The sequence below is a fragment of the Schistocerca piceifrons genome, chromosome 8, assembly GCF_021461385.2.
Source record: "Schistocerca piceifrons isolate TAMUIC-IGC-003096 chromosome 8, iqSchPice1.1, whole genome shotgun sequence".
Taxonomy (NCBI): Eukaryota; Metazoa; Arthropoda; class Insecta; order Orthoptera; family Acrididae; genus Schistocerca; species Schistocerca piceifrons.
Genome location: NC_060145.1, coordinates 290,675,132 through 290,747,220, shown reverse-complemented (window position 1 = coordinate 290,747,220; position 72,089 = coordinate 290,675,132). Strand labels below are relative to the sequence as shown.

Below are 72,089 nucleotides of genomic sequence, written 5' to 3'. Positions count from 1 at the left end.
TTTTCGCACAGTTCTGTCCACCTTCTTCCTGTTTTCATGCTTGATCTTGATCCGTGGTCAGTATTTGAAGGGCCTTCCAATGGCCAACTTACCACTAAATCTGGGGGAGAGGGGGAGGGGGGGGGGGTACGATGAGGAGTTTCCCTTCAAAGTACTCAGACAATGCAGTCTGTAAGAAATCTGTGTTGCTCAGTCCAATAAGCGACCGTAGAAGGACATAGGACTCCAGAAAGTAATCGTCAATAATGGCTGCCCAGATGTTAATCGACAACGTGCGTTGGTGAGACAATTGGATAGTTGCATGGAGTTTTGTGTCCGTCCATACATGCTGGTTACCCAAATTCTGGATTCCGTCCCTTGTGAGTGTCGCTTCATCTGTGAATAAAACAACGGCGGCGAAGTTGGGCCTCATAACACATTAACGCAGGAACCACTTACAGAGGATAATCCGTGCAGTGTCGGCCGCCATCCGTTCGGCCGCACATTAACGTACGGGCGCCACCAGTCATGCCCCCTTGTTTCTCATAGTCGCCACCGCGTCAGGAGGGCGCTGCCACGAACGCTTACGCCGCTGTCAATGATATGCAAGCATTCCGTTCCCGGAGCCCCAGCGGCAGGCTACTTGAGTTCAAAGATCAACGTACGACCCCCATTTTCTGTGTCAGCCATTTCATAGCATTTAGAGATTTTCAGAGCGGTCAGCGCTCGTCATCTACAGCATAGTCACTGTATTGAAGACTGACTCAATTATAAATCCTTGTATCTGTACATATTTCAACATTCAAATCTACTGTTAGCAACTGACACTGCAAGGACAGCAAGCAAAGTTATATATTGCTTTTCCTATTTGATATTACACTACAGGCCATTAAAATTGCTACACCAAGAAGAAATGCAGATGATAAACGGGTATTCATTAGACAAATATATTATACTAGAACAGACATGTGATTACATTTTAACGCAATTTTGGTGCATAGATCCTGAGAAATCAGTACCTAGAACAACCACCTCTGGCCCTAATAATGGCCTTGATACGCCTGGGCATTGAGTCAAACAGAGCTTGGATGTCGTGTACAGGTACAGCTGCCCATGCAGCTTCAACACGATACCACAGTTCATTAAGAGTAGTGACTGGCGTATTGTGACGAGCCAGTTGCTCGGCCACCATTGACCAGACGTTTTCAATTGGTGAGAGATCTGGAGAATGTGCTGGCCACGGCAGCAGCTGAACATTTTCTGTATCCAGAATGGCCCTTATAGGACCTGCAACATGAGTTCGTGCATTAACTAGCCGAAATGTAGGGTTCCGTAGGGATCGAATGAAGGGTAGAGCCACGGGTCGTCACACATCTGAAATGTAACGTCCACTGTTGAAAGTGCCGTCAATGCGAACAAGAGGTGACCGAGCTGTGGAACCAATGGCACCCCATACCATCACGCCGGGTGAAACGCCAGTATGGCGATGTCGACTACACGCTTCCAGTGTGCGTTCACCGCGATGTCGCCAAACACGGATGCGGCTATCATGATGCTGTAAACAGAACCTGGATTTATTCGAAAAAATGACGTTTTGCCATTCGTGCACCCAGGTTCGTCGTTGGGTACGCCATCGTAGGCGCTCCTGTCTGTGATGCAGCGTCAAGGGTACAGCCATGCGGATAAGATGCCTGTCATCTCGACTGCTAGTGATACGAGGCCGTTGGGATCCAGCACGGCGTTCCGTATTACCCTCCTGAACCCACCGATTCCATATTCTGCTAACAGTCGTTGGATCTCGACCAACGCGAGCTGCAATGTCGCGATGCGATAAACCGCAATAGCGATAGGCTACAATCCGACCTTTATCAAAGTCGGAAACGTGATGGTACGCATTTCTCCTCCTTACACGAGGCATCACAACAACGTTTCACCAGGCAACGCCGGTCAACTGCTGTTTGTGTATGAGAAATCGGTTGGAAACTTTGCTCATGTCATCACGTTGTAGGTGTCGCCATCGTCGCCAACCTTGTGTGAATGCTCTGAAAGGCATTGCATATCACAGCATCTTCTTCCTGTCGGTTAAATTTCGCGTCTGTAGCACGTCATCGTCGTGGTGTAGCAATTATAATGGCCAGCAGTGTATATGTAGAATAAATTAATATCTGAATTCTCTCTCCATGAATCACATCTGTTCCTCGCTCCTGTATCTGTTAAAGGACCAGGAAGTTACAGCAATCTGCAGTAGACAAGGCCTGTATGCGCAACAAATGGTGTGGATGGAGCACGTTTCCACGTAAACATCTACGGATCGTCACGTGCTGCACATTACTCTGCAAGCCTAACCGTCTTGTGCTGAATCCAAGACTTTCCTCCACAGCGTTGAGTATCCTCTGGTTTTGTACGTCCTTGCCAGTACCCTGCTGCCTGATGGACGTTTGAAACTCCAGTGTTCACAGAGGAGGCGATGCATTCCTTCAAACGTCTTTCGGAAAGAGTAGCGTTCGTGGTACAAGCAACGTGCCTCCCATGCATTTCCATCCACTAAACCGTGCTTGAAATGGTCGCAAGCTCCTGATTTTTTATCCAGACTCCGAAGCAAGGGCACAGGCAATTACAAACCACCCCGATTACACACCTTTGCTAATGGATATGGGTACATTCAACATTCCTAGTGCTTACGTGTCACTTCAGAGCGGACTGCACACCACAATTATTAACCACGAATATGCCGACAGCTACGTATTTAACTGGCGATCACTGTACTCCATATTTACGTATTGAAGGTTATTGCTTGCGTAACACTTGTAACCGGCGTCGTACATTTCCTCTGGCAAGCGGCAATTGTCAGTGTGCAGCATGTAACAGTAACGATGCTTCTCCACTCCCTATGTTGACATTGCCTTGTTTTTCTTATTTTTATATGAGCATCCGTCTCTGACATTTTGCCGTCGAGTTCTGAAACAGCCTCTATATTAGATTGTTGCCGTTCCTTTATTATACGAGTGATTTATTTATTAGGAAGTACTTTCACCCTCATTTACCGAGAATATATTAAAAATTAGTTTATCTCATTTAAAGCAACACTATCAGGGATCTAACGAATAATCATTAACCAGCAAAAAAGTATGAGAAGCGCGCTAGATTACTCATTTGGCTACGTGGAGAAAATGTTCCGCTCCCTGCGAATATTCAAAGAAACAGAGAGTAAATAGATCTGACAGCTTGTCACTGGAATTAAAACAGTGTATGACATAAACATGCTGCTACCCGCAACATCCCATGAACCATACAGGCGAGTACCGATTGCCGCTGATCAGGACCGCAAGTTACGCTGCCCTTACATCGACAGAAACAGCCCGGCAACAATACGAATAGGCCGGGATGGTTTCAACCGAATCTCCAACAACCGCAACAATGACGTATAGCGCCAGCCTCGCCGTCTGGTGGCCGTATATCGTAGTAAGCAGTGCTGCGATTGCGGGCACTATTTCGCTTCCGCAAGATCACATACCTGCTGAACGCTGCGCCTGTAACTCCTCCACCAGGAGGGTATTCAGGACGCCACCAGGCTGCTCGACAGTCAGTTCGCACTCCGGACTTAACACCGGTCACGCCTAGCAGCCCCGTCAATTAGAGTCCACATTGCCGAGCATAACGAGGATCGTCTCGCCGTAGCTCCCGGGCGTCTCAGCCACCGCAGGGAGCGTCCTCTGCCCACTGTCTAGCTGAACTCCGTCCTCGACCATTCTGGAGCTCACCATCTTGCTGGATAAATCTTCGGCCGTCCATGAGGTTACCACCTCTCCGGATTTCGTCTTCAACCGTCCACAAGCTCACCTTCTCGCTGGATGCTGGTTTCACTTCGTCCTCAAGAAGCCTACTGCTCACTTTATGGACTTCATGTATGTAAGAAGTTCCAGTGCAACATCCGTAGTTGTCTTTCAGGATGAACCAAACAGTGTGAACTCACGTACCAACCTCCGCTTACAAAATCTGTGCAGTATGAGCACCAGAGACGCCGACGAGATGCAGTACAGTGCCGGATTCGCACCTGGTGGCCAAAATTGGAACTAATTTTTTTTCCCAGCGTAAACATGTTCCGCATTAACGCATTATCGCATCTACCAAGCTTCGCTGCCATTCGATGCTTGCAGTTCAATCTGGCCCTGCTTGAGTAGCTGTATTTTAATATTATAACAACTTAGTCGCGACAACGTCGCAACTTTGGACATTAAACGTAAAATGTCAACTAATTTAAATCAGACTATAACAATAAACTACCCTCTGCCAGGCACTGTATATTGTCTCGCACAGTGAGTATGTAGATGTTAATGTACTTTAAATTTTTAAAAAAGCCTACCACTGAAATAGTTATGAAATTCTGTAAAACAGTAGCAGTACTGACATTGGCATACAGAATTTAGACTTGGACAATGAGAAAAATGAAGGAAAAACGTATTCAGACGTTTAAAACACGATTCACAAGAAAAGTCAACGGTGTAAAAATTAAAACAGAGGTGGCAGAAGACAGCTTCATACAACTGCAGTTACTGACGCAATAACCAATTACAGGGAAAATAATGGATGGTTCACGTGAACAGGATGAAAAATGACAGGTTACTATTAAAGCTACATAGCTGAAGATCCTCTGCTAAATATAAAGTGAAAAGATCGTAACTACGTTGTGCGGAACAGGTCTGGAATTAAATCCATGACATATTATGATAAAACTGAGATGATACTTTGTTATTAATTAGAATATTTACAGATCTCATTATTCAGTTAACTTGTTCTTTGCTATCTGGTCACCAGGCGACACGCTTAACATAGGCAGGTCAAGGGAAATGCAAATTTTATAGCCTAGATAATATGTGAGCAGCAGTTAGTCTTACTATTCATGGGAAATCGATGGGTAACTGCGCATTCATTACCTACGTCAGGAGTTAATGTCCGTGCGCAGGGAACACGTTATCGACTGTAACATGAACTTCGCGATCTAGTTTCCTTACAATTCTGAGCAAAGACTGCTTTAAAAACAATGAAGGATTATCTTGCAGTGACTAGACCACTCCGTAAAATGAATAATAAATTAAGGCCGTGCAATCGTCTCAGTTAAAAGAAACTTACTTGAATACCAGTTACATTGTTAGCTTACATCTTACATGTCTGTCACTTAGCATGATCTAAAGTGAACACGTTTCAAGTGCACACTATCGATCTTCGGTATACTAAAAAAAAAGTTGCAAACTAACCGCGTTATTAAAAAGTGCCACTTTCATGTTTCTTTCCCAGTGCTCCGCCCTCGTTAGCTACACACCCCTGATTTCAAACAGTTCTGAACACAGACTGAAATATCTGTTAATTTCAATGAGCAAAATAAAGATGTAGGAAGACGGCTCCATAATCAGTTTAAAGTAATTTGTACAGTGAATCTCAGTTTCATAAACAGTATAATCATCCAATGTAATTTTTCCAGCGGAAAGTAATTACCGCTGTCTAATGTTTTCCGACGGATGACCTACTTACTGTTACGATCATCTGAGCTATGCTTTCCTAAGCAGCAGCCTGTTATTTATTTACACGTCAAGTTCCGTAGGACCAAATTGAGGAACAAATCTCCGAGGTCATGGAACGAGCCAGTACATGCAATTACAACGTGAAAGTAGTAACAGATAAAAATAAAATGCTTATGAACCCAAGAAAAGTCAAGCTATAAGTTTAAGTGCACGCAATCAACAATGCAACAACAATCAGCTTAATTTTTCAAGAAAATCCTCGAGAGATTAGAACGAGTGACCCATGAGGAAACTGCTCAGTTTCGATTTGAAAGCGCATGGATTACTGCTAAGATTTTTGAATTCTTGTGGTAGCTTATTGAAAATTGATGCAGCAGTATAATGCACAACTTTCTGCACAAGAGTTAAGGAAGTCTGATCCAAATGCAGGTTAGATTGCCGCCGAGTATTAAACTGAGTGAAAACTGCTTATTCTTGGGAATTATGTGATATTGTTAACAAGAAATGACAGTAAAGAATTTATATATATTGAGAGGCCAATGTCAAAATGCCCAGACTAGTGACGAGGGGTCGAGAAGAGTTTCACGAACTTACACCACTTATTGCTCGAATCGCCCGTTTCTGAGCCAAAAATATCCATTTAGAATGGGAAGAGTTACCCCAAAATATAATACCATAGGACATAAGCGAATGAAAATAAGCAAAAGTAGACTAATTTTCGTGTCGAACGGTCACTTACTTCAGATACCGTTCGAATAGTAAAAATGGCAGCATTAAGTCTTTGAACAAGATCCTGAATGTTTACAGTTTGCTATCTATCTGAACACCTAGAAATTTGAACTGTTCAGTTTCACTAATCATGTCCATTCTGTGATATTAAAACGCCGGGTTTTGGTGAATTGTGTGTTAGAAACTGTAAAAACTGAGTCTTACTGTGATTTAGCGTTAGTTTATTTTCTACTAGTCATGAACCTATGTGGTGAACTGCACTATTTGAAACCGAGCCAATGTTGCACACGACATCCTTTACTATCAAACTAGTGTCATCAGCAAACAGAAATATTTTAGAGTTACCCTTAATACTAGAGGGCATATCATTTATATAAATAAGGAACAGCGTATTAGATCGTAAAATATACCTTCGGAGCAGAAAGATGAAATGGACCAACTCTTATTTGCAGGGTTGTGGCCAAGTGGGTATAATGTGTTCAAAAATGGCTCTGAGCACTATGGGACTTAACCGCTGTGGTCATCAGTCCCCTAGAACTTAGAACTACTTAAACCTAACTAACCTAAGGACATCACACACACCCATGCCTGAGGCAAGATTCGAACCTGCGACCGTAGTGGTTGCGCGGTTCCAGATTGTAGCGCCTAGAACCGCTCGGCCACCCCGGCCGGCGGTATAATGTGTAATATGTAATTACTGCTGATGGCAAGATATGGTTTTGCACTGTTAGTGCGGCGCAGCCGCTCGCAGTAGTAAGACACTGTCTGCAAGAAGACCTCGATCAGTCGTACGAGTCACTTCATGCGTACCGAGGCCCACGAGAAAGACAGGCCTTGGCGCGTGCGTCTCATCACGTGATGTTGCAGGTCTTATGAGTGCCAGCAACCGTCTCAAACGGGGAGCGAGTAACTTCACTGGTGTCCAAAATTAAAACAAGAAACAGAAATTTTGCAAGAGGGCATATATTTTGCCACAGAACGCTTAAAAGGTTTGTGCACACATTCTGACAAATGGCTAAAGTGCTCAATATGGGGTGTGGTCATCTCTGGCAGCAATACAGACCTGACAATGACGGGCGTGTAACTGACGAGGGTGGAGCAGAGAGAAACATCAACCACCCATGATCAAATTAGGTCGAGCGTTATCGTCCTTGAATAAGAAGTCTGAGCACACAGCACCCCGCAACAATCACAATTGAGATGCCAAGATCTCTTCACGATATCCGACAGCAGTTAAGCCTCGCCGATTGACCCGTACAATTTCATAAAGAGGTGTTAGAGCGGTCAACATAATCCCAGCCCACACCATTAGGGATCATCCTCGATATCGGTCTCTTTCCATAATGTTTGGGTCGTGAAATAGTGTTCCACATGCCCTCCAGATGCGAAACCGTTGAGAAAGACTCTACAGACCAAATCGGCACCCAACTGTAAATGGAAAATTGACCCTGTGTTCTACCGCCCAGGTTTCATGTTGACGACTCCACTCTAGACGTTCCCTTCTGTGAGGACGTGTCAGAGGTAAACATACAGCAGGTCTTCGACAATAAAGGCCACTCTGTCGAAGCTTTCAGTACACCATTTGTCTCGGTACAACATAGCCAGTGGGTGCTACGAGGTCAGATACTAGTTGTAGTCGGTACGTCGTGCCCTTACAGCCAAATAACGGTCCTCTCTTTCTGGTGTCACACATGCTCGGCCCTGCCTTGGTCTCCGGGATATAGTTTCGATCTCTATAAACTGCCACAGCATCCGAGAAACAACAGAACGATTGAAATTAAGCCATAGGGGCTCATCAGTTTGTAACTGTCCTTCTTCCATTGTCCCTACGACTCTCCACTGCAGAGTGACTGGTAAGCGTCTTCTATGTGCCATACTACACCGTCTGTGACAGCGCACGCAGCGATTGTGTTTGTGGGACTACCAGTCAAGCAGTACCCCGTTTGATAGGTGCCCTGACGTCATGTTGGCGTGATTGCCCGATGACCGGAATGCCATCTTCCGTGCAGAACATGATCGTACTGACCTATGTTGACAGTTTCTATGATTGTGTTGTGAATTAGACACAGGACGGGGAAATAGTGATTTGTTGCTTTAATATTGGACACCAGTGAATTTTAGACGAGCTTAATAACTCTTGACTCTGCGTTTCAATGGATGCAAGCTGTCGATAGCACACGACAAAGTAAAGGCCTTTAGTGCATACCCTTTCAATTACGTACCGATTCTCTGTGGGGACTGCACTGAGCCGAAGAGTGGCGTCCTAGGCGACTAGTGCGACATAACAAGTTCGTTGTGGGACCCGTATTTCTCGTGGGATCCGATGCGTACTGGCAACGTTTCCTGTACGGAGAAGTGTGGGTGTTGTTAATTGCAAGTATTTAGTATAGGTAACTGTCACCAGTGCGGCCAGATTACTGTGTTATTGATGGCGATATGAAAGAAATGAGCTTCTCATAGTGTAGACAGAACGTGCTTCTCTCGAAGAATAAATCGCCCAAGAAGATTAATGAAATTACTGAAGCGAACTTGTCGCGTAAAAAGCTCTTGTGTTTCCAGCCCCAAATGACAGTGTTAAAATGCACCACATTTCGACGAGTGTCATATTCCTCATCTTCTGGCAGAGCCTACATTACGTTATGCGAACAAGAAAACATTTCATTGAAACAAGCGTTAAGTTCATACTGCTGTGGAATGTGTGAAAAAACCGCAAATTGGCATACCTAAGAAGAAGAACAACACAAAAAATGCAACAGGAGCGTAATATGTAAGAGATTGTCCACGTAAACTGCCACTGATGATGCCTTGCAGAAAATAAAGGCGAAACGCGTATGGCACTAAAATTGTGTTTTATTCAGTTGCTGTCAGACGGCCCATAAGTAAAAATTATCAATATACCGTAATATTACACGCAAGTGAGGAAGACAGGACTACAAAAGTTGAAGATGGTTATACGAACTTATTTAAGAACGCACTTAAAAAGTACCTGTTAAGCAATACAGTTTACATGGTGGAAAGTAACACAAATAAGAAAAATAATAGAACATCAGTCATTTCAAATTACACTGTCACACGACGTTTCTTTCATCTTTTTTCTTTCCTTCTCATTTTTTCTCTTTTATGGGAAATATTACTCCCTAAGCTATGCAGTGTATAATACTAACACATCCCCTTTCTGAGTTCAACATCTTACTCATTATAGAGGAAAGCTGACTCAGTGTTTCACGCTAGGAAATGGGAAGCTGTGGTAGACAAAATGGAAAGCAAATATAATAGTCTTCATATCAGCTGACTGTATATGTAGTGTTACATTATGAAACAAAGTGTGTCTATTGAGTGCAGTGAGTGGGAGTGAGAAATAATGGACAGTGTAGCCCTTTACGTTATTCAATAATCTCTTTGCAAATCAGTGTAGTATTCTCTCTTCCTCTCTCTCCATAGGGTGGGGTTTGAGAGAGAAGAATCAGAGTTTAATATTTGGGTCAACATTCGTAAAACTCCAATTCCTCTCTCTCAAACCCCACCCTGTGGAGGGAGGGTGAGAGTTTTAGTTTTAGCGAAGCAAAATTTACAAAGTAAATAACAATTTTTTATTTATCCGTAACCATTTTCCACGCAAAAATGAGAACATGTATTTTTTTGAATTACAGCGCCAACCACCAAGAATCAAAACAAATGTTTAAGACAAAATGTACGTGGTTTTTTTATGTAGAATCTGATTCTGCAATAAAAAATGGGGGTTTCACTTGAAATTATAAAGGTGCCTCCCGCCCCACCCCCAGGGGGCAGGGGTGGTGGGCTAATTTTAGCATTAGCAGATGTGACCCTCGAAAATAATCAACTTTGGATTCCTCACATTTTTTCGTGTGAAGCTTATTTTTCGACTACTTCTGGTTTGTCAACTTAAAATTTACACTCTGTTTAATAGCTTTGGACGACAGTTAATATGGTAAGCCAGAACACTGAACTGTGGGGGACTGTGCTGGGGCTGCGGCTCGTTATAGACGTTATACAGTGTTTTCGCTGCAGCCGTTGAATTTTGAATTCGTGTCCTTCTGGACATTCCAATGTACTGATTGACAGTGTTAATCTCACCTTATGGCCGATTCAAGTGGTCAAGGGTACATTTATTTCCTAAGATTTTGGATTAAGAAAGAAGCTGTTTTGGCAACATGAACAAATTTTCCGCCAAGTTTAAATTTGTAGCCGCGCGGGATTAGCCGAGCGGTCTCAGACACTGCAGTCATGGACTGTGCAGCTGGTCCCGGAGGAGGTTCGAGTCCTCCCTCGGGCATGAGTGTGTATGTGTTTGTCCTTAGGATAATTTAGGTTAAGTAGTGTGTAAGCTTAGGGACTGATGACCTTAGCAGTTAAGTCCCATAAGATTTCACACACATTTTAACATTTTTTTAAATTTGTAAAAATAGTTATAAGACTGTTCTAGTTCCCTGTGTTACTATCCACTGGGCACATTGCAGCTGATAATAAGAGCACCTATGGTAGTACCCGTCATCCCAGTTGACTAATTTCACTTTTTTGTTTGTTTTAGAAGCCTGGTTATACTCTTTGCATTGGATAGCACGGGACTGTTTGTAATTGCAAGCGGCCTGGGGCAGATTTGGTGATTCCTTGTCCAGGCGATGGATTGGTGCATTTTCTGACTGCAGTTCTGTAATAGTGGTACTCGAATTTTTCGGGATTCAAATTTATAGAAATACTTTTTTCTGCTTTTATTTCATTAAGGTATTGGTACTATTTGTCAGTGATTAGAAGTTTTGATTAATGCCAGTATGTAATTCTTTGACTGCTATGTGTGTGTTTTCTAACCTCTAATGTAAGGTATTACTTAAAAAATTTGATGCTTGTCTCACAAGGTGGCCTGTGAATGTTTGTTGACAATAAAAAATTTGGGTCAACGGCTTGAATTTCTATGAGTAATTTGATACTACGGACAGAGGTCTCATGAAAGCTGTTTAGTGATAAGACTTTTCAAGCGGATTGATGTACAAGCAGTTACACAAAACTGTCCTTTTTTATTAAAAAAGAAGATAATGTATCTGTAGACTAATAGTTTTCTTTGATTATTTTATGCCTTCTTCATTACTGTTAATGTTACTCTGATTTGGTCCATTGTGATTCCTTTACATGAATGTTTTTATTGACCTGAAGTTTCACTAATGTGTATCTTCAATAACAAGGAATTAAAGCTTTATTGTAATAAGGACTGTGTTAATAAATCAAATATCTTGAGAGAAGATTTAGCAGCTTCCACCAAAGGAACCCTGTTTCCTGACGTACCCGCTCAAGTGGTCTAGAGGTTTTAAAGGAGTGACCATGTCAACTACTTTCCAATTTAGCAGTTGCTGTTTACGGAGAACTAGAACCAGTAAGAGTTTCTGCATAATAACACTCAGTCACAAGGACTATAACATATACCGCCTAGAGACAGCATAGTTATTAGGTTTTATTTTATTAGGTTTAGGATAAGAAGTGCCATTCATGAAACTGTACCGAAGTACCATTTGGAACGCACTCTTAATAATCGTTAATTGTTATTTATTATTGCGCTGCAACATTTGTGTTCTACAGTGCTCTGTTGAGCAAGTACTAATTAGCAAGGATGTAAAAGCTACCTTCATAGAAATATAACCGTTTTCTGCTTCTGTGGACGTTTGGGCTGCATTAATAGTAGCTTTTAATTACTACATTTATAAAATGTGGTTGAACACTTTCTAGGAATGGAATAGAGAATACAGCATCATGTTCTGACTTATGCACGAATTCTTTACATTTTAAATGAAAATATTTTTATATGTTTTACTTGTTCCACATCCTTGAGGACCATTTCACTTGAAATCTAAGGATGATACAGTTTCATATTTCTTTTTCTCTGTAAATATCTGTTGTGTTTTCTTTCTTTGTGACATGTTCAACGTCCTGAAGAATCTCCTCGCTATGGCTCTATTGGAACTAAAAGTACGCCTCATGTAATCTAGTCTGTTTGGTGTAAGGGAAATGGTATTGTTTATATTTCTGGTAAATTGCGTAGATTGCTCCAGTGGCAAACAAGCATTTAACAGAATAAAACAAAATAACTGTAGGTTACAACTTTTTATTATTGTTGTTACAAAACTGTATGATTACTTAAATAATGGTTTCGATGTTGAGTACATGACAGTTTAAAGCGTATTAGAATTACGTACATTCATTTGGATAGTAGAACATCCGATAGCGCTGAGTTCTGTTGTAATATACGTTAATACTCGTTATCAACGTAGTCATAATGCAAAGCTTAGGTAATGAATTGCAACAAGTAGTCTGTGTAAAAGTAATAAATTAACGATTTTCAGCAACTGAGCTTCAGATTTTTTCCTGCAAGGCGAACGGAAGAACGACATTTGTGGAGAATAATGTTTGCTTCCGTCATAGGACACAACGTGTGGTTGTCAGACGCCCACATTGAAAAGAAGAACTGCTTGGAAATTTGTGTTAGGCTCTATCACACAACACAGAACACTGAACATCCAGTCTTGTGTCTCGTAGATTGCAGACATTTCGTGCTCTGTACACTAAGGCATCAGCAGCTCAGGGACCACGGTAAGGGCTGGAGTAACCCCCGTAGGTGCTGCCATATCCTCTGTAGCCACCGTATCCGCCGCTGTACAGACCATATCCTCCAGGTCTGTATCCTCCATATCCACCATAGCTACCCGATCCACCGTAGCCACCATACCCACCTGATCCACCATAACCACTTGATCCACCATAACCGCCATACCCCCCATAGCTACCTCCATAGCCATCATATCCACCATATCCTCCATAGCCACCATATCCGCCAGTTGGTCTGTAGCCACCAGATCCTCCATAACCACCATAGCCACCAGATGGTCTGTAGCCACCATAACCTACAGATGGCCTATACCCACCGTATCCTCCATAGCCTCCAGAGGGTCTGTAGCCACCATAGCCCCCACTGCCGCCATATCCACCATATCCAGTGGTACCATAACCATCATAGCCTCCATATCCACTGTACCCACCATACCCACCATATCCTCCGTAACCACCATACCCTCCAGAGCCCCTGTATCCACCATAGCCTCCATAGCCACTGCTGCCATATCCTCTGTAACCACCATAGCCGCCATAACCCGTGAGGGGATAACCCCGGTAAGCGTCATAGGAATCGTAGTCCAGTGCTGTGAACAAAAAAAGAAATTTCAGCATTTCATTGTGGTACTTGCGTAAATATTTACTATCAACATAGCCATAATGTACAAGTCGGGGTTATTAACTGCAACAAGCAGTCGCTGTAAAAGTAAAATAAATAAACGATATTAGCAATTGAACTTCAACTATGTTAGTATGTAATAAACAGCACTATGTACATATAATGAACAGGTTTGAACACCAACCTTTTTAACCTCAGAAATATCTTGTAAATTGTAGAAGTTTCTTTGATATAGAGCCAGAATGCGAAAAGTATTACTCTAAATCTCTAATTTCTTATTCTGCAAGGACTGCCTCAAGTATTGTGCAATAGGGGCCTCAGTATCATAATTCAATGTTAGATCAATACAGCATTTTTTTAAAAATTTTAGTAGACACCAGGTCTATTGGCACATTGGTTAAGACACTAGACTTACATCCGGGAGGACAGTGGTTCAAGATTTTGTTTTTCGTAGTTTCACTAAACCGCTTAAGGTAAATGCTGAGATGGCTCACCAAACTGAGACTATGTTATTTCTTTTATGACCTCGTCGTCCACGGACCGTCAATCCCTAATCTTTCTTCCCTCCTGTACACAACGAAAGATCTTTGCCACAAGGAAGCCTTTCGAACTATTTCCGGGAATCTGGTATTTCTCTCTCCATTTCTTAGTCTTGTAGAAACCGTATTGGAAATGGAACCTAGAGAACAGAGTACACCTTTCTGTCTAATACTTACGGAAGTGTTATCCAAGTGCAAGCAGTTTATATGTCGAACAATCACTGAGCTACAAACCTCGTGGGGGTGTATTTGTACAAGAGTATAAAAGTTATAATTCCTAGACTCTTCAACAAAAGATGCATGAAGTTCGCGAGCTGACACCACAGAGCATGTTGATCCGGTAACTCACCTCGGCGCCTTCCTCCACCCTTTTCCTATCTTAACTATATTCTAACTGTGTGGATATGGACGTATTCACATTCGAATAATGTTCACACATTTCTTATAATAGTATAACACAAAGTAACATGATAGGAAACGAAGAAGGTCTCCGTACAAATAGCGAAGAATGGAACGATTGGAAAACGGTATGTGATAAGACAGGTGGATACAGGTTCCATGACATTTATTAAGATATGAGGGAATAACTTACACAGTACTATAGGGAGTCGCAGACGGCAAAAATTGTAGGGGAGACGGGGATTGGAAGATATACGACAAACGCACTGACTATGAGGATACAAATCAGGTTTGCTTTAAAAACACGCTGTAAAAGTCGTGAGTGTTAGTTACCTTTGAGATTGGACGTGGTGAATTGATGTTAGTCAAGACTACCTTTAAGGCGACAAAGATGCCATTAACAACCCCTCACTGAGTTTGAACGAGGTGTGTAATAGATCTACGAGAAGGTAGATGTTCCTTCTGCGATATTGCGGGAAGACTTGGCAGGAATACTCCAATTCGCTGACACATATATTTGGATGTTCCATTTTGAATGTTAGTTCAGTCAGATAGCAGTTGATGGTTGGAGTGCTGACATCACAGTTACAGATATTCTGCGTAAGTCAGTTATTTTAGCCACTGATGCCGCGTATGTATGGATGGTGATATCCCCTTCAGCATCAACTAAGGCCTGAAGATGGCGCACTGAAGCGTCGAAACTGGTAGCTACACAATAAATCAGATCATAAGGACGAATGTGGACGTTTCGTTTTCTTACAATAGTGAACGGCGGTGGTTCCCAAGACCTCCAGTCAAAAGGATGGATATACAAAAACAATGCCACAGTTGTCAGTACGTTCACATAGTGAGCTGCCAAGTGCTTCAATATTCTCTTCGCCTCACTTTCCCAACCATAATCTATGAATAGTAGTGGCAATTACAACGTTCCGATGAAGTATGAAACCTGTCCCCATAACCTGTTAGCAGTGTAATTAATGGACAGTATCGGATTAAGACGAACACAATTGTTGCACACACATTAGTAAGGTAAAACTGTAACTCTAACTCTTGAACAAAACATTACATGGATTAAAGGCATAGAGCGTCCATACTTACACCACAGCAACGCGGAGGATGTTTCAACAAACGTGGCATAGGTTCTAAATTCTCTCACCAACAACAAACCTGGCTCGGTTCGTGAGTCCACAAGTACAGCTGGTATAACTGGAAATTGTGTTGAGCAGAACAGAAAGGGAAATACCTTCCGCCCCCCCCCCCTCTAAGAAAAATAAATAGTAGCCTAGCCGGACAGTGTGGCCGAGCGGTTCTAGGCGCTTCAGTCTGGAACCGCGCGACCGCTACGGTCGCAGGTTCGAATCCTGCCTCGGGCATGGATGTGTGTGATGTCCTTAGGTTATTTAGGTTTAAGTAGTTCTAAATTCTAGGGGACTGATGACCTCCCATGTTAAGTGCCATAGTGCTCAGAGCCACTTTTTGAAGATCAGTTTGGATTCCGTAGAAATGTTGAAACACGTGAGGCAATACTGACCCTACGACTTATCTTAGAAAATAGATTAAGGAAAGGCAAACCTACGTTTCTAGCATTTGTAGACTTAGAGAAAGCTTTTGACAATGTGGACTGGAATACTCTCTTTCAAATTCTGAAGGTGGCAGGGGTAAAATACAGGCAGCGAAAGGCTATTTACAACTTGTACAGAAACCAGACGGCAGTTATAAGAGTCGAGGGGCATGAAAGGGAAGCAGTGGTTGGGAAGGGAGTCAGACAGGGTTGCAGCGTATCCACAATGTTATTCAATCTGTATATTGAGCATGCAGTAAAGGAAACAAAAGAAAAATTCTGAGTAGGAATTAAAATCCATGGAGAAGAAATAAAAACTTTGGAGTTCGCCGATGACATTGTAATTCTGTCAGAGACAGCACAGGACCTGGAAGAGCAGCTGAACGGAATGGACAGTGTCTTGAAAGGAGGATATTAGATGAACATAACAAAAGCAAAACGATGATAATGGAATGTAGTCGAATTAAATCGGGTGATGCTGAGGGAATTAGATTAGGAAATGAGACGCTTAAAGTGGCAAACGAGTTTTGCTATTTGGGAAGCAAAATAACTGATGATGGTCGGAGTAGAGAGGATATAAAATGTAAACTGACAATGGCAAGGAAAGCGTTTCTGAAGAAGCGAAATTTGTTAACATCGAGTATAGATTTAAGTGTTAGGAAGTCGTTTCTGAAAGTATTTGTATGGAGTGAAGCCATGTATATGGAAGTGAAACATGGACGATAAATAGTTTGGACAAGAAGAGAATAGAAGCTTTCGAAATGTGGTGCTACAGAAGGATGCTGAAGATTAGATGGGTAGATCACATAACTAATGAGGAGGTAGTGAGTAGAATTGAGGAGAAGAGAAATTTGTGGCACAACTTGACTAGAAGAGGGGACCGGTTGGTTGGACATATTCTGAGGCATCAAGGGATCACCATTTTAGTATTGGAGGGCAGCATGGAGGGTAAAAATCGTAGAGGGAGACCAAGAGATGTATACACTAAGCAGATTCAGAATGATGTAGGTTGCAGCAGGTACTGGGAGATGAAGGAGCTTGCACAGGATAGACTAGCATGGAGAGCTGCATCCAACCAGTCTCTGGACTGAAGACCACAACAACAACAACAACTTATTAAAATATTTCACGTTTAAAATGGGAGTAACAGAAAATTATGTTTTGGTGGGGGCGGAGGGATGGAATGGGTACAGTAATGAACTGACGCCTTCCCTCCCAGGACCAAGCCGCGAATACGCGCCACATGTTTCCAGAGCTCAGAAGTTACTGATAGATTTTTTTTCCACGAGTGGACTGCAACTAGTAAGTTACAAATTATTATGGCGGGCCTAGTAACTTAAAGTGAATGTTAAACTACACTTCACAGTGACACAGATACATGAATTATTTTTCAACATAGTCACCAAGACTCTGTAAACAACGGTCGGAAAATTCAGTTCCTTCACGACAGAAGTCCGCTCCTTGGTCACGTAGCCATTCGAGCACTGCTCTGTGAAAGTCCTCATCCTCGGGAAACCCTGAGATTACTGCGAATCGGCCGTCGATTGCTTGGGCATTGTCGTCAGTGGTCGATGTCGGCAGCCTCCTTTTCGCTCAGCATCACCCACTTCAGTGCCGCCTTGTTCATATTGTCGGCACCGTTTCACCACGGATGAACACGATATTGAATTTGGTCTACATACAGCCAAAACTTGACGGTGAGTCTTTGTGCAGTTTAGAAGCTTCACCCACAAGAATCGCACTTTCCTCCGTGTCTCTTGAGGACGTTTCCAGTTGTTCCGCCATTTCTCTCCCACACTATGATACACCTGTTATCCCTAAGGAAGCAGAACTGTGTCTGCAAGAAAAACAGAACGTGTACTCTCTACTGAGAATGCGCCATTTTTGTTGGACCATGGTCTTAACTTGGGACGAAATGCGAAATTTATTTTTTGAAGTCCGCTCGTATGTAAGAAACGAACATGTCGAAACAGGTTGCAAACAACACATTGCTCACAGCAGGTGGCTGCGTCTTTAGCTCCTTAATGATAACACAACAGAGAGGGGGCAGCAAGTAAGTGTAGTTTCCCAAACAGGTGTGATCCATATCGTCCTCCGGATCTTCTGTCAGCTTAAGCTCTCCCTGTGTGGGTACCGATTCGGCGTTACCTCAGCTAACAGGTCGACTGCGAGCGATGAGCTTATAAACAGACGGACTGCGCGCAACTGTCTTCCTTGGTACTTGGTAATGTTGGCACCAACTGTTGGAAGCACTGTCACTATTAGCTACCTCCTAAGAGTGCGCGCTGTGTGTGCCAATTCCTACTCCTCGTATATGACTAGTAAGTTAGAAATGGACTGTAACGTCCCTGTGAAGCATATGACAAGTGAAGGAGGCCATAAGTTGATCGTTGTTGGAAGAAATACATCTCCGAAAGCTAGAGAAACACAACGTGAGGTAGTGTATAGGTGGACAGTAACAATATTTAAGTTACGTACTTACTTAAACGAGTCTTCAACCCATATTCTGTTTCCTAATAAAGTCACTCATGACGATAAAGCTACTGATAACTTAAAAAGACAAATAACTTCCAGTAGTATAAGACGGAAGGCTATTAGTGAATTATGTGAGAGACCTATAAAATTAATTCGTAAAGAAGTTTCTTCCAGTGGGAATGTCAGTCACTGTGTCTGATTTCGAAGTAGCTATACACAAAGGATCGCTAATTTAAACTGTGTTTTCCTCTGCGCCCAGTAGACTACAGTCAAAAATTGACCACCACCCACGATTGACCTATTTCTAAAAGTGACCGCGCGCAGTTGATCAGTTCAAGGGCGGGTAAAAGTCTGGTCTGCGGGCAGGAGAAATCACCCACTCACCCTACACTTCCCTCCCATAGTGAGAAGAATTGCACGATGTTGGCAACAAGTTTATAGTTCCACTGACTCTGTTAAAATTTTTGTGTGTGTGTCAACATCTTTACATATATTTATAGAAACAGATGTGGTTAAAATGCCATAGTACTAGGAAGAGTAGGTCTTACGCAGATACATGCACACTCTCGCAACCTCATTTACGATCATCTGAACATTCACACTAGCTCACTTCCTTTAAGACGGCATGGAAGTGGAAAGATTTTCTGAAACTGGCTGTCGAAACAGAAGTTAAGATAACAGTGAAGCTAAAACAATCATTTAGGGAAATGTGACTCGTTGATCACTTACAAGAAACATGGATGAGCCAGCTACTCTGATAACACACTAAAAAACGTCTCCCAAAAATTCTGACATTTCATTAAGTGGTACTACTTTCGTGTCAATGTCAGTTAAAAAAAGAAGGCAAATCTATCGGCGTATGAACTGCTGAATATAAAAAGCAGTTTTATATGGCGCACTGTGACCTGTACCCTACAAATAGCTTAGAATGGACGGTCCTCTCGCAGGAGCAAGAAACCATGCGTCACAAGTCTGTGTTCTATCCGAAGACGAGAAGCACCTCATCCAAGCGTGATTGTAAGGAGGTACGGTACTGGCTGCTTATTTTCCGTGACTGCCAGTTAATCTTCTTCCCATCTACGCGTGACTCTGTACCTCAACATTGAGGCGATAGCATGTAGGGAGATGGCACAGTGAACTATCTGAATACCGCGACAGGGGACTCCTGTTTAGGCCTACACGAAATATTACACATTCAGGTGAGAAAGCGTCGCAGATCTTTCAGCAGTCTGGTGATTCAGGCAGAGCACATATATAATGGACAATGGAAACTTTGTCGACGTTCTGTTGAACACCGAGGCCTCGTTAGTGCTGCCTGCGAGGAACCATTAGGAGGAATTTGCCGACAGTGCGCGGGAACAAACACGTCACTGTGGCAGCTAACAGCTTAATGGCGGGAAGCGGTTCGCCTCGCTGCAGGCGCTCGGCCGTGCATTACTGCGTATGCCAACAGTCGCACCGCTTTCTACGAACCCGTCTCCGCTGAGACCCGGTAGCCTGCTACCTTTCCGAGCGGCCTGAATGGGACTGCGTACAGCGTCGGTTTCGCACAGAGGTGACAGCAAATGAAGATAAATTAACGCGTTATTCGTGATAGAGCATCCTTGTGAAGAGAAAGCAGCCGTTATGCCATTTATCTAACATGGACTTTTGAATGCTACGCCGTGTAGCCGCATTGTTGTCTTGCTACCTTCGGATCGTGACGTATAAAGCACGAGGCTCGTGAAGTATTTCATGGGTAAACCAATAAATAGAAATGACAGGCTGTTTTTACGCATTTCGCTCACGGCTGTTATGGGCAAACGAGGCAGTTTATAGAAGTAAAAAAATACAGCATAATAATCGGCTAGCAGTCCATTTTTTCAGAATCTCCGAAAATTTGTCGACTACTCGTGTGTATGCCGTTGATGTAGGGGGTGAATTAGCTATGACATTGCTACTAAGCCAACAGATAAGTTGCGGTGGAAATGTTCAACGTCCACATAAACTAAGGTCCATCACACCCAGCATCTACCACAACTACTCAGTTAACTTCACTGTTTGCGGTCATCCGAAGCCATCACGATGCATCACTGGGAAACACTGTAACGTACACGGCAGTAATGACAGCCGCCTGCTGTTCATTGACGACAGGGAATCCTTCTTCAATTAAACGGGTGCGTCCAGAGAGAAACGTTCGAAAATAAAACACTCTGCAACTATTCCAGGCCGGCCGAAGTGGCCGAGCGGTTCTAGGCGCTACAGTCTGGAACCGCGCGACCGCTACGGTCGCAGGTTCGAATCCTGCCTCGGGCATGGATGAGCGTGGTATCTTTAGGGTAGTTAGGTTTAAGTAGTTCTAAGTTCTAGGGGACTGATGACCTCAGAAGTTAAGTCCCGTAGTGCTCAGAGCCATTTGAACCATTTTTGAACTATTCCAGGAAGAGCACAAGACGACGTTGTGGTTTTACTACTACTATTCAAGGAGTCAACTACATACGTTGAGAATATCAATGTTCAGATAACATCGCCAAGTATATTTTTATGAATGGGTGAAGTGTGAGAGCTTTCGCATATGGTAAATTGTCTGTTTTAAATGATCGTCAAGGTAACGACGCACTCTGTATGTCATAGAACTGGAAGAAGAAGAAACTTTCATTAAAGAAAAATTTAACTTCGCACCACAAAATAAAGTAGGTCCATGAATAAGAACAAATTGAGTAGTTTTACCTACTCCTCTTACTTCATTCTTTTTACCCTTCGCAGAAGATGTCGAAGCACCAAGAGTGCCGTCCACATTGACAAGTGATTTGTAAACCAGCATTCGCCGGCGACGTCGAAAACAACGTTTGCGCATCATTGTAATGCTGATGATGACAGTCATAACATATGCAGATGATTCCCTGAATAGACTAACGAAAGGTACGTATAGCTGCAAGTTCACTCATTACGATGGAAACTACAACAGATCACTCTGTCTAATTTATAACCCTCCTAAACTGCCAATTTCCACGATACCACATAAAAAGCACTCCGACTTCAGGCCACTAGTGGCCTACCGGGACCATACGACCGCCGTGTCATCCTCGGTAGAGGCTGCGGATAGGAGGGGCTTGGGGTCAGCACACCGCTCTCCCGGTCGTAAGACGGTATTCTTGACCGAAGCCGCTACTATTCGGTCTAGTAGCTCCTCAATTGGCATCACGAGGCTGAGTGCACCTCGAAAAACTGCAACAGCGCATGGCGGCGTGGATGGTCACCTATGCAAGTGCCGACCACGCCCGACAGCGCTTAACTTCGGTGATCGCACGGGAACCGGTGTAACCACCGCGGCAAGGCCGCTGCAACGATACCACATACAAACGTAAAAGCATCTCTCATCATTTCTAGTGCGAATGATTTTCATGATTTGGAAAACTTTTATTTATATTTTTGCTTTGTGGAAGGACGTTATACCTATTGCTACAGTCATTAGTTAACCTCGTTAGTTAATCCAACGGAACCAACGAGTACGTATTTTTGGCAGAATACGGTTCGACAATTCGACTAAAGAGAGTGCCTAGCCTGAGGTAGTGCTTCCACTTATAGAGTACTGCTCCGCGATGTGGGATGCTTTCTAGGTCGGACTCAGAGAGGACATCGAAAAAAATACAAAGAGGGGTAGTTCGTTTTGAACGGTCATAAAATGGGGAAAGACCCCCACAGATATGCTGGTAAGCGAGTGGAATTCAGTAAAGCAAAGGCGTTTTTCGTTGCTGCAAGGTATGTCCAAAAAATTTCAGTATCCAACTCCTTGCATCACATGTCCAAATATTTTGTCGTCCCCCACCTACATAGTAAAAGAAAGTCCATCGTTTTCAAATAATAAGAGTCGAGGGGCATCAAAGGGAAGCAGTGGTTGGGAAGGGAATGAGACAGGGTTGTAGCCTATTCCCGATGTTATTAAATCTTATATTGAGCAAGCAGTAAAGGAAGCAAAAGAAAAATTCGGAGTAGGAATTAAAATCCATGGAGAAGAAATAAAAACATTGAGGGTTGCCGATGACATTGTAATTCTGTCCAAGACAGCAAAGGACGTGTAAGAGCAGCTGAACGGAATAGACAGCGTCTTGAAAGGAGGATATAAGATGAACATCAACAAAAACAAAACGAGGGTAATTGAATGTAGTCGAATTAAATCGGGTGACGCTGCGGGAAGTAAATTAGAAAACAAGACGCTTAAAGTAGTAAAGGAGTTTTGCTATTTGGGGAGCAAAATAACTGATGATGGTCGAATTAGAGAGGATATAAAATGTAGACTGGCAATGGCAAGGAAAGCGTTTCTGAAGAAGAGAAATTTGTTAACGTCGAGTATAGATTTAAGTGCCAGAAAGTCGTTTCTGAAAGTATTTGTATGAAGTGTAGCCATGTATGGAAGTGAAACGCGGACGATAAATAGTTTAGACAAGAAGAGACTAGAAGCTTTCGAAGCGTCGTGCTACAGAAGAACGATGAAGATTAGATGGGTAGATCACATAACTAATGAGGAGGTATTGAACAGAATTGGAGAGAAGAGAAATTTGTGGCACAACTTGACTAGAAGAAGGGATCGGCTGGTAGGGCATATTCTGAGGCATCAAGGGATCACCAATTTAGTATTGGAGGGCAGCGTGGAAGGTAAAAATCGTAGAGGGAGACCAAGAGATAAATACACTAAGCAGTTTGAGAAGGATGTACGTTGCAGCAAGTACTGGGAGATGAGGAAGCTTGCACAGGATAGGGTAGCATGGAGAGCTGCATCAAACCAGTGTCAGGACTGAAGACCACAACAACAACAACAAGCTTAGGGACTGATGACCTTAGCAGTTACGTCCCATAAGATTTCACACACATTTGTACATTTTTTCACTTTCCATGTAGTCCAACATCAGGCCAATGCCACATGCGAATGCCCCACAAATCTGGATATTGCACGATTCGACCAGCCGGCCAAATGGAGACCCACCATGAGGAGCCTTTCAAACTCTGCCAGGTGGTGATAATGCTGTCTCATACGATTACGTGACATCTCCATATCTTTCATATAATCCCTCAATATCTGACACTCTTCTCCCTCCTTATACTACGTACCGGGCCTGGTGTCAACACTAAAGACGACCACGCTTCTAGGACCGACCGAAATCTCTATCCGTTCCCTGAGCCGAAGTGCTTAAGGTGACCGCTCGTGACAAGTGGGAAATCCTGGTTCGAGTCCCGGTTAGGCAAAAATTTTCATATTTTTCCTCTAAACTGAGCTGTGGTACTATATTTGCAATCTGCAAATACATTTCATGATTTAATACAGCTATCGGGCGTCGATAGTCGATGGTCTCTACAGACACAATCAAGTACAGACACTGCACTAATGCATCTCATCGATATGCCTCTTGGACCCGGAGTTTGCTACACTTTGGTGTAAGGAATCAGGTAATTTATTAATGCTGAAATTATAAGCAAATGTTTACGTTGATGTCATATTGTCGCTCGCCAGTACAGTGACGGAGCTATGAGATTAGTTAATGCCTTATATCTATGATCATAGTTATGAGACGCAAAAAGCAACGTATGCAAAGATCATTATAATAATAAAGAAATACAGTGAGCAAGTTGCTGATCGTGAACACGGAAACCCACTTGCTGAAGCTTCAAGGAAAGCTTAAAAGTTTTAAGGATCATATGTAGATTAAAATTGTGGCTCAGAACGGTATAGTGTTGTACTAGATGAGAGTGTACGTGGGAAGACATGATGCTCCTTCGTCAGCATTTCAGTATTGTGACAGAGTCACATGAAGTGGTATTGACTGAAACGAAAGCGCTTAATTGTTATAAGACTTCCACACGTCAGATATTAACCACTCAGTAAGGATGTCATCAAGAGTGTCTTTTATCTTTCATTCCATATCAACTGCGTTTGCAATTCAACCTAAAACAATGGCGCATAAACTGGCTATGAGAAACAGTGCGGCACCTCCTCTTCTGCACCTGCCTCCCAACCTTAACGATGAAGAGTTCTGCGGTCGCGAGGTTTCTCATCTGCTAGCTCGTAACTGCACGGCACCGTGGATTAGTGCTCTCCAGCCCACGGTGTAAAATGCAAATTGTTGGTGAGAAAGTTGCCAAAGGTACAGCCAACTAAATAGGAAAGGTTTCGATTATTCGTGCCGGCAAGGGTAGCCGAGCGTTTCCAGGTTCTACAGTCTGCAACCGCGCAACCGCTATAGTCGCAGGGTCGAATCCTGCCTCGGGCATGAATGTGTGTGTTGTCCTTAGGTTAGTTAGGTTTGAGTAGTTCTAAGTTCTAGGGGATTGATGACCTCAGAAGTTAAATCCCATAGTGATCAGAGCCATTTGAACCATTTGATTATTCGCAGCTGTTGGGCATCTACTCACTGTCCAGCCACATTACTGTGACTGCCGACTACGTCCCACATCAAGGTGCAATAACCAGTCACAGAAGGCGAGTGGCAGCACTAGCAGTGGGTATATAAAGCTCGTCGGGGGACGCGGAAAACACTGCGATCGTTGTCGTAATGGGGGAACGGAGCGATTTTTCTGACATGCTTGAGCATTGGCTTCCGGGGCAAGAGCGGAAGCATTTTTCAAACGGCTAAGTTTCTAATCTGATCCGTGCCGTTGTGGTTAAAGTATACCATGTACGGTATACTATCGAGACAACGGTGATGCACTACAGGCCGTGGATAACAGGGGTGAAAGACGGCTGCGGTGGTATGTACAGCTGAACAGACGTGCATCTTCAGTGACCGCTCAGCGAACGTTGCTGTGTATGGGCAATTGCACCAGGCGCTTAGTTTACGCATCCATGCCGACTCCTGTTCATCGGCGACGAAGGCTGTAGGTTGCACTCGTCCACAGAATGGCCACAGGTTGTCTTTTCAGATGAATCACATTTTAAGTTCAATCGGTTGGAACGTCTCAAAACAAACACCCTGCAACAACCTTCGGAAGGTTCCAGGCTGGAAGAGGGAACGTTTCCGTCTGATGAATGCTTTCGTGGAATTCCCTGCGTGATCTCATCTTTCTGGAAGCCACAGTGGATCAAAAGAAGTATGCGTCTATCATTGGGGACCGCGTACAGCCCTACAGGCAGTTTCGTTTTCCTCGGTACGACGGCATTTTCCAGCAGGACAGTACAGCTTGTCACACAGCTCTCAGTTTACGCGCATGGTTAGAAGACTCTCCTGGCCACCAGACTCCCGGGGTCCAAACCAAATCAAGAGTCTGTGGGACCACTTCGATCAGGCAGTTCGCGCCATGGATCCTCTAGCGAGAAACCGAGCACAGCTGGACGTGGCGCTTGAGTCGGCATGGACCCACATCCCTGTCGCTACCTTCTAGAGCCTCACTGACTCTCTTCTTCCACACCTCGCAGCAGTCCGCACTGCAAAATGGAGGTTATTCAGGCTTTTCACACGTTGTCACCTTCATGTGACTGGACACTGTATTAGTGTGAATGTAGTGTCTAAAAAGTAACTATTTCGATCAGATGACGGTGATGAACGAATGTTGTCGACAGATTTGTCTTTGTGTCATTAATGACAATGACAGAGGAAAGGAAAACGGTGAAGTTTGATGTCCTCAAACGACAGACGGTTCATCATTAACAGTGCCCCATGCTCTCAGTACAAGACACTCTGTGAATTTATTTGGAAATGAACCAAGGATATTGATGTAGTGTCTGTGTGCAAGAGCATATCCTCGCTACCTCTGCTCTCCGGTGACGAAATTGTTTTCCACCTGTAGCATCCGTACCTGTCACATTTGATGCGGCCGCTAGATACCCAGCGTGTTGTCACGCCTTCGGGTAATAAAGCGGCCAGTCTAAGATGTGTTAACAATCAGCTAAAGAATACAGATTCATACACTAGCTGATTTTTGTCTCTTTGTCACAAAATGGCGGGATAAGAAGGAAATGGCATGCGTTTTGTAGCTAACTCACCAGGTACGTGGATACATTATCCTACTCGTTTTTCACATATTACAACCATATGAGACAGTGACCTATATAAAGTCATTGAGTTCAGACTTTCTTACATTAAAAAATCTCGGTAAGGGAGATTATGGTTTCATCTGGCAACCAAACAAAGGCGTTCCTTGACATCTTTTCGGTATTTAGCTGGGATATAATTTTTTATTTCCTCAGAAGTATGGATGTCGCAAGGTAGTGTACGTTGCGAATACCCAGACGTATGAAAATGGTTCTATTGGTGTGAATTCGTGGAGGCCGGCCGGTGTGGCGGGCGGTTCTAGGCGCTTTAGTCTGGAACCGCGCGACCGCTACGGTCACAGGTTCGAATCCTGCCTCGGGCATGGATGTGTATGATGTCCTTAGGTTAGTCAGGTTTAAGTAGTTCTAAGTTCTAGGCGACTGATGACCTCAGATGTTGAGTCCCATAGTGCTCAGAGCCATTTGAACCATTTTTGAATTCGCGGACTAATAGTGAATTACACCACGGAGACACGCATGCCGTCGTTATACGGAAGCCGAAATCTCGATCACCTCACCGGTGGCGATATTCATTTGCAGGTGACTTCTGGAACACTGTTCACTTTGTCTTTAACTCACAGTAACATTTTCAGTAAAGGTTTCTTAATTATAACGGTGAAATCTTTTGCAGCATTCAGCTGCATCGAAAAATATGTAAAATGAGAAAATGTTTCGTTGCACAGATAAAGACGTATTACATAAATTCGATGACATTTTTCGAGATTGGTCAGCGAATCACAGGCTGAAGCAAAGCAGTGATATCGTTACCAATCAGATGGAAATGGCCCTTCTTTTACTGTGTTCAAATATTACGAATATAATGATAAGAGCCGTTATATATCTATCTCGTAAAAATACGTTTGGAAATTCATGCAGTATTAATTGAAAGGCCTTTTTTCTGTTTTGTGTTCAGCTCCATAACTTTTGTGCAATCTCAAAGCTTGTTACAGTTTACTCACTCATGATAAAGAAAGAATGCCTGGATTATTTCCCTGAAAAAGCAGAATTTTAAGGACAACGACTATACATATTTCAAAACCCTTGCAAAGACATTTTCATGAGCTGCAAGTTAGGATGTATGTTGGTCCACAGATCTAAAACGCTAAGAATAACTAAGGTTTCCAGACCACAGAATGTGATTTGAGTTTGCACTTACAAATCATGATATTAAGGTTCACGAGGTATGGCGTATCTATGTTGACAGTTTCGTTACTCTTTTTGTTATCAACAAAACATTGTGTTAGATTTTTTCATCATTTGAAAATGGTGTAAGCCGAAACGCGTAAGGTTAATATACTTCAATAAAATACTGTGGTCGAGACAAACAATTTTATTATAGTGCAACTAAATGTCTGCGACATTTCATAGAGCATTTATGCAACATATAGCTTGATATTGTTTCGGTATCTGTACTGGATTAGGTAAAAGCCATGAAATTTAATTTTCTTTCGTAAAAATAGGATACTATGGATAGAAAAGCATGTCATTACTTACAACTGGCCATTAAAATTGCTACACCACGAAGATGACGTGATACAGACGCGAAATTCGACCGACAGGAAGAAGATGCTGTGATATGCAAATGATTAGCTTTTCAGAGCATTCACACAAGGTTGGCGCCGGTGGCGACACCTAAAACGTGCTGACATGAGGAAAGTTTCCAACCGATTTCACATACACAAACAGCAGTTGACCGGCATTGCATTGCCTGGTGAAACGTTGTTGTGATGCCTCATGTAAGAAGGAGAAATGCGTACCATCACGTTTCCGACTTTGATAAAGGTCGGATTGTAGCCTATCGCGATTGCGGTTTATCGTATCGCGACATAGCTGCTCGCTTCGGTTGAGATCCAATGACTGTAAGCAGAATGTGGAATCGGTGGGTTCAGGAGGGTAATACGGAACGGCGTGCTGGATCCCAACGAAATCGTATCACTAGCAGTCGAGATGACAGGCATCTTATCCGCATGGCTGTAACGGATCGTGAAACCACGTCTCGATCCCTGAGTCAACAGATTTGGACGTTTACAATCTGCACGAACAGTTCGACGACGTTTGCAGAGCACGGACTATGAGCTCGGAGACGATGGCTGCGGTTACCCTTGACGCTGCATCACAACAGGAGCGCCTGTGATGGTGTACGCAATGACGAACCTGGGTGCACGAATGGTAAAACGTCATTTTTTCGGATCAATCCAGGTTCTGTTTACAGCATCATGATGGTCGCATCCGTGTTTGGCGACATCGCAGTGAACGCACATTGGAAGCGTGCATGCGTCATCGCCACACTGGCGTATCTCCTGGCGTGATGGTATGGGGTGCCATTGGTTACACGTCTCGGTCACCTCTTGTTCGCATCGACGGCACTTTGAAAAGTGGTCGTTACATTTCAGATGTGTTACGATCCGTGGCTCTACCCTTCATTCGATCCCTGCGAAACCCTACATATCAGCAGGATAATGCACGACCGCATGTTGCAAGTCTTGTACTGGCTTTTCTGGATACAGAAAATGTTCAACTGCTGCCCTGGCCAGCACATTCTCCAGATCTCTCACCAATTGAAAACATCTGGTCAATGGCGGCCGAGCAACTGGCCCATCACAATGCGCCAGTCACTACTCTTGATGAACTGTTGTATCGTGTTGAAGCTGCATGGGCAGCTGTACCTGTACACGCCATCCAAGCTCTGTTTGACTCAATGGCCAGGCGTATCAAGGCCGTTATTACGGTCAGAGGTGGTTGTTCTGGGTACTGATTTCTCAGATCCTACGCACCTAAATTGCGTGAAAATGTAATCACATGTCAGTTCTAGTATAATATATTTGTCCAATGAACACCCGTTTATCATCTGAATATATATATATTTATCATCTGAATATATATATATATATATATATATATATATATATATATATATTAGGAATCATCTGAATACTAAATGCCTCTCTGCAGATGAGATAGCTCGTCTTCGGCTCCTGTGGAAGCAATGCACTAAATGACTCGCAGTGCAGTGAAAACAGGAATTTACTGAAATTTACTGAAGAAGTGTCAGTTCAATATTTCAAACTTTTTATTACCCTCTCTCCTGGCCGAATGCAAAAGCAATAATCATCGCATTAGTATTGGGTAATTCGAAGATATTAGGTTAACACTGCAACTACGTGTGTAATACCAATACAATAAGTCATTCAGTTGTTAAAATCAGTGTGTGATTTCAGCTATAGAACAGAAGAAATGCAAGTGTCGGCTCTATTTCGAATGGTATGTAGTGACAGAAACTCCACATTTTGCCCTCCATCACGCGACTTAGACGTTGATTTCAAACCTTAACATTGAGGAGATAGCGGCATACGTGGTGTGTACGTATCTATGGTCTAAGAATTATTTAGATGCAAATAAAACAATGGTTTCGTCGATAGCAGTTTGAAAATGATGAATTCAAGTCCCCCATTGTCAGCCGGTTCTCTGGTAATATTGTATAGAGATCGCGTTGTCACGCCAAAGTTGGCAACATGAATAGATACCAAAGACATTAACGAGGTCTCAGCCTAATCGGCAAAGACGCATGGGAGGCGCTGTCGAAGAGTATGCGTCCCCTGTCAGCACAGCAGCGCCCTCGCACTGTGGTCAGTATAGCTCCGAGCTAGCGAGAGCTCGGCCCCAGTTGATGACTTCACCTGAAGGAGTCAATATCACAGTGGTGGACCAACGTGATGGCTAAAGTTTCTAATGGACTTGTTCATTTAAATGTGGAACATTGTACTACAAGAGAAGAGTTTGTTAATCTTCGCATTAAGTGATGTTTTAATAGCCCATAACAGTTGTAACTTATCATGAAGTAATGGGGCAAAGAAGTATGTCAAGTTTAAGTAAATCATCTATTCATTTATGCAATAAAGTGAACTAGTGTGTGTGTGTGTGGATTCCTAAGGGACCGAACTGCTGAGGTCATCGGTGCCTAGACTTATACACTAGTTAGACTAACTTAAACTAACTCATGCTAAGAACAACAGTCACACCCATGCCCGAGGGAGGACTCGAAGCTCCGGCGGGAGAGCCGCGCAATCCATGACATGGCGCCTCAAACCGCGCGGCCACTCCGCGTGGCAAAATGAACTAGTATTCCGTTTGTTCTAGCTTCATGTACTATCTCACTGAGCTGTAAAAGGACCCACAGCTGTGGCCGGACCATTCTAGTTTCGTTTGGTCACAACAGATTCAGTTCCCAGGCAGAGAACGTCTATGCTGTAGGGTTGAAAAAGCGGCTGCAAATTGGTTAGAAGCGAATGGCGATTGTGTGGAAAAGAGAAGTAGGTTTTACAGGAAACTAAAACCCCCAACAAAAGCTTTTCCTAATGGAGATACTGTTTTTAATGACGGAACGGGCCCTTAGTTTTGGAGTTCGACCGTTCGCTCGACGAAAGATCCGTATCCAAAGACTGGAAAGTTGCACAGGTCACACCAATATTCAAGAAAGGTAGTACGAGTAATCCACTAAATTACAGGCCCATATCGTTAACGTCGATATGCGGTGTTCGAACATTATGAATTACCTCGAAGAAGTCGGTCCAATGACACACAGTCAACATGGGTTTAGAAAACATCGTTCCTGCGAAATACAGCTAGCTCTTTATTCACATGAAGTGTTGAGTGCTGTTGACAAGGGATTTCAGTTCGATTCCGTATTTCTGGATTTCCGGAATGCTTTCGACACTGTACCACACAAGCGTCTCGTAGTGAATTTGCGTGCTTATGGAATATCGTCTCAGTTATGTGACTGGATTTGTGATTTCCTATCAGAGAGGTCGCAGATCGTAGTAATTGACGGAAAGTCATAGAGTAAAACAGAAGTGATTTCTGGCGTTCCCCAAGGTAGTGTTGTAGGCTCTTTGCTGTTCCTTATCTATATAAACGATTTGGGAGACAATCTGAGCAGCCGTCTTCGGTTGTTTGCAGATGACGCTGTCGTTTATCGATTAATAAAGTCATCAGAAGTCCAAAACAAACTGCAAAACGATTTAGAAAAGATATCTGAATGGTGCGAAAAGTGGCAGTTGACCCTCAATAACGAAAAGTGTGAGGTCATCCACATGGGTGCTAAAAGGAATCCGTTAAACTTCTGTTACACGACAAATCAATCAAATCTAAATGCCGTAAATTCAACGAAATATCTAGGAATTACAATTATGAACAACTTGAATTGGAAGGTTCAAATGGCTCTGAGCACTATGGGACTTAACATCTGACGTCATCAGCCCCTAGAACTTAGAACTACTTAAACCTAACTAACCTAAGAACATCACACACATCCATGCCCGAGGCAGGATTCGAACCTGCGACCGTAGCGGTCGCACGGTTCCAGACTGAATCGCCTAGAACCACTCGCCCACACCGGCCGGCAAATTGGAAGGAACACATAGAAAATGCTGTGGGGAAGGCTAACCAAAGACTGCGTTGTATTGGCAGGACACTTAGAAAATGTAACAGACCTACTAAGGAGACTGCCTTCACTACGCTTGTTCGTCCTCTTTTAGAATACTGCTGTGCGGTGGGGGGTCCTTGCCAGATAGGACTGACGGAGTACATCGAAAAAGCTCAAAGAAAGGCAGCACGTTTTGTATTATCGCGAAATATGGGAGAGAGTGTCACAGAAATGATACAGGATTTGGGCTGGACATCATTAAAAGAAAGGCGTTTTTCGTTGCGACGGAATCTTCTCACGAAATTCTAATCACCAACTTTCTCCTCCGAATGCGAAAATATTTTGTTGATACCGACATACATAGGGAGGAACGATCACCAAGATAAAATAAGGGAAATCAGAGCTCGTACGGAAAGATATAGGTGTTCATTCTTTCCGGGCACTATACGAGATTGGAATAATAGAGAATTGTGAAGGTGGTTCGATGAAGCCTCTGCCAGGCACTTAAATGTGATTTGCGGAGTATCCATGTAGATGTAGATGTGGAGTGTAGCTCTTCTGGTACGGAGTTAAGGGGGGTAGGACGTCAAACAGGCCGACTTGGAGCAGGAGAAGCACCACAGGACAATTTAATTTCCATTGTCTATACTTTTACAAGTAAATTCATAAAACTTTGTCAGCATGACCAGGAAGGATTCAGGATTCACACTCACAGCAACGGAAGTTCAAAAACATAACAAAATAAATTTTTTTACGTGTGAAATTTCATCAGTTTTTCACTTACTATTGGCTGTATTTGTTGCTACAAGTACACTTTTTTTCAAAAGTAAGAGAGACTGTTCGACGAATTTTGCACAGCATACAAACGATACTTAGAGGTGTCTGAAACTCTAGAATCTATTTAATTTTTGAAAAAGTGAATGAGCAGTTACGTTTTAAGCTTTATGTTTTAAAAAAATCAAATTTTGTAGTTAATTACCTCAATTTTTGCCATAGTTTTTAATAGATTTGGAAAATTCTAGAGTTTCATACACCTGTAAGTATGGCTTGTATGCTGTGCAAAATTCATCAAAGAATCTCTCTTACTTGTGAAGAAAAATGTACCTATAGCAACAAATGCAGCCCGTAGTAAGCGAAAAATAGTGAAATCTCACATGCAGAAAATATTTTGTTATGTTTTTGAACTTCCACTGCTATGAGTGTGAATCCTGAATTCTTCCTGGCCATGCTGACAAAGTTTTACGAATTTATTTGTAAAAGTATAGGCACTGGAAATTACATTGTTCTGTGGTGCCTCTCCTGCTCCAAGTCGGCCCGTTTGACGTCCTACCCCCCTTAAGTGCCATTTTGAGATTGGGCTGCGGCCGCCAGGAGCCATTACAGGGGGGCATTGTGTTGCTGCCGGCGACCGGCGTGCAGTTAACTGCTGACCTCGGCGTCGACGCCGAGCAGCTACAGCCTTGCGCTTGTGCGGTGACCTTGCCGCGCTTGGTGGCTGTCGCTGCCCGTCTGAGTCACACAGTGCGGGACTCCGGTGGTCGCTCTTCTCACGCATGCCGACTTCCTTCCCCACGACATAGCGTTTCCCCGAAGGCAATTCTGCTCTAGACGAGGACGCGTGCAGAGCCCATGGCCGGCGACCATTTTTAAGTGTGTTCCTCTTCCGCCTTACATACTGAAGAGGTCTTACAGAACACCAGCAAAGATTCGAACTTCCTTGTATAAAACAGCATCAAAATTCTGCTTGCTGTACAAATGAGTTAGTAAGTTAAATGTTCGACGTTAAACGTGCAAGTAAGAACAGATTTAGAAAAAAGTCAAATTCTAAAGCAACTGCGGACAATATGCTCATACAAATGAAGAAATTCTTTTAAAAAAACGAAAAAGAAAAGAAAAGAAAGAAAGAAAGACCTGAGGAACGCCATTTGCTTTGGTGGCCGAAACGCCGAAAGTTTTACACATTGCACATTGACATTGCGGTCACCGACCCTAGAAGAATTTTATTGACTGTGACAACGGCTGCGGAAGCGTACACTTAAATTCAGAAAAATTTCGTAATTAATTTGGAAGACTGTTACAATGGATGAGCATAGTCTGGGTAATTTGCGCTTCTTTTTAAGAATGTTTATGGCGTCGTATCTCATGAAATACAGCGGTTGGATAAAAATATAGAAAAACAGCGAGAAATGAATGCCTCAACATAAATGTACACTACTGGCCATTAAAATTGCTACACCAAGAAGAAATTCAGATGATAAACGGGTATTCATTGGACAAATATACTGGAACTGACATGTGATTACATTTTCACGCAATTTGGATGCATAGATCCTGAGAAATCAGTACCCAGAACAACCACCTCTGGCCGTAATAACGGCCTTGATGCGCCTGAGCATTGAGTCAAAAAGATCTTGCATGGCGTGTACAGGTACAGCTGCCCATGCAGCTTCAACATGATACCACAGTTCATCAAGAGTAGTGACTGGCATATTGTGACGAGCCAGTTGCTCGGCCACCATTGGCCAGACGTTTTCAATTGGTGAGAGCTCTGGAGAATGTGCTGGCCAGGGCACCAGTCGAACATTTTCTGTATCCAGAAAGGCCCGTACAGGATCTGCAACATGCGGTCGTGCATTATCCTGCTGAAATGTAGGGTTTCGCAGGGACTGAATGTAGGGTAGAGCCACGGGTTGTAACACATCTAAAATGTAACGTCCACTGTTCAAAGTGCCGTCAATGCGAACAAGAGGTGACCGAGACGTGGAACCAATGGCACCCCATACCATCACGCCGGGTGATACGCCAGTATGGCGATGACGAAAACACGCTTCCAATGTGCGTTCACCGCGATGTCGCCAAACACGGATGCGACCATCATGATGCTGTAAACAGAACCTGGATTCATCCGAAAAAATGACGTTTTGCCATTCGTGCACCCAGGTTCGTCGTTGAGTACACCATCGCAGGCGCTCCTGTCTGTGATGCAGCGTCAAGGGGAGCCGTAGCCATGGTCTCCGAGCTGATAGTCCATGCTGCTGCAAACATCGTCGAACTGTTCGTGCAGATGGTTGTTGTATTGCTAACGTCCCCATCTGTTGACTCAGGGATCGAGACGTGGCTGCACGATTCGTTACAGCCATGCGGATAAGATGCCTGTCATCTCGACCGCTAGTGATACGAGGCCGTTGGGATCCAGCACGCCGTTCCGTATTACCCTCCTGAACCCACCGATTCCATATTCTGCTAACAGTCATTGGATCTCGTCCAACGCGAGCAGCAATGTCGCGATACGATAAACCGCAGTCGCGATAGGCTACAATCCGACCTTTATCAAAGTCGGAAACGTGATGGTACGCACTTCTCGTCCTTACACGAGGCATCACAACAACGTTTCAGCAGGCAACGCCGGACAACTGCTGTTTGTGTATGAGAAATCGGTTGGAAACTTTCCTCATGTCAGCACGTTGTAGGTGTCACCACCGGCGCCAAGAATGAGGCGTAGCCAGTGGCAAAAATTATCTGTAAGTCAGCAAACATGCAATTTGTAATTTGGTTGACATCAATTTTTCGTTATAGCTGAATCAAACAGTCGCACTTTTGAAGCTACTATCTGTCAAGCACTATTAAACGTGTTATAAAATGGCTCTAAGCACTATGGGACTTAACATCTGAGGTCATTAAGTCCCCTGAACTTTGAACTACTTAAACGTAACTAACCTAAAGACATCACACACATCCATGTCCGAGGCAGGATTCGAACCTGCGACCATAGCAGCAGCGTGGTTCCGGACTGAAGCGCCTAGAACCGCTCGGCCACATCGGCCAGCGAAACCTGTTATAACCCCAACTAAATTCTTTACTGTCCTGCCGTAAGTTTACACGAAGGAATGGAAGCTCTTGTAAATTGCAAGGGTTTTTGTGTAATCCGTGGTTATCTTAGAAAGAAAAGAGTGACATGACTGCATTAGTTGTATGTGCACATTTTGAGCAGTAGAGAACCACAGAAAGAAAGAGGTGCTTTTTAAAGGAAGGTTTTTGTAAAAAGCTACATAAGAGTTTAAAATACACGATGTGGTTAACGCAATTTAACGGTCGTCACACCAGGATTCTTACCGCCACCGTGGGTGCAGATGAGAAGGTATGATAATGGTACGATAGCTATTAAATTATAGGAATCCGAATTTGCGTTCGGGTTTAAATATGTAGTTCTGATAATTTCTCTACGTAAATGGTTTTTATCTGTTTGTTTCCGGCCAGCGCGGAGAATAAGATCCTGCCGACGACTTCTGTCGCTCTCTGCCCTGAAATGCATTACTTAGAACAATATTATAATTGAAAAATAAATGAATATTGTTGTGTTGATTGGTTAACATGTAATGAGACTATGTTTAGTGTTGTGAATGATATCTTACTGACAAAATCTGATGTCTAATTACTACGTCGTAATAAAGACCACAAGAAGCAAAGATTATTTTGTCCGTCTTCTTATTTAGGAAGCATGCAGTGATTACTTTGTAAGAGTTCACTGAGTATGTTGCCTGATTGAAGTGATAATGGTTTTGTGGTGGCATGAGGGGGTTATTCTTTACCTACTATATGTTTTACTAGCTTAAATAACGTTTGGTTTCCAGTGATGGTTTGGTCATTTAGTACTGGTCTCTTCTGTGACTGCCTTTAGAATTTGGAGATTTTCTTTGGAAGATGTTATTGCATATTGATGTTACTGAATATTGATTATTTTAATGGTTGTTTGTGTTTTGGTAGGGCGAAAATAATCAGGATAAGTAGTAAAAAATAAAAAAATCTAACACCAGAAGAAGATTTCCAAATTAAAAAGGATGGGCAGAAAAGAGACACATGCTAAATGACCAAATAAACATTAGCAACCGAACGTTATTTAAGCTAGTAAAACAGCTCGTAGGTACGTAATAACCCTCTCCATCTTTCCGCAACAAAAACATTATGACATAAAGTAGGGAACACACCCAGACACGAACAGCCACCGCAGTACCATAATAAACAGCTTTAACAAAGTAATAATTAGAACACACACACACACACACAGAGAGAGAGAGAGAGAGAGAGAGAGAGAGAGAGAAACACACGTCACACGTATATGGACACACAAACGGTTGCCACAGCCATAAAAACAAAACAAAAAATGATGATGGAATTCCCAGAGATCATAACAAAATACATGAGGATATTTAAAAAAATGCAAACGAGAAAATATTATATGTTAGCGCAGTGCAGCATGATACAAATCAAACACCTCTGTATAGGATCATCTATGGAAATAAATTAGAAGCCAAAAACCGTAAGTAATAAAGTGAAGAAGTAATTTTAAATATGGGGACTGTTTATGATCCTGCTATAACGGTTTATGAAAAATCCAGAACTGTTACAGGGACCGCTGAGAATGATGCTTCAAATAAAGCAAAACGTATATGGTCCAAATGAGACTTTTTGCAGTAGCAGAAGACGGAATAACTCCCATGTTACATTTGATGTATTTTGTGTGTTTGCCTTTCGTCTGGCATATGGGTTGCATGTTGCATAGCGAAATGCCGAACATGTTAGAATAGCGAGCAGTTAACTAATCTGATTTCGAGTATTCATACGAGGTAGCGAAGTATTGCAATCCGGTTATGTTAGACAAGATTTCTACCTGATTGGAGTCGTGTGTGTAGCCTTTCATGACGTATTATGTTACCCTTTTTTGACTTGCTGCTGAGCACGATGTGAGACTGCTGGTTCCATGTTACACGCAAATTCTGGCGAGTATTTGGAGTGTTTCCCAGAAGAAACACCTGGTATTATTCTTCACGCACCCGTACGTTATCTTATTTGGTGAAGTGCTGCAGAGTGCCTCATACGAAAAACAGCGTGAGGGACGTTGAATTCAAGTCCTTTAGGAGCTTTGTCTGGTGTTACATAAAACTGACGTGGAACACCTTGAGAACTGATGTATGAGTGAGATACCTTATTGTGTACGCGAATTATACCAATTATTCACGCTAGAGGCGAACTAGCAACTAATTAGTGAGACGCTGAAACAGCTTGTTTTAAGAACGGCAGTACAAACTGAACGAGTATGCGTTATCGATCTAGCCTTGCAGGAACTACTGGAAATCCCATTCCCGTGAGGGTGTTGCATCCTGGCTTGTTCTATGTAGCTAGTAGATCTGCAGCTACAATCATTCTCGTGGAATGCACTCACATTTCACTACAGAAGACTGTATTACAACATTTGTGCCGACCAACTGACAAGAGGAGGCCACGACGTTTGGAATGCGGTTTTACTGCAAACTTCGTACACTCGTAGTACTCCACGAGGACAACAAAATGTGTAAGCAGGAGCCCGTACTTCTCAAGCGTTACTGAGAAAATCGCAAGATAATTTCGGTCGTCAAATATACACTCCTGGAAATGGAAAAAAGAACACATTGACACCGGTGTGTCAGACCCACCATACTTGCTCCGGACACTGCGAGAGGGCTGTACAAGCTATGATCACACGCACGGCACAGTGGACACACCAGGAACCGCGGTGTTGGTCGTCGAATGGCGCTAGCTGCGCAGCATTTGTGCACCGCCGCCGTTAGTGTCATCCAGTTTGCCGTGGCATACGGAGTTCCATCGCAGTCTTTAACACTGGTAGCATGCCACGACAGCGTGGACGTGAACCGTATGTGCAGTTGACGGACTTTGAGCGAGGGCGTATAGTGGGCATGCGGGAGGCCGGGTGGACGTACCGCCGAATTGCTCAACACGTGGGGCGTGAGGTCTCCACAGTACATCGATGTTGTCTCCAGTGGTCGGCGGAAGGTGCACGTGCCCGTCGACCTGGGACCGGACCGCAGCGACGTACGGATGCACGCCAAGACCGTAGGATCCTACGCAGTGCCGTAGGGGACCGCACCGCCACTTCCCAGCAAATTAGGGACACTGTTGCTCCTGGGGTATCGGCGAGGCCCATTCGTAACCGTCTCCATGAAGCTGGGCTACGGTCCCGCACACCGTTAGGCCGTCTTCCGCTCACGCCCCAACATCGTGCAGCCCGCCTCCAGTGGTGTCGCGACAGGCGTGAATGGAGGGACGAATGGAGACGTGTCGTCTTCAGCGATGAGAGTCGCTTCTGCCTTGGTGCCAATGTTGGTCGTATGCGTGTTTGGCGCCGTTCAGGTGAGCGCCACAATCAGGACTACATACGACCGAGGCACACAGGGCCAACACCCGGCATCATGGTCTGGGGAGCGATCTCCTACACTGGCGGTACACCACTGGTGATCGTCGAGGGGACACTGAATAGTGCACGGTACATCCAAACCGTCATCGAACCCATCGTTCTACCATTCCTAGACTGGCAAGGGAACTTGCTGTTCCAACAGGACAATGCACGTCCGCATGTATCCCGTGCCACCCAACGTGCTCTAGAAGGTGTAAGTCACCTACCCTGGCCAGCAAGATCTCCGGATCTGTCCCCCATTGAGCATGCTTGGGACTGGATGAAGCGTCGTCTCACGCGGTCTGCACGTCCAGCACGAACGCTGGTCCAACTGAGGCGCCAGGTGGAAATGGCATGGCAAGCCGTTCCACAGGACTACATCCAGCATCTCTACGATCGTCTCCATGGGAGAATAGCAGCCTGCATTGCTGCGAAAGGTGGATATACACTGTACTAGTGCCGACATTGTGCATGCTCTGTTGCCTGTGTCTATGTGCCTGTGGTTCTGTCAGTGTGATCATGTGATGTATCTGACCCCAGGAATGTGTCAGTAGAGTTTCCCCTTCCTGGGACAATCAATTCACGGTGTTCTTATTTCAATTTCCAGGAGTGTATATCTGTGCGTACCCATAAAGCGGCTATAGTCGAGTGGTGGCATCACGGTAGCTCAGCGTGTTCGGTCAGAGCGTTAGCTTTCCTTTCTAATAAAAGAACTGAGCCATCTGACCATCTAACAAACTGAACGGATATCATCGGACGTCCACCCTGAACAGATTCAACGAATAATATAGAACAATTTTTTTTAATGGTGGTTGGCGTTCAAGCCGCTGGATCGCTGGATCGAGTTCCGTTCGTCAGTTTTTTATTTTTTTTATTTTCAACATACTCATTTTCTGTGTTATTTATATTACAATTGATATAATGGAGAAAATACATGTAATCGGAAAAACTTTTATAAATTTACAATGTTATTTGGCAGTCTACTAATTTTCATTATCACAAATAATGTAATATTCATAACTATCGACTAGTAAACGGCCAAACGCATAAAGTGATACTGAAAATGTATGCTTGTCCGTTCGCCGCTGCTTCTTATTCCCGCGTGCAATTACTAATAAAAGAATATGAAAGAGGGAATTCAGCTGCTTTAAAGGGATCATCTTGAAACAAGAGACCCCTGATCTATACATATTATAAAAACCGTATGTATGTTCCATATTTCATTCCAAACCATTGGATCAATTTCAATCAAACTTAGTATACATATCACCTACTGTCTCGAAGGAATCACTGTGGGGGTAAGAACGATCTACCTCTCAGAGTGATGGGGTGAAAAGCTCGTGTAGCTCATGACGTGCAAATAGCCAGATTATATTCATCCAGTATTTGTGAATGAGAGCAATTAGAGAGCGGCAAAAAAACTTTACACGTAATATCAAACCTCTACGATAAAATTTCTCCTTGAGATTCTAACATAATGAGGAAAGGAAAAAAGTTTCTCGCTAACTACATTTTCGCTGTTCATGCAATAAGGTGCTGCATCAGGCAAGACATTTTAATTTATTACTTCTCTACTACTAAATCTATTCGCAACAGATTTTGCAGACAGTATTCGCATATACCACTGGAAGTATTTGAAAAATTATATCATTCTACACTGTATCCTTAAGGAGATATGACGTCATAAACACTGAGCTGCGTGAAAGCGGAACTGTGGGGCGAAATTCGATGGAGATACAGGTGAAATGGTGTGAACAAATATGCGTGAAACATGTTAAAAATAGGTGAAATACATGTGGGATATGTGAACCTGGGCAAAGTTACGAGTAAGAAGCTCCTCCTAGAACCCTGAATCGGTTTCAACAAATCTTTGTACATATAGCACAATCTGGAAAGAAAGACTGTGGGGATGAGAACCACCAACTTTTAGAAGGGGTTAAGAAGAGAGAGGGAAGGTGGAGGTGAAACAGATAGTGTGAAGAGGAGACGGAAAAAGAGAAAGAGAAGGAGGAAACGGACAGAGAAAAGGAAGATAAGGAGATGAACAGTGAGAAGGAGGAGAAGATGGAATGAGAGGGGGCAGAGGACGAGATGGTCAGATGAGGGAGGAGGAGAAGGAGGAGGAGATAGACAGAGAAACAGGGAGGTAGATATGGACAAAAAGAGAGGAAGGAGTTGGTGGACAGCGAAGGGGGAGGAGAAGATCGAGAGAAAGTGAGGAGGTGGAGGAGACTGACAAGAGAGACAGAGGAGGAGGAGTTTGAGTTAAACAGGAGGTGCAGATGAACGTAGTGTAGGAGAGGAGGAGATGGACATAGAGATGGAGATGGGGGAGGAGTTAATGAAGAGACAGGAGGCAGGAGGGGCTGGACGGGAATAAGGCCAGAGAGAGGGTGAGGAGGTGACAAAAAGAGTGAGTGGGGGAAGAGACAAAAAGAGAGAGAGGAAGGAGGAGATGGACATAGAGGGGGAGAAGGAGATGAACTTAGGAGAGACAAGGAGATGAATTTACAGTGGGGAGAGGAGGTGGGCAGACAGATGGGGAAGGAGCTGAGGAGGAACTGGAAGAGAGAGAGAGAGAGAGAGAGAGAGAGAGAGAGAGGGAGGAGCCAATGGACAGAGAGACAGGAGAGGTGTCAATGGACAGAGACAGAGGCGGAGCATGTGTATAGACGCATGTATGGAAATAAATTAGGGGCCAAAAGACATGAATAATAAAGGGGGAGGAGCAGAGAGAGGGGCAGGAAGAGATAGAGAGTGGGAGGTGGAGGAGGTGAACAGAGAGAGTGGGAGGAGAAGATAGAGAGGGGGGAGAAGTAGATGGACAGAGAAATGAGGAAGCAGAAAATGGACTGACAGAAGATTGGAATAAATACATACCGGGCAACGCTGGTTACTTAGCTAATACATATATGAAACATCAGTCTCAATGGACGAATAAAAGAAATAACTTGACCTTCAACTATGACCGCCATATGATGCTCCATATTCTCAAATTCTATGACTGTTCTTAAGTTCATGTTTTAACGCAACGAGATGAGGGCTTCAGCAATTTCTTGCAATGCGTTAGGAAGACTAGTTATGGTGCGGAATCCTCTTTCTTGTTTTAATTTTTGATGTGCGTGATCAAGTGTGGCATCTACCAAGCAGACGTTTTCAAATGAACTGCTTGCAACCAAATTATGTAGTCAAGACAGAACCCACGAATCTGCTGTATATGTTTCAGCCATGCTCCGACCTAAATCTATATTTCTTGTTCGAGGGGAAATATTGTTTACGAAAGGTGATGTTAAAGACTGCAAAGCTGGTGTGCTATCCACAATCCCTCCTCCCATGTAAACCGAACATAAAATTGCTACGCCAAGAAGAAATGCAGATGAGAAACGGGTATTCATTGGACAAATATATTACACCAGAACTGACATGAGATTACATTTTCACGCAGTTTGGGTCAATAGATTCTGAGAAATCAGTACCCAGAACAACCACCTCTGGCCGTAATAACGGCCTCGATACGCCTGGGCATTGAATCAAAGAGAGTTTCGATGGCGTGTACAGATACAGCTGCCCATGCAGCTGCAACACGATACCACAGTTCATCAAGAGTAGTGACTGGCGTATTGTGACTAGCCAGTTGCTCTCCCACCATTGACCAGACGTTTTCAATTGGTGAGAGCTCTGGAGAATGTGCTGGCCAGGGCAGCAGTCGAACATTTTCTGTAGCCAGAAAGGCCCGTACAGGACCTTCAACATGCGGTCGTGCATTATCCTGCTGAAATGTAGGGTTTCGCAGGGATCGAATGAAGGGTAGAGCCACGGGTCGTAACACATCCGAAATGTAACGTCCACTGTTCAAAGTGCCGTCAATGCGAACAAGAGATGACCTAGACGTGTAACCAATGGCACCCCATACCATCGCGCCATGTGATACGCCAGTATGGCGATGACGAATACACGCTTCCAATCTGCGTTCACCGCGATGTCGCCAAGTACGGATGCGACCATCATGATGCTGTAAACAGAACCTGGATTCATCCGAAAAAATGACGTTTTGCCATTCGTGCACCCAGGTTCGTCGTTGAGTACACTATCGCAGGCGCACCTGTCTGTGATGCAGCGTCAAGGGCAACCGCAGCCATGGTCTCCAAGCTGATAGTCCATGCTGCTGCAAACGTCGTCTAACTGTTCGTGGAGATGGTTGTTTTGCAAACGCCCTCATCTGTCGACACAGGGATCGAGACGTGGCTGCACGATCTGTTACAGCCATGCGCCGCGCGGGATTAGAGGAGCGGTCTAGGGCGCTGCAGTCATGGACTGTGCGGCTGGTCCCCGCGGAGGTTCGAGTCCTCCCTCGGGCATGGGTGTGTGTGTTTGTCCTTAGGATACTTTAGATTAAGTAGTGTGTAAGCTTAGGGACTGATGACCTTAGCAGTTAAGTCCCATAACATTTCACACACACACACACACACACACAGCCATGCGGATAAGATGACTGTCCTCTCGACTGCTAGTGATACGAGGCCGTTGGGATCCAGCACGGCATTCCGTATTACCCTCCTGAACCCACCGATTCCATATTCTGCTAACAGTCATTGGATCTCGACCAACGCGAGCAGTAATGTCACGATACGATAAACCGCAATCGCGATAGGCTATAATTCGACCTTTATCAAAGTCGGAAACATAATTGTACGCATGCCTCCTTCTTACATGAGGCATCACAACAACGTTCCACCAGGCAACGCCGGTCAGTTGGTGTTTGTGTATGAGAAATCGATTGGAAACTTTCCTCATGTCAGCACGTTGTAGATGTCGCCACCGGCGCCAACCTTGTGTGAATGCTCTGAAAAGCTAATCATTTGCACATCACAGCATCTTCTTCCTGTCGGTTAAATTTCACGTCTGTAGCACGTCATATTCGTGTTGTAGCAGTTTTAATGGCCGGTAGTGTACATGTGCTCCTGTCGCTCCCAGTGCTTTCCAACATGTATGTCTCCATTGCTCACAAAGTAACCCTCTCTTCGCCAGCAGTTTATTCGTTAGAAGTCCATATCTCACTTCCAATAGGCTAAAGTGGGAGTACACAGCAACTGTAAACTAACAATTTCAGTCTGAGTGAAACAATCCTTTATCGGCACGTGGCAGGGCTTGAATGGAGCTTCGCTGTGGGGCTCCGTTTGATATTGGGATGTGACAGTGACCCGATGTTGGACTGCATGGGAAAGAGAGGGCAGGCACACACGTCGTCAAGGTTGCGCTCGACCTCGTCTGACCTCCACAAGGGAGGATCGCTGCTATGTGCATCAAGCTCATCGTAACCCCTCTATATCTTCGCCTGCTATCCGCGAACAAGTGAAGTAATCCTGCCGTTGGTTGCAGAATAGCAGCAGCTGGAGTCTGGAATTATCGTCCCATGCGTAGCTCCCGTTAGCACATTAACACAAACTGTTGCGTTTGGAGCGGTGTCGTGTCCGGAAATCATGGACTACTGATGAATGGGTCGCATTGTCTTCAGTGATGGATGGTGGCTCTGCTATACGCCGTATCACCATCGTAGACGAGTGTGGCAGGTATCTGTGGAGAGATCCTGTTGTTGCAATATTTGGGAGAGGCACAGCGATGTTTCTCCTGGCGTCATAGTGTAGGGAGCAGTCGCGTATGATTTCAGGACACGGTTGGTAATGATTGGGAGACCTCTGATGGCCCAATGGTATGTCTCGGGCATCCTCCGTCCTCATGTGGTACCTCCTACGCTAAAGTATCGTGGCGTCACAGGGAGAAAATCCTCAGATATGTCTCCAATACAACTTGTGTGTTGCCAGTTCGGACGTTAACTCCATAGCAACGTCAGTACCGAGTATAACATGGATCAATTAGAACAGTTGTGGCCAGCATGCTTCAGGAGAGGATGCAACAGCTTCAGGACACCCTTCCCAACCGCGTCAGTGCATCCATCCAGACCAGAGTGGGTACAACGTCTTACTGATAAGTGCGCTCATACCTCCAAGTTCTTTGTATAATTTGGCTTGATTATGAAATCGCTGAAATTACATCGCTCACCTCTCTAGACGTGATGTTTCATTTCGTTTCCTCCTCCGCTTCTGTGTGCTTTGTTTTTTTTGTCAGGGGGTGTTTTACCCGACTCCTCTTTGAATACCGAATTTCTGTCTTTTCCGATGAACATTAACGAAAGCTGTAGCTCTGATAAATATGCTTGTCAGTATGCTGACACTGTCCGACCCGATGACATCTTTTTCAATTTCAGTCAGGAGAGATTTTGTTGGAACCAAGTCAAAAACTTTCTCAAAATCTATGAGTTCCAGGCGCAATGGTAATTCATACTTATTGCTCCATCCTGTAATTTGTTTCCGGACATACAAATACTGTATGTTGGTATATCTACTCCAAAAGAAAGTGAGTTCCTTTCCTTGAGTAAATGCAAAGTTTTCGCTATAATTTCGATACTAATATAGCTACTAATACTGACTGGAGCCTAATAAATATACCATTTTTTCTACTTTTCGTTGTTTCCTGTTTTCATCCATACTGCGAAGTAGAAAAATTACAGCATTGCTGCAGTGATAGGGAAGTTTCCTCCTCCACCATGACTCGATAGATAATGTTGTCAGTTATTTTGTGCTACTGTTCAGCCAACTTCAATCATTTTCAGTGAAACACCATTCTCTCTAGGCGACTTACTTTCATTCAAACACCGAATGGCCTTGCATAACTCACCTGGCATTACTTTCACAATGTTTGTACTTCCATATTACTGTTTGTCTTTCTGACTCATTCTTGAACTACACAATCGTTTGAAGAACTCTTCACATGCTTGAACCATTTTCTCTCTGCTATTAATTATTGCTCTATCTGCCGTCGTAACTGATGGACTTGAGATGTCTACCCAACATAAGTTTCTGCTCTCAGTTTTCATAATTCAAGTGTTGTTATCTCTTCTGTAATAAAACTTCATTTGTATCATACAGCACACTATCTAAGACATTATCGGATGGTTTTGTTTCAGTGACGGAACATACACTGGTGCAAATGCTGTTGTTACACTAACTTTCCAGTACAATCAGTATCAATATGACGCAGTGTACACAATGTTCTGGAGTACAAATAAGGATGTGATTCGAGGTCGATTAAACAGAGAGAGAAAAAATATCATGTGTGTTCTGACAAAAAATACTGCGATAGAGTCAGATCCGTGGGAAAGTATACCATGAAAAACTATTCCCACTGAGATGCAAAACTATGAGACAGGTAAAATACCTTCAGACTTCGATAAAAACGTAGTAATTACTGTAGACTAAAGGTAGATGCTGGTCATCAGTTTAATAAATCACGGTTTGAAAGTACTAACGCGTATTATTTATAAAGGAGTGGAAAGACTGTCAAAAGCCGACCTTAATGATGGTCTGTTTAGGTTACGGAGAAATGTAGGAAGTCAGAAGGAAATTCTAAGCCCACGACTCATAAGGAGTAAGGAAGAAAGCAAACCTGTATTTATTGAGTTTGTAGGTTTAGAGAAAGATTTTGACATTGTCGACCGGAATAAAGTCGTTCAAATTCTGAAGGTAGCCGGGTAAAACACAGTGAGCGAAAGGAAAAGCTTTGATTTTGCAGATAACATTGCAATTCTACCAGAGACGGTAAAGGACTTAGAAGTGCAGTTGCTCGGAATGGATAGTCTATTGAAATGAAGCTATGAGTATCAACAAAAATTAAACCAGCGTGATGGCTAATAGATTTATATTAGGAAACTAGCTTAGCGCCGCTGTCTCACTCGCGTTGAGGGATGATCCGCACAGATTTTGTTTTGTTTTGTTTTTCTTTGATAGAATTTTTATGCCGTTCACATATTGCAACACCTTCTAAACACTTCACGCTAATTAAAGCTACAGAAGCGTGGTCTTTTCCGAATGTACTTCCGACCTAAAAGCGATTCTGGTAGTTGGAGTCCAGGCTTTTTCTTAATCATGCATTTTGTGTTCTTGTGCTGACATTTCCACAGAAACTTTCGTCCCCTAACTCAAATTTATTTATATCTAACCGAGAAATGAAATACCAATTTTCGTAGTTTTAGCTTTAATTTTTTTCTAATATAACGAAATATAGATTTAGTTTTAAAAATGCTTTCACAATGTAATATTTTCGTAAAACGTTTCAGCCCTATTTCACTCCCTTGGGGGCTGAATTTCCAAAAACAGTGAAATACATATTTTTTATTTCCAATAGAGAAAGGAAATACAAATTTCCATAGTTTCAGCAATAAAAATGCTTTTATAATGAAATATTTCATAAAACACTTTATTATCTGTCTCATCCCCTTGTGGACTGAATTTTCAAAAACACTGAAACACGCAATTTTTTTCATGTAACCCAGAAGTCAAATGCTTGAATAGTTATTTAATAATGATTTATTGTCAAAAATATTTTCACTATTTCACTACCATGGGGGTTAAATTTGCAAAAATGCTGAAATACGTTTTTTTTTAATTTCTGGTCTACAAACCAAATACCAATTTCCGCAATCTAGCTTCAAAATTGCCTAGCGACATATTTTCCAAAAACTTTCATCCCCTTCTTTTATTCTCTTAGGGATGGAATGTCGAAGAATCCCTTCTTAAGAGACGCCTTGAATATATGATCAAGATCTTCTGCAAATGTCAGGTTTCTAGCCTTAGTGGTTTTAGCAGAGCGATGATGAATCAGTGAGTCATTCTATCAGTCGGGACATTGCCTTTTATATATAGAGACGACCACACAACAGTAGATGAGTTGTGCCATTTGGGTAGCAAAGTAACAGTCGACGGCCAAATTACAGAGTATATGAAATGCAAATTGCCAACAGCAAGAAAAACGTTTCCGAAGTAGAAGAGTTAGTTAAGTTTAAGAGTTAGGAAGTCTTTCCTGAAGGTACTTGTGTGGAGTGTAGCCTTGTATGGAAGTGAGAGTGGGCGATAAACAGTTGAGAGAAAGAGATAATAGAATCTTTTGAAATGCGATGCTACAGAATAACGCTGAAGACTGCATGGGTTTATCGGCTGTATGATAAGGAGATACTGAGTCGAATTAGGCAAAAAGTTAATTTATCCACAACTTGAGTAAAAGAGAGGATCGATTGATAGGGTACATCCTAAGTCTCGAAGAAATGGTGGGTTTGCTAACGCAGTGTGTGTGTGTGTGTGTGTGTGGGAGAGAGAGAGAGAGAGAGAGAGGGACGGGTGGGAGAAGGGGGAGGGATTATAGAGGGAGACTAAGGCTTGACTACAGTGGACAGATTGGAATGGATGTAGATTGCAGTAGTTATTCAGAGTTGAAGAGGTTTGCACAGGACAGAGTAGCATAGAGAGCTGCATCAAACCAATCTACGAACTGAAGACCACAATAATATAGGGTTACTGCAGACATGTGTCAGAAAGCGATGACGATGGAAAGGGTTCTGTTGCGTCAGCGGAGCAGCTACGGTCAGCAAAGGCCCACTGGAGCCTCTTATGACGTGTACTCACATCTGCTGCTGGCTTCCGTCTCCAGGTCGCTCTTCTCCTTGACGTCATCGGAACCGGCCGCGCTGTTGACGCTCCTCTCCGTACCTACAGTGGTCGCCGTCGTCGCGACTCCCAGCACAGCTGCCAGCACCGCTAGCGCGGTCAGCGCCTGGGAAAGCGAACAGGGAAAGCTGCTGTTTATCCTTCTCTGTCTATCTCTACTTCTTCAACAAAAGAGCTCATATTGCAGTTAAACTAAGAAAGAAGTTTTTGAGAGTGAATCTGGAGTACACCATTGTATGGAAATGAAATGTAATAAAGACTCAGACGAAGAAACTGAATGTATTTTAAAGGTGGTTCTATCAAAGAACATTAAAAATTGTGTGTGTGGGTAAAACGCAAGAGGAAGAAATACTGAAAGGATGAGTTGCTGCACGAAAGAGTAGATTAGTGGGACATCTGCTATGGCATCCAGGAATGGTTACGTTGTAGGTGGAAGAAGCAGCCGCTGGGGATAAGTATTGGGAGCAGACAGGGACTGGGATATGTATAACACATTACAGAAGATGTTCGGTCTAGTAGTTATGTAGTGATGAAGCGTATGGTAGAAGGTGGAAAACATCAACAAGATGGATAAATCAAACCAGTCCAGATACTGACGAGCTATAAAGCCTAAGTATCTATCTCCACAGGGCGGGAATGGTGAGCGGGCTGGACCTATGTCTGTCCTAGTAGCCACGACTCCGTGTGATGACGTGTTGTCCAAAGCAAAAAGGGAGGAGGGCTGGGATCTAAAGCCTTCTTGACAGCTGTTTCGTTACAGACATGAGTCTGTCTCATTTGGAAAAATATGAAAGGGGGACTCGACCACAGCTTTGTTAAAAGGAATCATTACGGTATTCGTCTGTCATGATTTAGGAAAAGCTAGATACGACTTATCGGACGGATGTTTGATCCCCTCGCATCTCAAACGCAAAGCCAGGTCGTCAATCACTGCGTCGCCTTGCTCCGCGTAGTCTTCGGGAGTAGTCGAGGAAGGTGTTGTAAGCTTAATGATATAAACTGCCAGGGCAAAAATATCAATGGTGTCTGCAGATGTGACCACTGCAGATAGTCCACTAAGAAGTCTTTCCGTGGAGCTCGTAAACCTTCAGCTAGGCCACTGCCGTAGTTCGGTGTGAGAAACTTAGGTGAACCATATGGTGACGAAACGTTTCAATCACATACAAAAAAACATCGACCGATCGAAGAGAGTGCCGTGGTGCAAGATATCAAAACAATATTGGCGACAAGTAATAGTACGCAGTCCTATAATTCGCTGTGTAATTAACATTTGTGATTTTTCTTACTTCTGCTTTCTTTAGTGCAACAACGTGATTTCTTTTTATGGGCAGTCGATAACACTGGGGAAAAAAGAGTAAAATAAGATTTTGCTCCCAAATATTTTTCAAAACAACGCTTAATAATCTGCAATTCTGACTAGTGCAGCTTTATTTACATTATCTTAACTAGACTGAAAGTACGTTGTATCAGCGTACTTTGGCCATATATTTACCACATGTAACGGAAATTTTTTGTAACGTTCAGTGGAAACTTTAATTACCGATACATAACAGTACTTCGTTTTTCGGAAGTTACGAAGTATCGTTATAAAAAGTGGTCGTTCCGTTCTTTTTTTTAAATAAGATTAGCTCTATGTTGTCAAGTGCTGACTGGAATACATTCTTAGAAAATCTAAAGACAGCAGGGATAAAATACAGAAAGCGAAAGCTTGTCTGCAGTAGAGTCGAAGGGCAGGAATCGAAGGCTGTAGTTGAGAAGGGGGCGAGACAGCGTTGTAGCCTATCCCTAGTGTCATTCTATATGTACACTGTTGTGTACATAGTTCCGCGTACTCAGCGCGTACACAACTTTCCCACTAGAGCGCGCCCCGCTAAGCACAACAGCGCGGGCGCAGCGCTTGTCCGTCTCCGCACTACGAGATAGCGCTGCCTTTAGAGACGGACCAAATTCTGCTTCCGCCGATCGGCGTATTAATATGTAATGCAGCCAATGAGATTGCTGCTAACGTAGAACCTTTTCTCCTTGCGGATCACACTCGCGCAGTGATACATGAACGCGCGAGGTATTATAACGAGTGTACAGACCTGCGATTAGTCAGTCTGCATTAGTCTGTAGTCAAGTTTCAGTCTGCGCCTAATAAGATTATCATATTCCTGTACATAGCCATGAAGAGAAATGTATAGACACTTTGTCAAGTATCAGAGATATGTGAGAATTAGATTAACGTACCAAGACCAAAGGAGCTTCAAATTGTCAATTGTAAATAGCATCCAGTATCAAGTTAAGTAAGATTTATGATTTTTATTATTTTAATAAATGTGTGTGAAAGTTAATCAAGTTCTGTTTAAAGTTGGTCACCGTCAATCTGCTACTCTAAGCGTGCAAGTGGCATTTCTATCGTCTGACCTAACGGCAGAAGATAAACACGCCACGATAAGATCACGAGACATGTTGCTGACACTCGCCTACTTCGTTAGAGCGACAAGTCAAATAATCTGATGGTGTGTGTACCGAAGGTCTTACAGTACGCACACCACATACACTGAGCAAACTGTAAAGGAAATGAAGCAGACATTTACAATACGAATCAAAGTTCAGGGAGAAGAAATACAAACATTGAGGTTTGCCAATGATAGAGACGCTAATGGGTTTGGAAGATCAGTTGAACGAAATGGATAGTGTCTTGAAAAGGGGTGTCTTATAAGATGAATACACGTATTATGGAATGTAGTGGAATTAAATTAAATGATGCTGAGAGAATTAGGCTACGAAATGAGACCTTGGAGGAAATGTACGAGTTTCCATATCTGGACAGAGAATGCTATATCTGCACATTTACCAAATATATTAAAAGTATATAAAATATTTATTTAATTACAGCCTTTCAGTCTGCCAGTATGTTAGCTTTTCATATGGTGTTAATGAGAAATTTGGGAGGATTATTCCCAGGTTTGCGAATTTCATCTGCGCCTTTACTAAAAATATATGTTTGTGGAAATAATATAAACGTTATGAATAAATATTGCGACCTCTGAGTGACAGAAACTATCAATTCTTGTGTTGTATTACGCGATACACAAGCACAAATTTGGGAGACGGTCAGACGAGAATCCGAATCCAATCCCTGCCGTTCGAGGACAATGCTTCCTCAATTGAGCTACCAGAGTACCCCTCAAGGACCCATTCAAAATTTCAAGTTGCTTAAGTTGCTACTGTCTCCTCTCCATTCCTTGCAGATTTCACAGGATCCGTTTCGCAGTTGTGTGGGAACAGCATCCACGAAAGAAGACTACAGCATGGATGGAGAATTTACCGAAGCCACCAGTCGAGGTGTCGCAGCAGTTAATTCACTATACTCCTATATACATCCCCGCTCTCTCATATCGATTCAACGCTCAGAGATTTCTTTAGGCCATTTCACGCGGATACCAGAATGGTTTCTTAAAGAGACCATGACCACGTCCTTCAGCGAACTATTCCTCCATCCTTAATGACCTCGAAAATGACAGAACGTTAGACTCCAACCATGTTTCGTCGTAGCCTCATGGCTGTGGCTAGCTTCGAAATCTTTTCACCTTCGTGGAGTATACGATTCGTTCTACGAGATATTTCGAGAGAACACCGTACTATATCACAACGACGCCAGGTGTCTCGGTTGTTCTCCGCAAACCGTGATCCTCATTTTCCTTCGAAGATATCATGTCTTCATCCACATCTATAGTCTGAAAACCACTGTGGAGTGCACGTTAGAAGGTACCTCCCACTGTACCACATATTTTGTTTTCTTCCCATTCACTCGCTTACGGAGCTCGGAAAGAATAACAGCTTAAATGACTCTGTGCGCGCTGCGATTAATCTAACCACGTCTTCATGGTTCCTGTGTGAGCAATAACTAGGAATGTGTAATATTCCTCACGTAATATTAATTCGACCGCTCGGTTGGCCGTACCGTCTAACGCACGACTTTCCGGATTGGGAAGGAGCGCCTGGTCCCCGGTACGAATCCGCCCGTCGGATTTGTGACGAGGTCCGGTGAGCCGGCCAGTTTATGGATGCTTTTTACGCGGTTTTCCATCTGCCTCGGCGAATGCGGGCTGGTTCCCCTTATTCCGCCTCAGTTACACTACGTCGGCGATTGTTGCGCAAAAAAGTTCTCCATGTACGCGTACACCATCACCCTACCATAGGGGTTACACTCGTCTTGTGTGAAACGTTCCCTGGGGGGGTCCACCGGGGGCCGAACCGCACAATAACCCTGGATTCGTTGTGGGGCGGCGGAGGGGTGGACTGTGGTAGTCGTCGTGGGGTTGTGGACCATTGCGGCTGCGGCGGGGACGGAGCCTGTCCGTCGTTTCTAGGTCCCCGGTTAACATACAATACAATACAATATTAATTCACGAAGATTTGTAAGCAGGCTCTCGGAGGATGGTTGATGACAATCTTCAAGTCTCTCCCCCAAATCAAACAAACCTGTGCTCATTCGTGCTGATCTTCTTTGTATAAGTTCAGTATATCCTGTTTGACCTATTTGGTATGGGTCTCACACACATGAAGTATACTCTAGAATAGGTCGCACGAGTGTCTTATTAGTAACCTCCTTTGTAGACTGGCTGCATTTTCTCTGTATCCTACTTACTTCACCTACGACTTCCAAAGCAATGCTGTAAGCATGTGTACGTATGAATTCACTGATTCCAACTGCAATTCATTGACACTGTAGACATAAGATACTAAGTTCTTGAGTTTGTAAGGTGCACAGTTTTCGATTTCTGAAGATTTATGGTAAGATTCCAGTCTTTGTACCGCTCTGAAATCATATAAATATCTAACTGAATTCGTGTACAGCATTTTTTAGATAAAACTCAGTCCGAACAGGCCTTGGAAAGCCCAACGGTACCGACCGGCCGCCGTACCATCAACAGCCCACAGGCGTCACTGGATGCGGATATGGATGGGTATGTGGTCAGCACACCGCTCTCCCGGCCGTATGTCAGTTTATGAGAATGGAGCCGCTACTTCTCAATCAAGTAGCTCCTCACTTTGCCTCACAAGGGCTGAGTGCACCTCGCTTGCCAACAGCGCTCGGCAGACCGGATGGTCACCCATCCAAGTGCTAGCCCAGCCCGACAGCCCTTAACTTCGCTGATCTGTCAGGAACCGGTGTTACCAGTGTGGCAAGGCCGTTGGCATATTTTTTAGACAGTGCTTCATTATCTGAATCATCTGCAAATCTGAAAAAAAATCCTGAGGTACAATTAATTTTGTCTACCAGGTCATTAAAATACGAACAGCAGAGGTCCTAACACACTTCTCTGGGACGCGCTTGAAGTTACTTCTACATCTGTCAATAACTCTCCGTTCTAGATAATTTGCTGCGTCCCACCTACCAAGAAGTCATCAATCCAGTCACAGATTTTGTTTGATACCCCATATGCTCGTAGTTTCGTTAAAAGACAGTGGTGTGGTACTGAGTGAAATACTTTTCGCTACTATATTTTTGAGAGTAGATGTAACTGAAGTGAGCACCATTGGGCGAGAGGCCCCTTGCGGGGCAGGTCCGGCTGCCTTGGCGCAGGTCTCATTACATTCGACGTTACAGTGGGCGACCAGCGCGTCGGATGGGGATGAAATGATGATGAATACAGCACAACACCCAGGCCCTGAGCGGAGAAAATCCCCGACCTAGCCGAGAATCGAAGCCGGGCCCGTAGGACGGCAATCCGTCAGGCTTTTTTTTTTTGTTTTTTTCGTTGTTGATCGTTGGGCTTGTTCGTTGCGGACGTTACATGACATCCGTTGAAGTTCGTTTGTTGATCCTTCCACTCAGTTTTTTATTACAGAGGCCAACCAACTCTCAGACCGAACACGCTGAGGTACTGTGCCGACTGTAAAGAAGGTTTATAAACCTCACTAACCACTCAGCTATCGGGGCGGACAGTAGATGTAATAAAGGCGCAGGAATGACCAGATTTATATTAGATGCTCTGGCTCTCCAGTAAATCATAAACCTCTCACAGTCTAAAGCAAACGGTTTAGGATCGAAACAGAGTATTGGTCCATTATACCACTATAACAGGAAATTAATCTGCGAACGCAGATGACATTTTTAAAGGGAATTCCGTTGTCTGTTTTTGGTCCAACTCCGTAACTGATGGGTCAGCGTATCTGACTGCTATACTAAGAACCCGGGTTCAATACCCAGCACTGCCAGGGGCTTTCGTTGGTAGGAGGACCGGGACGTGATTCCTCAGAACCCGGGTTCAATACCCGGGACTGCCAGGGGCTTTTCGTTGGCGGGGGGACTGGGACGTGATGCATTGTCGTGAGGCCAACTGAGGAGCTCCCTGAATGAGAAGCAGCGGCTCCAAGGTCGGGGCGCTGACAGCGGGTGGGAGAGCGGTGTGGTGTGCTGTGCGCACGTTTCTCCACGCCGCATCCAAATGGCGCCATTGTCGATGGTCTTCAAGGACTGGTCGCGCAGTTAGTTCAGGTCTCTTGTTTATACCACCTCCTTTATCTTGAGGTCAGCATTGCGCCGGGTTTGTGTGTACTGCGGCTACGACGTATGCCTATGCAGCAGTTCATTGTTCAGTACAGTAGTGTTATTTCGGTCTAATAACACGAACAACGAAATTAAAGGAATATCTTTGTCGTGTTGATATCAGTCAAGAGTAGAGAACAATGAAAATAATCCCAATAGACATACTTCCAGAAACCAATGGCTTCACCGGTACGACGTTAGAAGATGTACAGTCATGCCAATGTTACAACACTTTTTAAGTTTATCTGCATCTGCATCGAAATACGTACTACGCAAGCGACGGTACATTGTATGGCGGAGTGTACCTCGTACAACTACTAGTCACTCGCAAGTGGAGGGAAGCGAAAACGACTATCTATATGCTTCCATATGAGACTTAATTTTTCTTATATTTTCTTCGTCGTCGTTACGAGAAATGGATGATAGCGGCAGTATAATCTTTCTATAATCAACCAATAATGTCGGATCTCTAAATTTCCTCAATAGTGCTTCGCGGAAAGAACGTCGTCCTCCAGCCCCGGGGATTCCCAATTGACTCCACGATATTTCCGTAGTACTTGGTACTGATCGAACCTACCGGTAACAACTCTAACAGCAAGCCTCTCAATTGATTCGATGTCTTCCTTTAATCCGACCTAGTGGCAATCCCAAACATTCGAGCAGTACTCAAGAATGAGATGCACTACGGTTCTATACGCCGTCTCCTTTATAAATGAGCTACACTTTCTCAAAACTCTCCACAAAACGAGATAGAACATTCGCCTTCCCGACTGACGTGCTCATTTCATTTCATATCCCTTTGCAATGTTACGCCTGGATATTTAATCAATGCGAATGTCAGACAGCACCCGCTAATACTGCATTCGAACATTGCAGGATTGTTTTCCTACTCATCTGCATTAGCTTAGATTTTATTTCATTTAAAATAAGCTGCCATGCATAAAACCAAATAAAATACAAATTCTCTCTAGGTCGTCCTGTATCCAACTACAGTCACTCAACGACGATTCTTCACCGTACACTAAAATATCTTCCACAAACAGTCCCATACTGTTGCTGACCCTACGCCAGATGGTTTATGTACGTAGGTAACTAGAGCGGTCCTGTCACACTTCGGTGGGGCGCCGCTGATGACGATACCCCTGTCCCTAATGAAACATCACAAGTGAGTCGTAAATTACAAAGTAATAAAATGCCCTCGTTTGATTTTATCAGCATTCCGGATACCTAACTAGTGGTAACTAACTTTTCGACAACAAGTCTAACTGTCGTGTCTCACCAATACCGTACTCTACCTGATCCGTGTCTTAACCTGTTGAACTTTTTCTTTATTGGGAGATTTAAAATCTTTGGTGTATTCCAAAACTTTTCAGAGGGTCGGTGAACTCTGGGAACACATTGTGGAGTTTATATTTGTTATTCTTCTGATGTGCTGTCCAATACAATAAGAGTTCTTCATACTCGGGAGGAACAGAGAGTTTTATCTCTTTCACCTCACTACAGGATCTGGAAGGAAAATTTACTCAAGTGAGGACTACGTAACATGAAGAGCGTTCTCAAACAGTGTCTGATAGTGCTAATGTAATAAGAAAAAACGGACAAGTATTTGCTCTCGTAAGGAATAAACCGGTTAAATCTGGGTGTTCTATACTATCACAGAAAGGTAACAGAGAATACCCTTGTAGTACAGAGCACAACATCGGCCGTAACTGTGTTTATTGCCTCAGACAGGGATCATAATTAAAAGCTTCCCTCCCTTCGGGGTCTTATGAACATTCTGTAGCCGGTAGGACACTGGATTTAAGGGGTACTCAAATAAGAATATATTTTACGTGACTCGATCAGTGTTCTGTTTTTGTCATACAAGGAAATGAGTTGTTCTATAACGCTGTTTTGAAGGCTATCCTGTTCAGTTTTCAGATAACGCCTTTTTTAACGAGCTACACCGTTGCCTCAAAGTGGCGCATTCTACAAGAACGTGACGCGTTATCAGCCTTAGGAAGACGTTGTAAGCTGCCTCGATGCTCGCCACACGTGAGATTTTTCGGCTGAGATAGAAGTATTCGACGCATTGGAGTGAATGAATGAAGAAACAAGCAGAAAATATGAAGCCAACTGCGGACATGGTTTCTGATGTCATTTGACCTGTAAGACAGGTTATATACTGTCTTTTGCCGCTATAATAATTCAAATATTTGGGCCTGGCATATGCCATTTACAGTAATTGGTTCTGTTCTCCGTAAATAGGGGCGGGTAGCCCATATGCTTCTGACGTCAACATGAAGACGGCACGGCAAGCGTTTGCATGGTATCCGACAGAATTAGCATACACGACGGTTAGAGTGTTGCAAATGCCATTATCAACAGCATACAAAGACTTGTGTAAGAAGTTGTGTGTATAGGCCAACGAGATGCAGGTGCTACAGGCATCAAACTCGATGGACAAACTTCAGCGAGAACAGTTTGTAGTGGATGTGCTAGCCGAGACTGATACAAACAATGACTTTCCGGAAATGATTTATTTGTGCAATAACTCAACTTCCCTTTGTATCCAGCAAACTGAATTGTCACAAAGTTCGTATATGGGGATTAGAGTGTCCTCGGCTTACACGTTGTGTGCAGTGTGTGTGGTGCAGAGTTAGGCACATATCATCAATCTATTCCAGCGAGAATAACATCAGCAGTGGTGTTTACGTGGACATGTTACAAGAGTTAGCGATGCCACAATTGGAACACTTGCAACAAGAAGATACGGCGCCTCCATGATGCCCGTAACTTTTGGATGAAAAGCTTTCTGTTAGGTGGATTGGACGAGGTGGCCCTGTTCAGTACACGATCGCCTGGCATCGCATCACCACACTTATTCCTATGGTGTTTTGTAAAGTATCAAGTGTACCGATCAAGGTTACCGGCTTATAGGACTTGAATATACATATTCGCAATATATTTTAACATGCCACCGTGGAGAGAAATTGAGTGTTGGTAGCGGTGCACGCACTTACGTGTATGAATGAGGAATCAAAATTTATGGGTTACCTAGCCGTATGTTGAAAGCCAATTGTTATCGTCTGGTATAATCTTAAAGTTACTGGAGTCCTAAATTGGTAGTATAATTCGTGAACACTCTGTATAACTTCTACATCCTTTTATGGGTAGGGAAGTGACGGTCGCGAGATTGTGTGCTACCCATATTTGCAACTATTGGCAGCTTTCGCCGGCCGGGGTGGACGAGCGGTTGTAGGCGCTACAGTCTGGAACCGCGCGACTGCTACGGTCGCAGGTTCGAAGCCTGCCTCGGGCATGGACGTGTGTGATGTCCTTAGGTTAGTTAGGTTTAAGTAGTTCTAAGTTCTAGGCGACTGATGACCTCACAAGTTAAGTCCCATAGTGCTCAGAGCCATTTGAACCATTTTAGCAGCTTTCGTAAGCCAGTCAGTGTCTTTGCGGTGGCGAACGCGTCGCTTAGTTGGCCAGTTTGTCTTGCCGCTGGTGTGGTCCACTGTGATGTCGAATCTGGTGCCTGAGTTGAATTAGTTGTTGTGCCTAGAACTGCAGGCTCCATGCAGGAGAAGGCGCTAATCGTAACGTGTCGTTTCCCATGCACATTGATAAGCCCTGAAAGGCACTTTTGCTGCTGAGAATCAACAGACGAACTTCTTCCGTTGGGCCAGTATGTAACACAGAAAGACCGCATTCCGTGGATACGAAACGAGTGCGACCTTACTCTATACGAAGTGGCGTAACGGTTAATTCAGCTTCATGTCTTCAGAAGTAACAAGTCGCTATTTCTACTGATGTGAGCGTCACACGACCTTCGGTGAGTGCCGATTACGTTCCATTGCTTTCACTCCGTGTGCAAAAGATATTCCGTGTACTGGTTAATGCGTAATATCCTGCCAGAAGACAAGTCGTTAACGATGTAGTAACGACTGAAACTGGACGCTTATAACGGGTGCAGGAAAATGTGTTACAGAAAGGAAAAGAGCACTTTGGTCTGGGTAAAAGGAGGGGAGGGCGGCACGTAGTCAATGACCTTGTACAAGGAACGATTCCTTCACTTGCACGTACTGTTTTAGGTCAGTAGTGGTATTGGGGGAAGTGCCAACAAAACGGTTATTCACGTGGGCATGTAGAATATATGAGACTGGCGGTATCCCATCAGACTTTGGGTAAACATCATGCACACAACTCCCAAGATTGCACGAGCTGACAAGTGTGAGAATCATCGCACAGCCAGTGTAATAGCTCAAGCATCCAAATTGCTGACAAGAATAATGGAAAAGAATACTGAGGATCTATTGGGTGACGATCAGTTTAAGGAAGGTAAAGGCACCAGAGAGCCAATTCTGACGTTGCAGTTGATAATCGAATCAAGACTGAAGAAAAATGAAGACACGTCATAGGATTCGTTAACACGGAAAAAACGTTCGTCAGTGTAAAATGGTGCAACATGTTCAAAAGCCTGAGAAAATAAGGGTAAGCTACTGGAAAAGACTGGCAATATCCATTATGTACAAGAACCGAGAGGGGATAATAAAAGTGGAAGACCAAGCACGAAGTGCTTGGATTGACAAGGATGTAAGGCAGGGATGAATTCTTTCGCCTCTACTGTTCAATCTATACGTCGAAGAAGCAGTTATGGAAGTAAAATAGAGACTGAAGAGTGGGATTAAAATTCAGTGTGAAAGGATATCAATGTTAAGAATTGCTGGTGACATTGTTACAGAATTTAGAGTGAGAGTAAATCGAAGAAAGATGAAAGTAATGAGAAGTAGCTGAAATGACAACAGTGAGAAACTTAACATCATAATTGTTGGTCACAAAGTAGAAGAAGTTACGGAATTGAGGCAGCAAAGTGACTCATAACGGACGGAACAAAGAGGACATAAAAAGCAGACTAGCACTGGCAAAAAAGACATTCTCGGCCAAGGTAAGTCTACTAGCATCAAATATAGGTCTTAATTTGAGGAATAAATTTCTGAGAATGTGCGTTTGCAGAAGAATTGTATGGCAGTGAGACATGGACTGCGGGAAAACCGGAACAGATGAGAATATAAGCATTGGAGATGTGATGCTAAGAAGAATGTTGAAAATTACGTGGGCTGATAAGGTAAGGAATGACGAGGTTCTCCGTAAAATCGGCGAGGAAAGGAATATTTGGAAAACACTGGCAAGAAGAAGGAGAAGGGACAAGATGGTCGGATATCTGTTTAGACATTGGGTCATAGCTTCCATGGTACTGGAGGAAAATGTGGAGGATAAAAACTGTAGAGGAAGACAGAGATTGCGATACATCCAGTAAGTAACTGATTACGTAGGTTGCAAGTGCTGCTCTGAGATGAAAAGGTTGGCACAGGAGAGGAATTCGTGACGGGCCGCATCAAGCGTCAGAATACTGATGACTGAAAAAAAAAGGCTTTCTAATGTAGAGAGAAAGGACTTGATTTTCGATCACGACATTCGAGATCTCAATATATTGTTGCGTGTTGATTTTTCTCTTTGGTTAGTCATTATAGCACCTTCAAAGTGAAGGTTTATTCCTGGATTCTCTTCGAAGGAACCATCCTGATGCTGACAAGTAATTTAAAGAAACTACGGGACCCTTAAATTATAATGTCTGGATGGGCAGCTAAATCTCCTTCGTTCCAATAAGAGTACCTTGTCCCGGTCAGGGGTAAATATCTTATTTGAGTTGTTAGGCATGAGAATTATTATATATTTTTTTATTGTCACAATACCATCCCAAGAGAATGGGTGCACACTGAAGAAACGATGACAATAAACAAAGAGTTAGCAGGCAAAACAGAGTTACAATAACATTACCACTGTAATGTTATTTTATCGGAAGATGGGCTAGTGGCGCGAACATAGACCGCGCTAAATAAACATTTTGTAACAGGTATAATTTTTAAAAAGAAATGATCTGTAAGATAGACGTTAATGAATTGAGAAGCATATGTTAAGAACACAAATTTATCTAAACTGGTACATAAAACTAAAAACCTGGTTTTTACATGTAAACACCAAACTCTGAATAAACTGTCGTTAACAGTAAAGTAATATATATGTCAATGTAGACTTAGACACCGACGTTTCGTCGCCGAATTTGAGCGCTACCACCCGGAAGGAAGCCCGAGAAGATTTCGTTAATAGAGTAATAGAACAAGTCAAATATCTTTTCCGTGAAACAATGTATGATTATCACGAAGGTATATATATAAAATTTACAAAATTCTGTAATATTTCCTAGAAATTAGCAGACATCTGAAAAATAAAACACATAAACTTACGACATTAAAGTTTTAGAAGACTGCTACTCTACCAACGCCATTAGATGGTAGAAAGGAAGAAAGAAATTCAATAGAGAGAACGCAAATGTGGTTTCTGAGAAATCTAAAGTGATGGAAAAGACCACATAAGATTAGAATTTTCTGAAAATGATGGACTATTGAAGATGTCATATTAGTCGAACGCAGTTTAGCCATTAGGCAATTCACATTATCATTTGACTGCAATAAACTTTACTGCTATACGTCGCCCTTCTTCAAAAGATTTCTATTTCTATTTCCCTTTCATCACATTTACATTTTAATGTGGACTATGCCGTTCTATTATGATATTAGCCAAGCGTATTTGAATTCGGTCGATGCCTGCCGGCATCCATACTTGGTGACGTCTCCAAACATTGGAACAGTACTCTAGAACCGGTCACACTAGCGTCTTGTAAACAATTTTCTTACTAATCTACTATTCTCTCCAAGAACCCTTACAACAAATCTAAGTTTTCCATTCGCATTTCCTATCAAAGATTTTACGCGTTCGCCCCGTTTTTTACCGCTTCTTAACACACACATCAAAAAAACTCCTGAAGATAGACGTTGACTGTGGATATTGTATCACAAGCACAGTCCCTTTGACTGTTGTCAGATGCCACTAAACCCTCCCAAACATGTAAACAACCATGCTTGAGCAGCGCCTATTAGACGGAGGGGGTCCGACAGCCGATGAGTTCCAGTCATTCCACCAGGAAGGAGGCACACGGCTCGTGTTGTTTAGTTCAACCATGCCTAGGCGGTCAATACCGCGGTTCGATCGCGGCCGCATTGTTACTTTGTGGCAGGAAGGGCTCTCAACAAAGGAAGTGTTCAGGCATCTCAGAGTCAACCAAAGCGATGTTGTTCGGACATGGAGGAGATACAGAGAGACAGGTACTGTCGATGACATGCCTCGCTCAGGGCGCCCAAGTGCTACTGCTGCAGTGGATTACCGCTAACTACGGATTACGGCTCGGCGGAACCCTGACAGCAACGCCACCGTGTTGAATAATGCTTTTCGTGCAGCCACAGGACATCTCGTTACGACTCAAACTGCGCGCAATAGGCTGCATGATGCGCAACTACACTCCCGACGTCCATGGTGAGGTCCATCTTTGCAACCACAACACCATGCAGCGCGGTACAGATGGGCTCAACAACATGCCGAATGGACCTATCAGTATTGGCATCACGTTGTCTTCATTGATGAGTGTCGCATATGCCTTCAACTAGACAATCGTGAGAGACGTGTTTGGAGGCAACCCGGTTAAGCTGAACGCCTTAGACATACTGCCCATCGAGTGCAGGTGGAGGTTCCCTGCTGTTTCGTGGTGGCATTATGTAGGACCGACGTACGCCGCTGGTGGTCATGGAAAGCGCCGTAACGGCTGTACGATACGTGAATGCCATCCTCCGACCGATAGTGCAACCATATCTGCAGCATATTGGCGAGGCATTCGTCTTCATGGACGACGATTCGCGCCCCCATCGTGCACATCTTGTGAAAGACTTCCTACAGGATAACGACATCGCTCGACTAGAGTGGCCAGCATGTTCTCCAGACATGAATCATATCGAACATGCCTGGGATGGATTGAAAAGGGCTGTTTATGGACGATGTGACCCACCAACCACTCTGAGCGATCTATGTCGAATCGCCGTTGAGGAGTGGGACAATCAGGACCAACAGTGCTTTGATGAACCTGTGGATAGTATGCCACGACGAATACGGGCATGCATCAATGCAAGAGGACGTGCTACTGGATATTAGAGGTACCGCTGTGTACAACAATCTGGACCACCACCTCTGAAGGTCTCGCTGTATGGTGGTACAGCATGCAATGTGTGGTTTTCAAGAGCAATAAAAAGGATGGAAATGATGTTTTTGTTGATCTCTATTCCAATTTTCTGTACAAGTTCCGGAACACTAGAATCAGAGGTGATGAAAAACTTTTTGGATGTGTGTTTTACCGACACTGTCTGCTCAAAAGTATCCACCATCCCCATGTATCAGGGAATTGACTACTAGATGTGACGAGAAGTGGGCCCGCCAGTATAAAAGGAGGCGACGAGTATTGCTTGTCAGTACAGAAGCAGTGAAAACAGAGTGGATCGATCAGGAGAACTCTGTGACTTCGAACGTGGACTAGTCACTAGTCATACGAGTAGCAGATCAATCAGGGAAATTTCACCCCTTCTAGAAGTGTTTCAATCGACTGTTGGTGATGTAGTTGTGAAATGAATCACAGGTAAACGATGATCAGGCGGACCTCTTATGCTGACGGCCAGGGACGTTCGAGTATTGCAAAGGGTGGTTTTAAAAGTCCCACGAAATCAGCGGAGGGAATAACTCGCGAGTTCCGAAGTGCTGCCAGCAGAACAGGTAGCTAAACAGAACGGGGTGAAATAGTAGAGCAGCTCGTACTAAGCCACACATTTCTGTAATCAATGCTAAGCGATGGTTGAAGTGGTGTAAAGAGCGACGCGGTGGATGACTGGAAACGAGTGATTTGAAGTAAAAGAATCATGCTATACCCTGTGACAATCCGATTTAAGGGTTTGGATTTGGCGAATGCCTGGAAAACGTTGCCTCTCATGTGTAGTGCCAACAGTGAAGTATGGAGAAGGTAGTGTCAGAAAACGGGTATGGTGTTCGTGGTTGGGGTGTCCTTCTCTCACGGCACTTACGAAAACACTAAATGCGGAAGGAGATGAACACATTTTACAACATCGTGTACTACGAAGAGTAGAGGAATATTTCAGAGGCGACTACTGTTTGTATTGGCATGACAGTGCATCCTATCATAAAGCATCACATGTGAGGCAGTGGTTTCTCCACAATAAGTCCTGAAATAGACTACCTACAGTGCCGACCCAAAACCAATGGAACAGCTCTGGGATGAGCTAGAACCCGCGACTTCACTACAGACCCCATCGGCCAACATCATTAGCTCCTCAGGGTTCGACTCTGCCATTCCCCCAGATACATTCAGGCACCTTGTTGAATGTGCCCTCAGCAGCATTAAAGCCGTCATAACGGCACTGTGTGAACACATGCCAAACTGATCTCCACTAACAGCTGTTCGGATATTTGTGATTAGATAGTGTATAAATATTGAAACATTATCACGCGCTCGGGATGTTCAGCACAGGCAGGGTTGCTGTAGAACTTGGTTCTTTCCTGCCAAATCCCAGCCATTTGGGAATGAGGACAGGAAAACGCATTAGGGGATGTTTGTCAAAGGATTTCCAGCTCTGGCATACACCTCGTGACTAAGGAAAACTACGTAAAAATTTGATAAAAAACGGAAGATGTGACCCAGTTTTAAAATGTTCGGTGACAATATCTTTCATCGCCTCATCTGCCCCCCCCCCCACACACACACACACAAAAATTAAAATGGTGTGTGTGTGTGTGTGTGTGTGTGAGTGAGTTGCGCTCGTGTCTTTAAGTGTGTGTGTGTAGAGTAAAGGATGCCAGATCAGTGTACCACTTAAAGCGCCTGCGAGTTCTTGGCACCCAGATCTGTTATCGAATTGAGAGTCGTAAATTACTCCTCACATGACCTCAACGGGATAAATCTGAAGGTGAAGAGACTAAAAGGGTTTTAACTGTGTTGTCAGTCGTTTCTTTTTCACAACTGCGACACACCCTCTGTGTTGTGGTAAACTGGTATTCGCAGTATCAACAAGTAAAATATTTCTCGTAGTTGAAGACTGATTTGAACTTCGCAACTAATGAAGCATGTACATTTTTGCCTTCCTATCACTTTTCAACGGACTTAGCCAGTCATTTACAGGGGGATCCACAGTTCCAAGTGAACTCGCAACATCGCTGCAGTTAGGCAATTTGCGCATTAACGAAGCGTGCCAGATGTGAAGGAAACGATAAATTACATAAAAAATTCTTGGCTCAGTTTAAGTTAGAATCTCTCGCGATGTAACCTGTAAAATTATGCTGACAGACAATGTCAGACAGTGACTAAAAGTAAAGTGTACTGAGGATTGGATCTTGAAACTGGTGGCAGCTGATGAGTAGCTGAACTTGAGATAACGCTCAGCTTGTAATGGGGATATCATGGGCGTAACCAGGTAACTGGCGCCCAGGGAAATCTTCTATTTTGCGCCTCCCCCTCCCCCTCCTGACCCCCTCCTCTGCCGATAATTCTCGATCCTCATCACTGATTAGCCTGTTTGTTCATTTACTGGGATCAACACAATTTTCATTTAAGTAAAACGTCAACATTTCAGTAACTCTTTTATCTGTGATATAATTAAAAACATACAATAGAATCGACAGTCGCATTATAGCAATAATAACGCGATACCTTTTACATTTTTTCGTCGCTGATCGGTAGAAAACCCTAACAAACACTTCTGAATCGTTTGCTCACTGAGAGTAACGAAAGTAGCCGAAAGGAAGAAATAAGGTTTCCTTAATAGGGAGAGGCAGGTCTGATGGAACAGTTATTCAATACAGTCAACTTCGAGTCTCCTCTTGTTTTCCTTTCACATATCTCCACCCTCTTCCCATTTTAAGGGCCTCCAGCCTTTCCCTTCATATCATTATCTCGCCTCCTTCTTTACCCTCCCTCTTCCCCTTTTACCTTTTCTCTTTTTTTTCGCCCGTCATAAAACTGCGCCTCCAAGGAAAGGTCGCTCAGGGTGCTCGCCCTCGCTGCCATGCCCCTCTTACGTCATTGGTTGAACTGTCTTGATATTGAGATTAACATGATGTATTTTTATGAATCAACGGACATCAGAAAAAATGAGACACTGGAATAGCTCGTTTCATTCGACAATGGAGACTTTTATTTTAGGCGACTGAGGAGACGCGTAATAAACGACTGAAACAAAATATACTTCGGAATACTTATGTTATAAATTTAGGCGACAACTATATAAACAAATATGATGTCAAACAAACAAATAGGCGAAAAGATACGGCATTGCGTGATTAAATCACATAACATTGCAGTTAGTTGGAATCGACAAATAACAAGTGGTATTCATCCGGCACAAAATCAAGCTGAAACAAAAATGGTTCAAATGGCTCTAAGCAATATGGGACTTAACATCTGAGGCCATCAGTCCCCCAGAACTTAGAACTACTTAAACCCAACTAACCTAAGGACATCACACACATCCACGCCCGAGGCAGGATTCGAACCTGCGACCATAGCAGCCGCGTGGTTGCGGACTGAAGCGCCTAGATCCGCTCGACCACAGCGGCCGGCCAAATGAAACGATGAAATAAATCTGCTCATTATCAAGGTAGGTGTAGCACTGAGATTCAATGGGAGAGCAATAATAAACTGAACTGATTTAGAAGGCGATCCTTTGCAAAACCTATGTCGCTTTCGAAGTAGAAATAAAGGTAGAGACATAGGGTATTCGGAGAAGAGAAGCACAGAACGTCACTGTTTCATCTAATCGGCATGAATGCATCACAAATGCGCTGAACAATCTCCAGTGGGGGACTACTTAAGAGAGACATAAACATTTACTCTTAAAAGGCCCAGAATGAATATACCAGAACCAATCAACAAACATATTTCCTTTTACAGTGTGTGATGTTCGCGACAGTAAAAGGAGAGAAATTCGAACTTATACACAGCGGTATAGACAGTCTATCTTCTTGCGCACCGTGTGCAAATGGAATAGGAAAGTGTGTGTATGTGTGTGTATGTGTGTGTGTGTGTGTGTGTGTGTGTGTGTGTGTGTGTGCGTGAGCGTGAGGGGAGGGAGGGGAAGACGGCTTGTGGAATACCAATGTAGATGTATAAAACTGATCTCTAGTATTAACTGTCGATAAGTGACGAAGATAATAACTGAGAAATTAGTGAAACGAAATATACTCCTGTTTAATGATTTGAACAAGTGCGAGTTAGTTTTGACAATGGCTTAGACTACTTAGTTGTCGAGAATGTTAATTTAATGGTTTGACACTAATTTCAGGTGCGGGTATCACTATTACTGATGAAGTATCACCTGCTATTTTACTTTGAATTGTTCAGTTGACGTCACTGTAGAAGTACACTTTCCTACAGCCAACATTTCTCAAAGTCTTTACCTTTTCTAACGATCAAAGTTTTGTATCATTTTCCCTTTATTGTACTAGGCGAGTATAAAGTTTTTGCCTGGTTAGAAAAATTTATTTTTAAAGGTCTATGCTAGATACAGCAACGCGGTTTATTGCAAATGGAAGCTTAACTGATAAAGTTTTTATGCACAGACTTCTACACGTGCACGTTTTACCTCAGATGTAGGAATTTCAACCATGGTTAGTGCTTCAATAAGACGGTTCACCGCCACGCTGCGGGTTATCTGTTCTCCAGTTGTTGGGTGAAACACTTCCGTACAGGTGGAATGTTAGAGACAGTCCAACGTCGTGGCCACCACGTTCGCTAGGTTTTTTTTTTTTTTTTTTTTTAATTTGGGATTACATTAAGGTTAAAAGTGTACAGTTCACCAGTACCTGATGTGCAAACTTTTACAGTACTGACACAAGACAATGTAGAGGTGGTGACGAAACAGATGTTCGCAAAGACAAGTAGAGAAACTCAGTATCGCTTAGACCTTCTAAATACAACAAAAGAGGCATATTTGGAAATGTATCTATTAAATCTTTACGAGTTAATCTAATATTTGTACTAAACCGCATAGCTGTATCTAGTTTAGTTCCTTAGAAATATATATATATATATATATATATATATATATATATATATATATATATATATATTTTATAATTAGGGGAAGACTGCCTACTCGCCCTGTACAATAGCGTATAACCAAAGATGTTGACAGTTAACTCTGTTGCGTATAAAAGCAAAGAGTCAACAGCCATAGATAGAGTAACAGTGTCTATGGAGTTAGCTTAGCGTACTGTGCTTGTAGCCAACAAGAAATAGAAATAGTCACGTAATGTTGGTATGTCGCTGTTGCTTACATTTTGCTCTAAGATCGTAACTTGATTGTTACACGTGTTTACCCTGTATCCACTCATTTACAGTCAGTTATTTACTAGGAACAGAAAGAGCACCGAAGTTTTGCTGCTACGGATACATATCGAAATTCGTAGGTAAGCATCACAAACGTCTAGTTACATTTTTCACACTAGTAAGAGGCGCCTTACGCGTTGATTAATATCGAGACAATGTAATGAAATCATAGCACCGTGGACCTAACCGATGTGTCAGTACGTCAGTATACTTACAAGTGTTGGATAAATTCTGTAATATGGGAGTGTGCTGCCAGTCAACCGTTTGAACCTACAAACATTTGGAGCAGTTTTGACCTGCAGATAACATTTGTATATGACAGTCTGAGTAATTACTTCCACACTGTATAGATCTTCAAACCGCTGCGCTCGTTTTACGGTGTCACAACAGGGAACAACAAAACTAGTACCTATGATATGGAGAATTTGTGCGTGCAGTTGTCATTTTAGTTTCGTCAAGGATAAACGTAGATTAAATATATGGCACAAAAAAGTAAAGACTGGGAAGAATGTTGTCTCTACAAATATTTTAGTGTGTAGTAAGTCGAAATTGCAACAGTTGTCATTTTAGTTTGGTCAAGGATAAACGTAGATTAAATATATGGCACAAAAAAGTAAAAACGGGGAAGAATGTTGTCTCTACAAATATTTTAGTGTGTCGTAAGTCGAAATTGCAAGTTCAATGTAATTCGGGTCACTTTCACTTTTTCGTACTAGGAACACGTTTCGCAATACCGCCACCGCATACTTTAAGATAGGGGCGTGGTAATGCGATCAAATGCTACAAAAACCTTAAAAGTAGCGATGGTTATCCCTCATTTTCTTGTAAAAAAAAAAAGAAAAAAAAGGAGGCTGAATACGAGCGGTGATGCTGCAAACAATGGAAGGGATTTTGCATTTATCTACTCAAAGTTTTAAGCTAAGTTCATTCCAGATTTTGATTGCAAATTATCAACACGTCTTCGAATCGCGTGTACAGAACCCACGGTACTTTTCAACGGGAACTATGCGCACTACAGATGTGATCGCACTCAAAATCTGCAGAGCCTTCGCGGACAAACGTTAGGCCGTACAATAGTCACACGAGTTTTAGAGTCGATGTATGTTGGCGACAAAAATTCTGCTCCGCGCAACTGAATGCTCATTCCGTAGATATTTCTACTCTATGTACAAAAGCAGAGCTTCATCGCGAGTGTCTACGACATTTCACATATTGGTACAACCACAGTACAAGAGGCACTGATAGAATACTTGCTGTGGCTTTTTCTATGCATAGCACTTAATCTCTGTTCGGTTGCCGCCTTTTTGCTTCTGTGCACAGCATTATTTTGTAGGACCAACTTTGTTTGTTATTAATTATACAATGAAATTGCTTAATAGCTCGAAAAGTAGATCGTACGAAAATAAAAGTTTAGTGTATCGTAGTCTACAGAAATGTTTAAGTTTGTATGATTACTTTGTATTTTTAAATGGCGACTGATTGTTAAATTTCGTCTCTCTCTGGTTGCAAAATTAGTTTAATAATGGGTGAAATTATTTCGGCGTGTTTGGAAAAATCAGGGAATCATCGAGAAATAAGGACAAAAAAATTGGCTCTTCCACAACTCTACCCATCCCCTCGCCCCGCCTTCCCCCCCGATGAAGAAGCATAGTTGAGTGAGAGATAGCCGAAGTATGCTGTCACGCCTGCGTCGGCCCACGTACCTTGTGCAAGTGGTTGCGCTCCATGTCTGCGAGTGAGTGTTACGCCGGGCGCCGCCGGCAGGCCGGTATATATACGCTCGTAGGCGGCCAGGTACGCGTGACGTAACGTCTGGGAGGCGCCCCACCTCCTCCGAAGAAAGGGAAAACCTACCGGGCCGAACTCGTTGTCTGCCGCCGTCGCCTCCTCCGTAAATCCAAATCGCTCCAGAAGGGAGGGCGCAAGTCATTGCTCGCAGTTAGGCTTTCGTTTTCCACTCGCTCTTCCCACGTGGACGCCTCACTCGCTGTCAGGGGGCAGCAATTTCTCAGACACCGGCGCTCGGGTTTGATGGGCGGCACTGGCGTTCCCCTCGAAGGCGGTCAAGGTTGACCCTCTCCGCCTTAGGACGTGCGTTTCTCGGGAAACATAACAATGCACCGTGGAAGTGCTGCGTCAGGGCAGCGGCTGAAGCAGAAGCGATGGTCTTCACTTCCGTAGTATGGCCGTTCCAGAGCACTGCGTGCTAGTTTACTGTGTTTCGACACTTTTCGCGCTTGCAAGTGTTCGTGTTCCAGCAAAGAGCGAGAGAGAGAGAGAGAGGCATATTCAGAAAGACAAGCGACCGACCAAATTACAGAAGTTGTCGATTTTCGGTCAATAGTCCTGTTTAAGTACTTTTTAGGTGCTGATTTCAAAGTTCTGTGAACGTTCTTGTAATAGCAAAAGAGACGGTAACACAAAATGACAACCAAAGAGTGGCTATTAAAATTTAACACGATGGTCAGAAACAGTCTGAAAAGCTTGTAAGGGTGTTGCACGAGAGTTTGTACTAAGATATAACTGTTAAAAAAAAATTCGACATGTTGCGACGTTTATGATTTGTTTACCATTGAATGTAGCCATCAGATCATCGCACGCGCAAATTCAAGCAGCTTGCCAGAAGCGGTGACGCCAAACATGTTCTTCGTTTCGTTTCCTCAAACCGAAAAGACGTAGCTTTTACTCACCTCGTTTAAATTTATCACATCCGATAAAAGCAAATTTTAACTGCTACTTAACATTTCAACAAATGATAAATCACGGACCCAGAGGTATCTGTGCATTAACGCATTTTAGCGAGTGCAAGTGCTTGCGTTTGCGCACACAACGATCTCATTGGCTAACTTTGACGCTAAATAACTCGGAAAAGAATCGACGTATCGAATTTTTTTTCATATCAATTATTTCTCAACACAGCCTCACGTGCAACACACTTACAAGCTTTTCAGACTGTTCCTTGACACACTTTATACACTGCCCGAAAAAATAAATACACCGAAGAGTCAATGCCTAATATAGGCATGCGTATTCAAATACAGAGATACGTAAACAGGCAGAATACGGCGCTGCGGCTGGCAACTCCTACGTAAGACAACAAAAGTCCGGCGCAGTTGTTAAATCGGCTACTGCTGCTACAATGGCAGGTTATCAGCATTTGAGTGAGTTTGAACGTGGTGTTATAGTCGGCGCAGGAGCGATAGGACACACCATCTCCGAGGTAGTGATGAAGTGGTGTTTTCCCGTACGACCATTTCACGAGTGTATCGTATCAGGAATCCGGTAAAACATCAAATCTCCGACATCGCTGCGGTCGGTAAAAGATCCGGCAAGAACGGGACCAACGACGACCGAGAGAATAGTTCAGTGTGACAGGAGTGCAACTCTTCCGCAGATTGCTGCAGATTTCAATTCTGGGCCGTCAACAAGGACCAGCGGGTGAAGTACTCAACGAAAAATCATCGATTTGGGCTTTCAGAGCCGAAGGCCCACTCGTGTACCCTTGTTGACTGCACGACACAAAGCATTACGCCTCGCCTGGGCCTGTCAGCACCGACATTGGACTATTGATGACTGGAAACATGTT

The 72,089-nt window shown here is 43.4% G+C and overlaps 1 protein-coding gene across 1 annotated transcript; it reads right to left on the bottom strand.

Moving 5' to 3' along the window:
• Positions 1-12,323: 12,323 nt before the first annotated feature.
• Positions 12,324-70,254, bottom strand: LOC124711623 (glycine-rich cell wall structural protein-like). Its single transcript, XM_047241795.1, has 3 exons — positions 70,207-70,254; positions 48,603-48,750; positions 12,324-13,429 (listed from the first exon to the last, which is right to left on the bottom strand). Exons 1-3 carry the CDS (start codon positions 70,228-70,230, stop codon positions 12,813-12,815), a joined length of 789 nt encoding a protein of 262 aa, XP_047097751.1. The 5' UTR covers positions 70,231-70,254; the 3' UTR covers positions 12,324-12,812.
• Positions 70,255-72,089: the final 1,835 nt, after the last annotated feature.

What these genes read in the sequence shown, in the direction of transcription:
- LOC124711623 (XM_047241795.1), bottom strand. Translation starts at nt 70,230, where the DNA reads ATGGAGCGCAACCACTTGCACAAG. An exon ending in AGCGCAACCACTTGCACAAG is followed by an intron (nt 48,751 to 70,206) that starts GTACGTGGGCCG and finishes TCGCTTTCCCAG; the next exon opens with GCGCTGACCGCGCTAGCGGT. An exon ending in GACGGAAGCCAGCAGCAGAT is followed by an intron (nt 13,430 to 48,602) that starts GTGAGTACACGT and finishes TTTTGTTCACAG; the next exon opens with CACTGGACTACGATTCCTAT.